Source organism: Octopus sinensis, linkage group LG19, assembly GCF_006345805.1.
Source record: "Octopus sinensis linkage group LG19, ASM634580v1, whole genome shotgun sequence".
Taxonomy (NCBI): Eukaryota; Metazoa; Mollusca; class Cephalopoda; order Octopoda; family Octopodidae; genus Octopus; species Octopus sinensis.
This window is the reverse complement of record NC_043015.1, coordinates 9,495,443-9,567,531: the sequence shown is the minus strand read 5'-3', so window position 1 is coordinate 9,567,531 and position 72,089 is coordinate 9,495,443.

Genomic DNA, 72,089 nt, shown 5'->3' with positions numbered 1-72,089 from the left:
ATTATAAATAATATGGCTGGGCAATTCGCAATTTTACGAACTAAATGCAAATATATATACGTTACTTAAGTGGACAAAGGCACTTATTAGCACCAGTACTGCTAGAAGTAAGAGTCAAAACAACTCAATTGCCAATGATCGCAAGGGAAATCTGATAAGCTGACATGGTGAAATGACTTCACCACTAGGCGCTTTGAGAGCCACGGAAGAGCATTTCGATGCAAAAAGCATCAGAACGTGTAATTATGTATCATCTGGCTATATATATAACTGTTTTTGTGTCTATGATTGTGGCTTGTCACACCTTATGAACGGCTGTTGGAGCATTTCTGTTCCTGAATTTATAGTTTCCTCACTTGTAAATGATGGCTTAAAAATATGTATTGGGTGTGATTTGTTTGACTTCAATCCTTCACGGTGCTGTTGCAACATGGCCTCGATCACGTACAAGTTAAAGGTTAAACGCGCACACATACACTCTCACACACACGTATCTATCTATCCATCCCTCCATCCACCCATCTATCTATCTATCTATCTATCTATCTATCTATCTATCTATCTATATATCCATCTATCAATCAATCTATCTATCTATCTATCTATCTATCTATCTATCTGTCTGTCTATCTATCTATCTATCTATCTATCTATCTATCTATCTATCTATCTATCTATCTATCTATCTATCTATCTATCTATCTACTACACCTACACCAACTCCGTCACACAACGCAACCGGGCGGCTAAATAGACAAGGAAACACATAGTAGTAAATAAATGAATGACACGAGCACATTGTAATAAACAAACCGATATACCCGCACACAAGACGCGCATACCCATATTGATGACATAAACACAGCAATACTAATGCCTAGATATGGATATATTATAACACAGACAATGAAATAAACAGGACAAGAGCAGACAGAAAAAGGAGACACAAGGGTCATAACTTCTTTGTAGAGGTCACAGAGTGTTTAACGAAAGAACTCTATCAAATAACGTAATAATAGCATTAATAAGGCTTAGTGAGGATTAACTAAATAGCACGTAGGTAATTGGCGAGAGATGACGATACCCGGAAACTACGAACGTATGAAAGCGTTAACTGAACTTTTTGAACATTACAAAATAGCATTCTAATGTTCAATGCACTTCAACAATATATAAAATACAATAATAAAAAACGGGAAGACTAGCCCCTGTTTTAACTTTATTTGACTGATATATTATTCTATACACATTTACACAATTTCGGAAAAAATATATTCATATTGATATAAGTAAATATAACTGGTAAATAACGAACGGAAACCCCAGAATCTGACACGATCTTTAAAGAGATATGGGGATTATCAACACATCTCAATAATGGAAACATAAACCACTATCCTACATGAACTGGAGAATCAATCGATAGATAAGAATAACATATGTATAAATATACTTTCAGAAATCAAGGATTTATCTGAGACCCTATCAGAATTCGTAAAAAGTCTCACAGAATACCTAACACACCCAGCATAGATATAAAGACTTAACGAAACAAATTTAGAAAACGAAACCTATCGAAAAAGAAAACAAATTTGGACGAGATGGAAAAATCATCTTAATATACATAAGCAGGAGTGGCTGTGTTGTAAGTAGCTTGCTTAACAACAACATGGTTCCGGGTTCAGTCCCACTGCGTGGCATCTTGGGCAAGTGTCTTCTGCTATAGCTCCGGGCCGACCAATGCCTTGTGAGTGAATTTGGTAGACGGTAACTGAAAGAAGCCTGTCGTATATATGTATATATATATATATATATATATATATATATATATATATATATAATATATATATATATATATATATATATGTGTGTGTGTGTGTGTGTGTGTGTATGTGTCTGTGTGTGTGTTTGTTCCCCTAGCATTCCTTGACAACCGATGCTGGTGTGTTTACGTCCCCTTCACTTAGCGGTTCGGCAAAAAGAGACCGATAGAATAAGTACTGGGCTTACAAAGATAATAAGTCCCGGTGTAGATTTGCTCGCCTAAAGGCGGTGCTCCAGCATGGCCGCAGTCAAATGACTGAAACAAGTAAAAATGTGTAAAGAGTAAGCATACAAATGTAAGAAATAAGCTGAGACGTACACAGATTGGATTAAGTCAGACGTACTTATATTTTCCCGTGAATACTTAATTAAATAAATTATAGGAGAACCGGAGGAAGAAACAAAACTAAGATGGGCTCTGACTATGTCAAAATTGAAGGCAGACAACTCTATCAATCCAAGTAAAGAGTCTCGATTCAAGACAAAACACGAAACTTCTGACAATGAAATTATCGAGGTGATATGTAAAATATGTACGGGGAACATAGTTGGGAAAATGAAAGAAATGTGGATTAAAGATATTACAAAAAACGTAAATCAAGACATTTATGGCAAAACAAACACTTGTTTCTTAATAAATGCGTCGAGAACCTCGATAACGATATCCCAGTAGTACGTAAAAGAAAATAAATAAGCAACCTAGCGAACACAACATACACGAAAACAGGTGGTAAGACGACAAAGACAGTCAGCCACAAGGAACTACGATAAGACCTTTTTATTATTTAAAATTGAAAAGAAATATACTAATGCACGTAACATACAAGAATACCACAAACAAAACAAATATTCCTTTGATCAACACGTATATAAACAAGACACTATATTAGAGGAAGAAAACCGGGAGGAAATCACATTCAAGACCTCTACGAAAATCGCCTATTAGATACGGAACAAAAAACCAACCCGTACTAGACCGTCAGACAAACCCCGCAAAATTATTTTCACAAACTGAAAATATAGCTAATATCCTCATACCTAGGAACGAGAGAGAAAAACATAGCTAACCAAATACCACAACGAAAATACAAAACACACTAGAAAAATAGGTTGATAATAGAAGAAATAATATATAAAAAGGAATCCATTTTTTAGGGTCAAGACAACAAACACCGGAAAGAGAAAACGTCCTAGAAGAAACATCTGTGAAACAATTTATAGGGTAGACTCTGAAATTATTAAAAATTTCAGAAAGAAATATAGAGATTTACGAATTTCGTTTTAGATGAAAGCAGTAAACTTCGCACCCACACCTACAGTTAACCATGAGGAATCGGAGAAAGATACGAGTTGTGGAGGTTTTGAAACATACAATGACCAAACCGAACCTAGGCGAAACATAGATCAAAATTTAACCTGCCAAAAGGACGAAATACACATCAAGATCATTTTATTAATATCTTCTCCAGAGTTTCCCTGAGGCATAACATCAACGTGATGCCAAACAATTCAAAACTTGAAAAGTATGACCTTATACGTCTTCAGAACGACAACACAATTGTCATGAAACAAGCAGATAAAGGTGGTGTCATTGCTATAATGGATACGGTATCTTACCGAGATCTAGCCGAATATTATTTGAAGGATACACCGTTCTACCACGAAATACCATCGAATATTGACCACCGCATCATAAAGAAACTCAATTATTTAGTCTCAGAATATTATAATTCCTCACTTATAATGAAAGGGACTATATTACCAATTTCGAGTCAAAATCTAGCAACTTATATGGCTTACCTAAAATACATCAGTCAAAAGAAATACAAAACACTCTGAAGGAACAAGTAAGTGAATATATGAAACTACTACAACTAAAAGACCTTAAACTAAGACCTATTATAGCTGCTCAAGCCTGTCCTACACATCGACTGAGTTACCTCATTGACAATATCCTAAAACACCTATGCAATCAGATACCTAGTTTCATTCGGGATGACGTCAATTTCCTGTCGCATCTGCCCAAAACAACAGAACCCAATTCATTGTTAGTATTGATGTAACAAACATATATACGAACATTCCGCATGATTTGGGAATTACTGCCATAAACTATTGGGTTGGTAAGCACAGAGAATCGATCCCCCGTAGATTTACTGTAACCTTCATACTAGATACGGTTAGCCTCATCCTCGAAAATAATATATCGCTTTTCAACGGTCGAAAAACAACCTCCAAATTCAAGGCCCAGCTATGGGGACGCGATTTGCTCTAGTCATAAACTCTGTATGGGGATACTTTGAACACCATATATATAAATATTAAAGAAAACAACGACACGACCTTTAAAAACATATAGGGGACGCGTGAAAAAGATACCTCGATGAGTGTTTCCTAATTTGGACCAAATCCCTAGAAAATCTGGAAGAATTCAGTACCCTCCTCAACAATCTGCCTCCTATTCTCAAATTCACAAGAGAAATGAGCAACATACTATTACCATACCTTGATATAATGGTAATTACAAACAACACCACAATCACAACTGATATTTACTACAAAAGCACTGATACACGCCAATACCTAAATTTCAAATCATGCCAACGAATACACAAAACGCAACACCCGGTACTGTCTAACCAAGAAAATTTGTACTATAGTAGTTGATCGAAATACTAAGTACATACGACTTATAGAACTCAAAGGATTTCTGCTAAAGCAAAATTATCCCCTCCTACTTATACAAAATAGCATACCATGAGCAAAAGAGATACATATAGAACTATTTAGGGCAACAAGTGAAAGACGAACTCATCGGAACACAATACCATTTTTAGTAACACACAACCGACATCGCCAAAATATTTTTAACATCATCGAAACAAATTTACCCATCATAAAACAAAGTGAAAAATGAAATAATACGATGACTAATCAAACACTTATCGTAAGCAAAAGGCAACCACATGACGTAAATATTCTATTACAATGGCACAATTTAATATGCATAAACAGGAAAAAAACATCCACATCATACAAGTAAAATGATAACAGATGTGGAACGTGTCAGTATACGCATACTGGTAGATGCATTAGAACAAGAAATGGAGAGATTTTTAACAAATGCAGATATGAATAGCAAAAGCAAGTCTGCGATCTCCAGCAATAGATGCCCGAATTGCGAGGAATAATATATTAGTGAGACAAGGAATGCATTAACCGAAAGGCTCACGCGACCACAGACAACAAATCTGAAGTACTAATTTTCGTCAAATTCCATTCAGCGAACATACAGAAACATGTGGTCAGAAAATATTTCTTGTCTGTTTTCCTGTATTTTTTGTCTTTCCACAAACTACATGACAGAAGTGAAGTTAGAGGAAAGATGAAAGAAAAACAATTTATTAAAATGTTCAAACCTCTTCTGAATGTAAGTAGCAGCAATGATATAACAACCAGTTAATGATGTAGATTAACAAATATCTTTAATATATGAATATAAATAAATTACAGAATATTTGTTCCATAAGTCACAAATTAGGCTAGAAAACTATGGTTCCGGTGCTTAATTTTCATGTAATGACTTTATGGCAACCACAATGTAACAAGGTCGGCAAAACATTTAAATCGTATTCAACAAAAACCTTCAAAGCGACATTTTTCATATACTTTTAAAGCATATAATACAAGTTATACTATAAACAAAATCCTCCACACTTACAAATTCAGCTGAATTTTAACAGGAAATATTATGATTAGATGTTCATTATTCCCCTACCACTTAAGCACGGAAAACCCAGGCTGAAGTATTTGAAATGCATTTAACTGTCATTCCAAACTACCCAGCAGACCTTAGTTCAGGCTCCTTATCCTTTTGTTCATGTGGAAGGTTCCTATTCTTGGTTGTTCAACATCTAGAAGATTTTAAGATTTGTAATTAATCGTATACCTTCGGGCTTGTTATAAACCTATTCAAATGAGTTTTACACTTTCTAGCATAATTTTGCTCTGCATGAGACTTATAAATATGAATTGATACCTTTCGATTTGACACTTCACTAGCACAATAAAAACGACTAATTTTTCAACTTACGGAGGTTTAGGTAGTTACAAAAATGATTTCAAATTCCTGTGATTTTGTAAACCTCATCCACTGGCGATACAAAAGACAACGCTGTTGTTAGGAATTAGTTGAAGAGAGATTGTGTTTGGAGCTCATATGGAGCGAATATATGTATATATATATATATTATATATATATATATATATATATATATATATATATATATATATATATATATATACATCTAAGAATCTTTTGCGTAATAAGATAAAAAAACAAGGCTGTATAGATATTAAAACATTTATAGATAGGTCTTACAGCTGTTTCTATATATATATAATTGCACATTTTAGTGCATAATGCAGAGTTGTGCTTTACTGGCAGAAGGAACCGATGCCAGGGTATGAATTCGTTTGACATGTCTTTTGAATCCTGCAACAGGACTGCTCGCCTTCATATATAGCTATATAAAGATTGATATACATGTGAATATGCAGTCATATACTTACTTGGGTGTATATAAATCTTAGTTTAGCCCACGATTGAAGCACATTCTTGTATTCATCAGGTTGTATTCACTAAAGTATCATTCATTCATTTATTCATCCAGATATTTTATGTTGTCATAAATGATGGTAAAATGCAAATTATTTGTCCAGTTTCAGATAGTTTCTCACAGTATACACTTGATCTGTTCAGTTATGCTTATTGCACATATACATTCTCTACCATCACTCATTCATCTAGCATTAACGTGATACATACGCAGCAAATTCAGTAAATAATCTTGCCTTTCTAACATAAAAAAAAATTATCATTAAATTGATCTGGTCTGTTCACAAAGCAATATCTACATTAATTATTCGATGCCTAAATGTAGAACTGCATGTTCTGTTTGAATGGAATGCATTCAATATTTCCCCGCATCGTGTTTATAGAGTCCATATGCCTCACACATATTTAGTTGTAAATATGAATATGAACATGTCATTTTTTTATGTACGTATACGTTTATTAAAGGACCTATAAATGATTCAGGAAGGGCTAAGAGAAGGGCTTATATTATGGAAATTCAGACTGACAGGTTAAGAATTACAAGATGCATATTGGAATGGAATGGTTGTAGTGTAAGTAATAAAGGCTGTGAGTGCTGAACACAATCTAATATGTGGTAGGATATCACTTAACTGAAACCGAAAGCGAACGAATGTTGGGTGAAAAGCAATGTTTGTGGATGAAGAAATCTTTAAGCAGGCGTACAATATCAATACGTTATACAAGTTTGCTTTTACGCCCTATTTTCACGAAATATATTTCTTATAAATACTAAGTTATACGTATTACGTTTAAATTTTTAGTTAAAGAAAATCATTTGATAAGTAATATTTTAATTTTAAGAAATGCTTTTCGATTATTTATAATTAATACACGTATTTTAGATACTTATTTGATAATTAGCATGTTAAGATAAGTACATTTATTCTATTATCATTTCATTATAATTTATCATTTTAGACCAGATGAGTAACTATATTTTTAAATACAATTCATATTATATCGATTTAATTTTAAATCGAAATGATTTTATTATTATTATTTATTTGAAAATATAGCCACGAAACGCGCGTCGTTTTTTACTACTATTTAGTATATATTGGACTGAGAACAAATCAAATTGAGCTGGCGTCTATCAAGGGAAAGCTTAAAGGGAGGAACATAAAATATAGTCATAAAAGGTGTAGGCGGTCAGATGCCACGCCAGGAATAGAAATATCATGGGTGGTCGGACACTGATCACGTGGAAGGATGAGAGATAGGTAGGGGGCTGCGGGATTGAAGGATTGGAAAAAAAGCAGAGACAACGGGAGATAAACGAGTGGGAAATAGTGCGAGTTAAAGAAAGAGAGGGCCAAGCAATGTGAGAGAGACTGAGCGAGGAAACGGAAGAAAAATGAGTGGGATAATTGAAGATAAAATTCGTACAAAATTTATATACATACCTAATATGTATATTAGGCGCATGGCTCAGTGGTTACAGCGTCGAGCTTACGATCGTGAGGTTGTGAGCTCGAATCCCGGACGGGGCTGCGTGTTGTGTTCTTGAGCAAGGCACTTTATTTCACGTTGCTCCAGTTCACTCAGCTGTAGAAATGAGTTGCGACGTCACAGGTGCCAAGCTGTATCGACCTTTGTCTTTCCCTTGGATAACACTGGTGGCGTGGAGAGGGGAGGCTGGTATGCATGGGCGACTGCTGGTCTTCCATAAAACAACCTTGCCCAGACTTGTGCCTGGGAGGGTAACTCTCTAGGTGCAAACCCATGGTCAGTGCCTGACCGAAGAGGGTCTTTACCCTTTTTTTACCTAATATAAGGTAAGCACGGGGCAGTACATACGCCACTGAGTTCAAATTCCGTCGTGTTCCACACTGCCTTTCATCATTTCAGGGTCGATAAATTAAGTACCAGCTACGAACTGTGGTCGATGTAATCGCCTTAATCCCCTTGTCTGTCCATGTTGGTCCACTCTATGGACCCTTGTGGGCAATAAGGAAGCAATATATTTACATATATAAATGGGACAAAAAAATGTATATACGTATATACATATCATATGTCGGAAGACGTGCTTACATCCCTGTTGAATGTTTTTCACCAGTATCGTCTACAAACAGAAAGAAAACAAATCTGAATAAACAAATAATGTATGTAAATAAATTTAATACAAAAAGGCATTTCGTAGAGAGATTTTGTTCTGTCATCAAAATTTGTGAGTACGTCTTTTTATGACTACGGGATATTTACCAATTGCAGTTGATGATAACATATGAAGAGTTGACTTGTCCCGATGTATTGTTTATTTTTTTCTTTAGTCATTGGAATTACAATATTAACATTTCTTTCAGTGTTTTGCTACTTTGAGGAATACGTTTCCTGTCAGTGTGTCGAAATGCGTAGGTGGCTATGGTGGCTCTTATTGTTGTACACATTTAATTCTTTTGTTTAATCCCTATTGTTTCTAGTGTTGTAACTGACGTACTGTGTAATAATTGTATTTAAGCTCTATTTTCGCTTTTAATCCTTGTTACTACTACTCTGCTACTATTAACATGTTTGCTTTTTGAGTAGTGTATGAAGTTTGCAATGATAGAGAGGATTTTGTTTTTATATACAGTTAATTCACTGGTTGTTTGCTGCTCATTTATTTACACTACATTACACTGCTTGTGCACGTATCACAATCGTAATCATTGAACAAAAACTGCATTTAATGCGTTTTTATTAAAATAAATATGTTAATTTATCTGGTTGATATAACACTAGATTATTTTGTTTGAATTTTCATTTGCCATTTTGCTATATATACTGTTTACAATTGTAATATTATTATTGATTATATCAGATTGTCATTGTTAATTTGCCTTTGTTTTCTAAGGTATACAGATTTTGTTATTGATTTTAATGTTCATACTGCTCCCGTTTCACATCCGTGAGGAACAATAGTTTTAAAATATCTCACCATCTGTGTAACTGTGTTCTTCCTGTTTTCAATTTACCTGTATTATTTCAACATGTCCGTTAAAATTAAGACTACAATATTACTCCGAATATCAACTAACTTCTTATTCTTGTTATTGAAGCTGTTGATGTGGTCGTAGTTTTCACTGATGTTATTTTATTGCGGTTTTTGTTGTTTATCCTCAATGACGAACGTGTTACGGTAGCTCCATGATTCGAAGCGCAGTATCACATGTTTTAAAAATCTGCTTTGTTGCTTTTATTACTCTACCTAGTTTCTTAACTGAGCACCTCTATGAAGGACTAATAAAAATGTGTTGCTCAACTTACGATATAAAAGAGATGTTATAAATATCGAACGGAGAAAGCAATTTCAAATCGCTGTGGTTCTGTCACCCAGTAAACAAAAGGAATAAAATGTCATATGATTTTAAAGGTTGAATTGATTTTATCGCCCTACTTTTAACTGTTTTTGTTACAAGTGTCCGGCACAGTGTTTGTGTCTCTGAAAATCCACTCCAAAAGGATTGGTTTCATTGCCCATCACCGACAAATCAATTGGTTAATTTGACATTTATGCAAATATATAAATTGCCGGCACATGCAGTCGAGCACAAGACTCTTTGGATATAAATGTCTTATGTTACTGTCGTTATGCGTAGGAGAAATCTGCCCATTAGTGCAGTCATCGTAACCAAAATTTCATTCATTCTAATCTGCTAATCAAGATGCAATGCATTTCCCAGATGATTATGCGCCACAGGGAAAAGTAATACAATGCTCACACAACTGCCGTCACCTCATTGTCACAAATATTATCGATATTTATCCCGTTATATCCAGATAAAGCCATCAAGTTTTCTAAATAAATGCGTATGTGTGTGTATGTGTAAAAAAGTTCAATAGGATTCGTCCTTTAATTTGGAGGTTTCCAAAAAGAAAAATTCAAATTCAAGTTTAGATTCTTCATATGTTGCTGGTAGCTTACTGGCGTAAAATTGCGAGTATGAAAACAATAATTGTACATGGTGTGTTGTGAATTTATGGAAAGAAATCCCATAAAACTCAACAATTTTGGAGAAGAGAAGATGTGAAAATATATAAGAGAATTTTAATGCATGCAGATGATCGTTTCTTACAGCGTTATAAAAATGATGCAAATTCGTGTTTGAATACAACTAATTAAATTAATTAGGTTAAATTAAATTTATTATATATCACTGTACTCTTCAGTACTAGAAGTATAAACAAATTTGCTTTACAAAGGACTTGAGAAAGGAAAAGACAGAATAGGTTCTAGGAGATCCATACTTATCCTTATGATAAAGAAAGATATGTGTGAGTCCAGTGAGCTATTAACAAGAGCTAAATGTTATAATGGTTATTTGAGAATATAAGTGAGAGAGGTTTTATACACGTTCCCTCTATAGATGAGTAAGGAGATTAGAAATTAGAGATTAGAAATTAGAGAGATATATAAATTATCTAAAAGGGGACTATTAAGAGTGTAATGATATCAAAGTGAAGTAAGCCAGAATTGATGGCGAAACGGAATGATGGTAATCAATGTTACTTTATCCATTAAAACAGCACGACATGCTCCGGTTAAAAGATATTCACTGTTGCTTGCTAATTCGCAAATCCATAGACCAGTGGGACATCAAGTTGGGCGTAAAATCAACAAAAAACAGACAAGTGATTTTTTTTTCCTTCTGCTGCTACAGTTGTTACATTAAGCATCTGAACTCTGAGTTAAACATTGTATTGTGTGGTATGCAGTATACATAACGCTCATAAGTATATGCTATGCGTTATGCAACTTTACACACATCCAACTTCCCCAATATACAATGCAACATAGATATTCTGATAGATCATCAACAAGTGACATTCAAAATTTAAGAAATGTAGTATTGGTGAGATTAGGATTACTCAATTAAGAAGGTAGATACCATATTATAAAAAAAGAAGAAAAACGTTATAAAATACAAAATCGTTACAAGATATATATTTTTTAACGACATCACAGAAAGAAAAACACAATAAAACAGCACACTAGCAAAATAAGCGTATACGCTCTTTATGTTTACTGAGAGATCATCAGATATATATCGCTCTATTGCATACCATATAACTTATATAATAGTCGATAAAATATTTGATATGTTTCTTTTAGAAGAGCCGAGAATGATACCAGTAAAGAGTACGGCAACAGTGGGAGATTTTCTAATGGCACGCTATAATCTTCACCGTTATTTAAGTTTCCATTCAAGCGAGAAGTTTTGTTTTACAGAACACGAAGAACGCCAAAACCTAAACTAATTGCCGGGTTCAATTATCTTGGCGTACGATGTGTCTGAAAGAAAACATGCCATATTTTTTTCATGTGCTGTAACAATTTACCACTAATAAATTGGTCGATATCCTACCTGTATAATACATATACAATAAATTTAATTGTGCTACATAAAATAAATTGTGTATAATGGTTCATATTTATTGTATTCTGTAGATTTAGTTTTCCTTTTATTAAGAAACTGGCGTGAACTATTATCTTCATCCGTTCAGTTTTATTAGGCGAACTCGTTGCAGTAGCATTTCACATTTGCTAACATGTAGTTGTAAATTACAAGGTAATTATTGTTAGATAAATCTCATATACCTAATGAAATCTACTGACAGAATGCTTTAATGTCACTCGGAGATAAATGAATTCAGCAGCTACATATCAAGTACAATGTCTAATTCACTAAGTTATATTATCGTAGTGCATCACATCGGAGAATAATATCTTGCGGGAATAGTGATGAATATTTGCATTTAATGATCAGTGAGTTTCATGCAAGGAAATAAAATGATCTGTATCAGTAAAATTAGGTAATTATTTAAATATGTAAGATAACATTATTTAATGCTTAGATAAAGCCTGAACAAGTACCTAGCCCCGTTAATGAAGCCAGTTGCGAATATATAAATATACCCGAGAATACAGAAGATATATACATGTGAAAGCTTGGATTATGCTTACGCATATATTATGTATCCGCCACTGTGTTTGTTTCGAAGTTTGCTAACCCTTGGAAAGTAAACCATTTATCATAGGTGATTAAGGTTGAGATTCCTAGCCTGCTCAACTATAGCCGTTTTTTGTAGTTTTAGGCAAAGAATTACAGGAAAAAATGTTCTCCATTTCCAACGACTGAATGGAGTGTATTACATAATATCTAATCATACTTACGAGTAGATATCTTGACAGCATGCAAAGTCCACTTTAGCTAACATAAACTATGAAGTTATTTCCTTCATATGGCATAAAGTATCAAGTTATGTCCTGTAATACGTAAGTAAATATGAAGACAAACCTCTACATAATTTGAATGGAGACATGTGTGTAATTCGTAAATAAATTTTGAATAGTTAGTCATAGTCTGCATACGATAGAGTGGAGGAATCCGGGCGTTATCAGGTGAAAAATATATCTCAAGCAGCCGTTTGATTTTTTTAATAGATTAATATTAGCTTTATCAGATTGTAATTGATTTTATTGTGGAAGCCCAATGGCCCAGTGGTTAGGGCAGCGGAGTCGCGGTTGGAGGATTGCGTTTTCGATTCTCAGACCAGGCGAGGGGGTGCGAAAACACCTAAAGCTCCACGAGGCTCCGGCAGGAGGGGTGACCCCTGTCGTACTCTTTCGCCAACTTTCTCTCACTCTTTCTTCCTGTTTCTTGGGTAACGCTGCGATGGACTGGCATCCCGTCCAACTAGGGGAAACACATACGCCACAGAAACCGGGATACCGGACCCATGAGGCTGGCTAGGCTTTAAAAGCGTATATAAATGTATAAATATATTGATTGTATTCAGTTTCATTGCCTATTGCTGCGTTAGTATTACTTTCTTAAAAACGATTTTAAAACGATGTAGGATTTTGCAGTATCGCTAGTACCGTTTCTTGTGTGCTGTAATATAAACTTTCGATAGAAAGAATAACATATAAGTGGCTACTACTTGCCAATACTTATTCTACATCTAATAACAACCATATATCCCGTAGCAGAATTATATTTCTTAATATAAGATTTATAGAGACTGAAGGGGAAGGCCACTTGTAATTTATATTTATATAATCCAGATATATTCCCGACTATGAGAGTTCAAAATTATTTATGTTACAGGTAAGTAATATTTATGACAGTCATAGCATATTTTAAATTAATGGGTTGCTTACTTCAGGCTAATGCATACATTTTTTTACCGTATGTAGTGTTTGATATTCACATTCTGAGTTCAAATTCTATGTAGAAGAAATTTGTATCTAAGACACCGTAACTAACCCTCTGCCAAGTATGTCGACTATTAAATTCTATATACTGCGTGTAACATTCAATCTTCACACAGCACGTGATAATGATATAATCAAGGTGATAGACATTTCAGAGTTACTATAGCGCTTCAGTTACTATCATCGATATTTAACTTTTTGCAGTATGTGGTTCATGAAAAATAAGCTCGTAGATACTGCATTATTTCTATAAATTATGTAAATAATGTCCATAATTCCTCATAAAGAGCACGTCAGTGAAAATGACATATGGCTATTTGTTCTCATAGTTATTTACATTTGATTATACGAAACGGTGTGGAGATCCCATCCTTCAGGTCTATATTTAAGACACGAGGAATTATATAGATAAATATTAATTATGTATATATCAACCTAATATCTATAAAATATATATCTTGTTCACTTCAATGTTTTAAATGAGCATGTAGTCAAAGCATCTATAGTGTCTATATAAGACCACTTCACCAGATAGAAGCCACACTAAAAATTATATCGGTCGCAGTGGGGGAAAATGCGAAATAACCGCAGTCTTAAAATTTAGTATCACCCGGCGTTGCTCGTGTTTGTAAGGAAAATAACTATATAAGCATTTTAGAGAGTTATAGCAAAAAATAGCAAAAAATGCATTAAAAATGGAAAAAAAAAATGATGGTAAATTTTTTTAAATCGTTGACTCATTGTAGACATTTCTAGAGAGTTACTTCCCTTTTTTAATAGCGACAAAATGCATTAAAATGGAAATAAAATGATGATAAATTATTTTTTAAATCGTAGAACCCATCGTAGACGCGCGCTAATAACCAGAAGGGCTCGATATGAATCACGACTATAAGATACCCGGTTTTGGATAAACTGTACCGCAAAATGTGGGAGTAGTTAGGAATCTACATCGTTGGAAACAGACACACAACTTGACTTTTATATATAAAGATTAAAATTATTTACATTTGACTGATATTTGTCCTTATCTCGATTGTTGTTAACACAGCCTTTCGGCTGATATACCTGCCACCCTTCATCAGGTCTCTTGAGGAAATTTCGAAACTGGGTCCTCATTCCTAAGGTACTTTTCGAGGTTGTTGTTATTATTATTATTATTATTATTATTATTATTATTGTTGTTGTTGTAATTATTTCTATTATTCAAGTCACTGCTTGGAATCGAACTCAGAATCTTGAGGATAGTAGTCCGCGCTCTTAACCACTAATAATAATAATAATAATAATAATAATAATAATAATAATAATAATATTAATAATAATATAATAATAATAATAATAATAATAATAATAATAATAATAGTAATATTAACATGGAAACATACCTTAGGAATGAGAAGCCAGGTTCGAAATTTCCTCAAGACACCTGAAGGAGGCTGGAGGGTATATCTGCAGAAAACAAAATTTAACAACAAACAAGATGACGACAAATAACTGTCAAATGTAAATAATGTAAATTATCCCATCCCTGCTATCTACTCTCTGTATGTGCCTCAATATATATACCACTCAAATAACTTCAGTCGAATTCGAATATTTGAGCAAATCGTTTCTAGAAAAGTGTAACATCCTGTATTAAACGTATATTGATGGACAAATATTTTATAAACTAAAATTTAAAAAAAAAACAAATAATTAAGAATACATCTACCTCAGTTTAATATTTAAGAGATGAGGAATTATGGACATTATTTACATTATTTACATTTGATAGATATTTGTCCTAATCTTGTTTGTTTTTAACAGAACCTTTCGGCTGATGTATCGTCCACCCTTCATCAGGTCTCTTGGGTAAATTTCGAACCTGGGTTCTCATTCCTAAGCTGTTTTTCGATGTTATTGTTATTGTCATTATTATTATTATTATTATTATTATTATTATTATTATTACTACTACTACTACTACTACTACTACTAATACTACTACTACTACTACTACACTACTACTACTACTACTACTACTACTACGACTACTATTCAGGTCAATGCCTTGAATTGAACTCGAACGCGGTCTTGACCACTACGCCAGAGGATTCGAAGTTCGATTCCAAGCAGTGACCAAGCAGTGAATAATGATAAAAATAATATTAATAATAATAGCATGAAAAATAGCTTAGCAATGAGAACCCAGGTTCGAATTTTTCCAAATCACCTGATGAAGGCTGGAGTTCATAGCAGCCGAAACGTTGTGTGAACAACAAACAAGATGGAAAATATCGTCAAATATTAATTATGTATACATCTACCTTAGATCTATAAAATATATATCTTGTTCACTTCAATGTTTTAAATGAACATGTAGTCAAAGCATCTGTAGTGTATATATAAGACCACTTCACCAGATAGAAGTCACACTAAAAACTATATCGGTCGCAGTGGGGGGAAATGCGAAACAACCGCAGTCTTAAAATTGCTATGGTTATTTGTTAGAATATTTTTCCTTCTCTGTTTGGTGTGATATGACTAAATAAATTTTTATATGTTCAGTTAATTGGTTAACGATGTGATATTGAATGTATCGAAGGAAACGTGTTGAAGTTTGATATCAGTGTAGTATAGTAAATATTAGTACCATCGCATATAAATTTTGACATCACTAGCCAAAGTAAATTCGTAATCACCAGTGAAATGCACCTGTGACAAGACAAAAAACAACAGCAAATGTTTAGTTAGCTACGAATAGCTCTTGGCTACTTGTAAAATTATCCAATCATTTCCACAGAATATTTAACAGAAATAGTTATTAATTTTTTATTTGAAGAGAAATAAAAAATTCATGCAATATTCAATAATTTTCATTTTTGGATCTACTCTAGGTTAGTGGGGAGACCAACTAATTTTAAAAAAAATTTGGGTAATTAAATTTTGTGTAATTACATATAAAAATAAATTAAACGAAAACAAATCGATTGTAATGTTGATGAAAATAGCACAAATTGTGCAATCTAATGATATTTATTTTATCACTAAAATGGGATGCTACTTTTTAATTATTGAATCTCTTGACAACTGATAGTTTATTATTTTAACTAAACTTGTTTAATGACTGTTAATGAGAAATTAGATAAAAATGGATTTGTAATGACGGACACTTAATTACAGCAAAATCAAGAACCGACAAACGGTGTTTAACTACCAAAGATTTAAACGACGTTTAAAATAAATTATAATATTAAAATTATTATTTCATTTTTGACTACGCTGGAAAGTTGCAACTGAAAGAAAGATATATCGCATTCGTAATTTTCTGCAGTAAATTCTCTGCAGATTTGGCTAGAAATTGTTTCGCCAGACAAATTAAAAGCACCATGATTGATATCACATTACTGTAGGCGAAGCAATTAGTCTAGAGCTGTGACTGATAATGATGTTTTTTTTTATAACGGTGTAATAAATAATTCAAAGCTTTTCAAAAGTTGAAGTCGTATGTACTTTTAATATGTCGGTCTTACTAGTGTCTGTTCAAATACAGAATATAGTAAGTGTAAGTCTCTCTTTATAATAAGGAAAATAAAATATAAAGACATTATTTAGAATTGACGGATAATTGTTCTCATTTTTTGTTGTTGTTAACAAAACGTTCGGTTGATATACCCTCCAGGCTTCATCAGGTGTCTTGGGGATATTTCGAACCTGGGTTCTCATTCCTAAGTTATTTCCGATGTTACTATTATTATTATTATTATTATTATTATTATTATTATTATTATTATTATTATTATTATTATTGTTATTATTAACATCATCATCATCATCATCATCATCATCATTATTATTATTATTATTATTATTATTATTATTATTTATTATTATTATTATTATTATTATTATTATTATTATTATCCAGGTAACTGTCTGGAATCGAACTGTGAACCTTGGGGTTGGTAACCTGCGTTCTTAACCACGACATTTATAAAAACCGTTTTTTAAAAATATTCTCTTATTATTATCAAAGAATAAATGTATAACTGTTATTATCAAAGAATAAATGTATAACTGTATTATTAAACTTTTATTATAATCAGTACTCAACGCAACAAAGCTTATACAGAGCTTTACATTTTACATTTAACAATTTTTTACTAAAAAAGTGAAACTGGTCAAGTCAATAATCATCTTTGAAATTGCATTTTCAAACATTCTCTCATATATATTTCCACCTGTGCTGTACTGTACAACTTTATTCTGTGATATATGTATGTGTAAATAAATAAATAAATAAATATATATATATATATATATATATAGATAGATAGATAGATAGATAGATAGATAGATAGATAGATAGATAGATATAGTGCTAATAATGATCAAGGAAAGGTAAGTTTTCCACCTGTATAATTTTCTCTACAATGGTTATTTACTGCATTCTTTTGTGGACCTATGCATGTTTCAACTTATTCGACCATACACTGTTAGATGATCATTCTGGTGTTATTGTCGTTACATTACCATCAGAGTATCACCAACATTACCAATGATCATACGGCACACAAAACCGATTTCAGTGGGGACACAGTGAACGCCAGGATTACATATTCGTTTGAAATCATTTTCGAAATATATATACATATTCTGTTGTGACTGCGGAGAGTCATTTTCTTTTTGTAACTTATTAGTTAGATGTGACTTTACCCAACATCATTACGTCCAAGTCTTTTGGCCTTATTGGCTCAAAGGGAACATATATTCCACGAAAGATGAATTAAATTAGGGAATGATGACTTAAACGCCTTATGAACTAAAACTTCGAAATCTGTCATGAGATCAAGCGTATATGCATTAGGTTGCGTAAGTTTTAATTGTTGGAGAAATAATTCGTATGCCTGATTTGTCTTATTCAGCAGTAATGCAAAAACCCATGGAAAACTGCTACCATGGACTTGTACGTGAACGCTAACCAGTTGAATCCACTGTACTGGCACAAATTTGAGCATTCTATCACATATCCAATGATGATATGATGCTATAATTTTAAGAGAATTTTCTGCTCCAAATATTTCATGCACTGTTTATCCTTGAAACCCGAATCATATCTCAGAAACTATATGCTATTATCAAGTTTACACTATTCTTCAGGTAGTTCTAAGCCAGTTCTAGCCCCTCGATTAGCGGAAAATCCAGAATCCTTTTTGTCGGCACCCATGAATAGTCCTTGAATGTACAAGCAGACGAGGAAGTTGAGAGCAAGTATTTTCTGCTAGCTGCGTAAATGCAGCCGCTATTTTACTACACGAACTTGATTCTATGATTTCTACAGCTTCATACATTATTTCTACAACTGCTTTTCTTGAATTTATGGAATCTACATCAGCTGGATGAAGGTGCTGACTAGAAAAATAAATGATTTTCGGCTCATTCGTTTCCGTCAAGTGTGAATTCGCACTGAAATTTCCTTCTTTTCTCACATCTCCAATATTGTTTTCCTTGTTTTCTATTGTTCGAATGAATATCGTAGATGTAATTACTTTTAACTAGTTTTCTTTTTTTTTCGTCGGTACTATTCACTAGTCGGAACATTAAGTACGTGTGCACTAAATTTGTTGCACTCTCCGTACACAGCACCATACTTAAGGGAGATAAGGATAAAGAGGAAATGAAATTCTTTGCAGAGAAGGAACGATAATAATGATCCTATGACGAGGCTCGCTATAGTTCTGTGAATCCACTTGATTTCTAAATGTTTGTGTGTGTGTGTGTGTGTGTGTGTGTGTGTTGTGTGTGTGTGTGTGTGTGTGCCAGTGTGTGTATGCAAAACATGTTCGACTTGGAATAAAGGGAAGTGATTATAATTAAGAATGGCATGAAAGGAAAAATTCACTTCCGTCGATGCAGCATACTGGGAAAATGTAATATATTTCTCATGCAATACCAATATTTACAATAACAGCCCTGTTGATAGAAAAGCTTAGTATAAATTGTGTAATCCATCGTGAGAATGTGCCTGTGTGTATGTTATAAGCATGCAAATATGTTCTTCTTTATAGTTCACGTCCTACATGAAAAAATTCCGGATGAGATATAGCTATGAATGAAAGAATCTTCTTTCCGTATTTTTATGACCCAAGTAAGAAACTATTTATATTTATTACTTGGCTGTAGTCTAAGAAGAGAAATATATGAACTACAAAAGGAGAAAAATCAATCTGAAATTTCATTGTGATTAACTGTATAACTCATGAGTTTTGTTTTTCAATTTAGTAATACCCCCATCTGAAGCTTGTGTTGTAAGAAGTAAAAAAAAATGTTAACATATGTAACTGTTTCCCTAGAAAAACAATTAATATGACCCACGTTTTTGTATCATTTGGATTTCATGTCAATTATGTATATTAATGACATAGTATACTCTTTACTCTTTTACTTGTTTCAATCATTTGACTCCGGCCATGCTGGAGTACCGCCTTTAGTCGAGCAAATCGAACCCGGGACTTATTCTTTGTAAGCCCAGTACTTATTATATCGGTCTCTTTTGCCGAACCACTAAGTTACGGGGACGTAAACACACCAGCATCGGTTGTCAAGCAATACTAGGGGGACAAACACAGACACACAAACATATACACACACACTTATATATATATATATATATACGACAGGCTTCTTTCAATTTCCGTCTACCAAATCTACTCACACGCAGTGGGACTGAACCCGGAACCATGTGGTTGGTTAACAAGCTACTTACCACACAGCCACTCCTGCGCCTATATATGGAAATTATATATATATAGAAATTAAATGAATTTTTTAACGATTTTCAAATAAATCATAGTTACATGGATTCTATATCTACCCCACCACACACCAAAAGAAAAAAAAAATTCTCGGATATTAAAGAAACGTAGTTCTTTTTTTATAAATATATTTTGAAACGCTATAAACTTTGTATCTACACCCGTTTCACGATGTTTATGAGTTAATTTCGGAAACAAGTGTTTGAGTACAGGAAGAATATTTATCTCCAGGCTGAACTGTGTGTGAAGATTAGTTACATACTGTTTTCTGTTAAATGGCCTCATCGAACATGTACCGGCATTAACATCCTCGACAGTTTTGAAATTATTCCAATGGATCTGGAACAAAACTACTAATGAAATCTTGCATAGAGATTACAGGCGCGCCTACACACACGCATACAACACAATAACATACACACTCACACTTACACACACGCTCACATATGTAGATATATATTCACTTGCATATGTACCATTGTAAATATGTGTACCTATATTTATAAATTCGTGTTAACGTTACTAGACTTAGGCGTAAGTGGCTCTCTCACGAAAACGTTGAACTTTCAACAATTGTTCCTTTTGGTATATAATTTAGCAACGTATATTTATCGCAAAATGAAAAACGTGGTTCGTTCCCCCAACCCTTCATATATCTTACGAAATCTAAGCATATTTTTAAGGCATGCCTTCGGGCAAATATTAAAATTTCCCATTATTTCTTCTATTTCTTTCTGCTGCGTCGTGCTTTGAAATCCCACATAGATTATATGACAAGAGCTGGAATTTGGTGCCCTGACACATGCAACGGGTTGCCTATAGTGTATGCGCACAAACACGCACTGACAGACAGACAGACACACACTCAAACACACATACAAGTTTGCATATAAATTATATGCAGTTACAATACGTATGTATCTATGTATGAATACATACATATATACATATATATATATAGATATATATATATATATATATATATATACATGTATGTATATATATATATATATATATATATATATATATACATGTATGTATATATATATATATATATATATATATATATATAGAGAGAGAGAGAGAGAGAGAGAGAGAGATTTATATATATATATATATAAATATATATATATTCATACATGTATATATATATATATATATATATATACGCATATGATTATGAATATATGTATATATTCGTCAGCACGAAAACAAAAAAGAAAAAATTCGTCTGAGTATTACCTTCCTTTCAAATTCTACTTACTTTCCTTTCTCTTAAGATTTACAACAACGAGAGATTATGTAATTTTCTCTAAACTAGAATGCACACTTTCTACGTTCATATTTGAATTTTTTTCGTTTCGATAAATGTTCTCTAATTCGACTCTTTCTTGAATTTGATGGAAACAGCAGTACGTAAGTCGACTCAAGAAACATCTAGTGAGATTTATTTATAGGTGAACCTGAAGAGAAATATGTGTTGTACCCAATAAAGGCTATAACACATTCCATCTGGTATTTTATTAATAATGTTATCCCAACAGCCGCTACGAGAATCCTGGAGTATACGTATAACAACAGGTAGTCGAAACTGTGCTGGTCATTTACTCGTCATCCATTTTACATTTTGTACAAATTCTCCATTATATATATATAATATATAATAATATTATTATATATATATATATATATTATATATATAATATATATATATATATATATATAATTGAATAAGGGTAGAAATTGATATTAATCAATTGGCCTAGCCTAGAATATTAATATTTTTTACATTCAAAATTTAAAGGACTAACCACTAAAAGTGGACAGTGAATAAGCTATATATAGACGTCCAAATCGCTATTAGCCACGAAGAATGTGTTCTGAAAAAAAAAATCAGAACAAAACAAAAGTGTAAAAAATAAGCAAGACAAAGGAAAATATACGAAATAAAAAACCAATACCTATGTAGCGATCAGTTTCACTTATATATTATATATATATATATATAATATATATAATATATATATATATTAATTTATATATAGAGGGCATTATACATACATGCCAGAGGGCATTATACATACATGCCACACGCTAAGAGGGACAATTAGTCATTTCTACCAAAATTTTACTAATCCCACCGAATGCAATTTTTCAAAGTAAGACATTTAAAAATATAGACTTGTATCACTGTGATTTCATACCTCTGTATTCATCAGCAAGCCTGGACGTATCATAAATAAATGACCCTGCCTCGCTTAAGCCGAGCAGCTAACTGGTAAACATCAACGAAGCACATGGGTGAGTTTACATATATTACATCCGGTAAATGGCAGACTTTTACGAATTGCATTTCGGGAAAGGAAAGTTTTTTCGGAATAAAAAGTTAGCAATTAAGGACAACTACTTAATAAGGAAAACTTAACAAGAAATTGTCAGGTAGATAGCGTGAAAGACCTCATAAGAGAAAAAATTTATGATACGTCCAGGCTTGCTGATGGATACAGAGGTATGAAATCACAGTGATACAAGTCTATTATTTTAAATGTCTTACTTTGAAAAATTGCATCGGTGGGATTAGTAAAATTTTTGGTAGAAATGACTAATTGTCCCTCTTAGCGTGTGGCATGTATGTATAATGCCCTCTGGCATGTATGTATAATGCCCTCTATATATAAATTAATATGTTCAATAAGAAATAATTATTTTCGAAATTTTTTCTCTTATGGTCTTTCACGCTATCTACCTGACAATTTCTTGTTAAGTTTTCCTTATTAAGTAGTTGTCCTTAATTGCTATATATATATATATATATATATATATTATACTCACACACACATATATATATGTATATATAGGATGTAATTATATTCTTTCGACAATGAGGTTATTTCACCCTCTTTCATTTAGCGCTTGATTCATAGAATAAGAACTTTACGCAGTTCTGCTCTGTTACTTTACATTTCCGATGTTATATCATTAATTTCTGGAGTATCATCTCCTTTCATTTGTTTTAAGTCATCTTCAGTTTAACTGGTTTGAATAAGGGCCACATTTTGAATTTATGTTATGATTGGCGCATAATGTTTAAACTGCCGTTACAGGTGTAGCCGAAGGTCAAATAGATGCACGAAGCAATGATATGGAAGTGCTGTCGTAGTACGTCTACTTGGTACACACAATGAATAAGTAGAGAGACGTGGTCACTGATATCTAGAGTAGAAATACGCAGGATGCAAGATATCTGCCTCCATAAAACGATATGCTCAATACAATGCTTATGAAGACTGTATTTGCCAACTCACTTCAAATTTTTTTTCTCCTTCGCCATTATACGCAAGTGAGACGTAAAATAATCCTGGAGGAAATCTGATATATATATAATATATATATATATATATATATATATATATATATATATATATATAGATATATATATATATATATATATATATATATACGAGTTTGTGGACGACGAAAATGGACATTCCTAAATTCATTGGGGGTACATGTCTGGATTAAATTTCAAATTCAAAATGAAACTGGCGACCACTAACATGCTGGCGACTAGCATCACGCTGGAAATTCTAGTGTACGAACGAATTTAAAATAAATTGATTTGATCCACACACCACACATGCATATATATATATATATATATATATATATATATATATATATATATATATATTATATATATATATATCTATATATATATACATATATATTAATCAAAGTACTCTGGATAATAATGTTATCAATGATATGGATATCAATGTTATTTTCGCAAAATATTTTTTCTTGAATTAATTTTCTGGTGAATTATTCGTTCTGTATTGAAATTGTTTTCACACTTGAAGCTGCCATGATTTCTTCAGCACAACAGGTTGGGGCTCTCTATGATGGTAACCCATGCTCAGGAAGGTTACTCTATTATGCCTGACGATAAACTGGCCCACGTGATTCTAAATACTTGAATGCATGCTAAGAGATTTTTTTCGTCAATTTGCCAGCGGAGAGTTGATTTCTGTGGTTATCTGTGTATTTTGGCGATATAAATAAGAGTTTTGACTGTTATTTCCAGAATGTAGACATACTTTGATAAATATTAATCCTTCATCTATTTAATGCATTTGGGGGGCCTGCAATCGCCTATATTTTTAATCCTGTTATTATCATTTTTAATGTGTTACAATATATAAGAAAGACAACGTTATCTTCGCTAATTACTTTTTCGTGAATTAATTTTCTCGCAAATTATTTGATCCGCATTGAAATTACACACAAACACACACACACACACACACACACACACACACATTCGCATACATACACACACACATATATGTATATATATATATATATATATATATATATGTGTGTGTGTGTGTGTGTGTGTGTGTGCATATATATATTCATATATATATATGTGTGTGGGCATATATATACATATGTATATATATATATATGCATATATATATTTATATGTACGTTGCTTTTCCTATCTACTCTATCATATCTCCCTCTTTTTCGTACATGCCTATATATAATTCTCTATTTCTGAAGTTATAGATGTATGCCTGAAAAATGTTTGATTCGAATTCATTGGTACTCTTGAGTTTGTAACATAGTGCTAGTCGTTAGCCATGAATTTGAAACTAAAGAGTACGAACGAATCTGTATCAAATTGTCTTGATCCATAGAGACATACAGACGTACGCACGCACGTACGCACACAATCACACACACATACATACACACACATACACACACATTTTATGTATATACCTTTTCCTACTTTGTCATTTATTTCCTCTTATTCGTGCATGCCTGTATAATTATGCATTTCTGAATATATACTTTTGAAATTTCTCCTGACTGGTAGTCACTACCCACAAAACCTGGCACATACCATAGAAAATCTTTGTTTATTCATCATGATTAATCCATTTAAAAAATATTTTCCACATTCGTTGTCGCATTATATTTCGATGAATAATCTAACTCAAAATTATTTATTATCGTCTCTTTAATTGTTTAATTTATTAGCGAAAACGTTTATTGTTCGTTTCCAGAGAATCTGCCAGCATATAGTTAGTCTTCGTTTTCACAACAGAGTTCACGTGAGAATATTGCGCAAGATTATGCACCGATATTTGGACAGCAGGAGATATCACATGAATGAAGTTCATGTAGTATCAAAAAAGATTCACCCGATATTCATTTGATTTTCTATGAAATGTTATTGTATCTTTTTATGAAGTGTAATCTCAAGTGCTTCAAGAATTTCTGCGTTGTCATTCTTGAGTTATGGACCATTATTGATTATTTCTCAGTAATTCCTTATATCAGCACAACATCTTTAAACATGGCGTCATATTAGTAAACTTACGAGCACAAAATGATGTCATCGAGTAGTAAAGTAATTAGAATTATAAAGTATTAAAGATCAATTAACAAAAGAACACAGTTCATAAACTCAGGAGGTTTTCATAAAGATGAAATAATTTAAAACAAATTTTGAATATAATTTTAAAATATGTGTTGGTCGTCAAACTGACGAACTACATTTGGATTTAATTTAGTTACTATTATTTTCTTTCATTTTCTCAAAAATTAGGGGAATAAAAGTAAAATTTTAGGCACCTCGTTTAACATATTTAGCAATACACACTGAATTTGACACATTGTAATAAAAACAAAGATTCACAACATTAAAATGAATCCTCCACTGATATGATACCTCCACATTAACTCTGGGGGGACGAAATGATATTCTTAAGTGCTTTCAGGCAATCTTTCGCCTTTACTGAACTTTTAAGATTTCGAGGTTATTTTAAACCATCAAAACATGTATATTCAGAAATATTGAACTCGATGAAGAAATATTTTACAAAAAGTTGAATAGTGTGCAGTTATCGTACATCTATTAAAACGAATATTGTACATTTGGTTCCAAATGTACTGTCATATTCTACCTGTTCTTCCTGTTTAAGAGAATAATTAACCATGGTATTTCTGTCTCACTTTTAGAAATCCTAAAATACACTAAAATAAAAATGCATACATCCAAAAAAGATATATATCTATTTATCTATCTTCCTATCACCATTTTCTATGAATATTTCGCTCTCACTCTCTCTCCCTCAACCATACTCTCTCTATCTATCTGTATATATGCATATATATATATACGTATAAATAATGCATGTGTATACATATATATATGTGTGTGTGTGTGTGTGTATATATATATATATATATATATATATGACCGTTTATGATCTATTTCTAGCATTCTGGCCGGCTACGTAACAGCCCAGCCCTGCCAATATACACATATACTTGAATTTTCTCTGACTCCTCAGAATTTTTGAATGCTGGACTACTGGTTTTAAATTGATATTAAAATTAATATCAATTTATCTCCCTCAATTATATATATATATATATATATATATATATATATATATATATATATATATATATATATATATATATACATATATATATTATACATATAATTGCGCAATAACGTTTATAAATATATTCATAGACACTTACATACATATTACATATACAGTATATTGAGGATAGACTAATGGATCAATACACACACACATATATATATACATTGATAAACATACATATACATATATATATGTATGAGTCTGTGTTGTGTGTGTGTGTGCAAGTATGTACAGTTTATATCTAAAATTACAATTTAGATAGGAAAGTTGAAAATACAGTATCCAAAATGTGTTTTGAATATATCCTTAGTAGTGTGCCTTGAGATCACATTGACTACTGCCGGTCAACAGTCGTCATCTGAAGCACTTCCCAAGGAATTGCTGGGGGTACATTTTGTATATTTTATATGATTGATACGGAAGCCGGACTGTACTTTAAGATTTATTTAGCACGAGCACCATTTGATGTGCACTGCTCTTTATTTTGTGGGGAATTATATAATGGAATCGAATGCAATTCACAGTTCAGAAGAAACCTTATCAGGTTGTATAATACGCTACAGTGTTATGAGTGTATTTCGCTACTTAGTGTGTGAGGATGAATATCGTTTAAGCAGTGTATTGATAGTAGTTCACAACTCCAGTAATGAAGCAGGATGGCTGGTATATATTCGGTGATTGGTAGTTTAAAAAAAAACTATTTCAGTACAAAGGACAAATGGGAAGGCCAGAATAACTTTTGAAAATTTATGGAGAACTTCGATAGATTGTCATGCGTGTCATTCGTGACATCGTGGTGGAGGGTGGTTCACTTCTTTCGACTTGGTACACACGTACACACATAACCACACACTTACATAACAGATTTTGTAATGAACCTCAAAAGAACTGTTTCTGCAATAAGATGTCTGGAATGTGATGAAGCTATACGGTGTTATTGAGGCACTCATCGATGAATCCAGTGCACCTTCTTGCAGAAACAGCTATGAGTTAATGAAATTTATAATATAATCGTCCGTTCTTTTGTCGTCAACATATATAAATATATATATATATTATATATATATATATATAATATATATATATATATACATATATATATTATATTAAATTAGAGATAAAACCACTATTAGGCAAATCAAACAATGAAAAACTTAAGCCAATACGTAAAATTAATTAATTTATATTATTTTAAATATATATCAAATGTATTAAAAGTTTAATAAAAGATAATGAGTAAAACACTACGATCGTTTCATGGCTGTCCAAATCGTAATAATTCGAGTTATGGTTACAGTCAATATATATATATATATATATATATATATATATATACATATATATATATATATATGACAACAAAGGGTAAAATTAATGAATTAAGAATTAATCAATAATTTCACGAAGTAGAATTCGGCATGAATAAAGGACCATTTCATGGTAAACTTAAGTAATACTTAATAAATAGGGTTCAGCAAAGATTGCTTTTCCACATACCGAAGTTTAGAATTAGCAGACAAAAAACGTTGGCTATTTCTTCTACTTTAAAAAGGGACTCCCAGAAAAACCAAAATACTTGTTTTTCCTGGGAGTCCCTTTTTAAAGTAGAAGAAATAGCTAACATTTTTGTTGCTATTTATTAACTTCCGTATGTGGTAAAGCAAATCTTTGCTGAATCATATTTATTAAGTATATATATATACATATATATATATATATATATATATATATAGAGAGAGAGAGAGAGAGAGAGAGAATGATAGAGATAAAGAGAGAGGGGAGAGTTAGATATACAGATAGAAGTAAAGGGCAAGTTTACGTTCATATTCGTATTCTGTTCAGTGTCATGGATTCCTGATTACAGACTGTTTGCGGAGGTTTGTAAAGCAAAATTACATTTGCACTATATCTTGATTACAATACTGACAAGCTAATGAAGTACTGCACAAAGGCACAGCCATCTATCTATCTATCTATCTATCTATCTATCTATCTATCTATCTATCTATCTATCTATCTATCTATCTATATATATATATATATATACATATACGCGTGTAGGACAGGAAGCAAAATTAAGCATTTTTTTGAGCGACAAGCATGTGTAATGCAAAACGAAAGCATCAGAAGTCTGTTTTAATTCACGGTGTTCTAAGAAAGTTATATATTTAACAGCAGCAATACATATAGCCTCGGAAATATGTTTGTATTCTCATGTTACTCTTATGCTATTGACTTGATATTGATATGACACATTGAGTGTGACGATACGATTTATTAATGGAATGGAATTATACGTTGTCCGATTTTCCGTCAAGGGCATTATAAAAACACTCTAGTTTCACAGGTGATCTTTTCACAGGTGATCTATGCATCGAAATCGGCAGCAGCATTTCAAGATCCCAAATGTAATGAACAAAGTAGAGGTAGTCAGGTAACAAAACACGGCTATTTAGCAACGAGAACATTAAAAACGCACATAACAGCAAAGGGCATGGGTTAATGGATTTTAGAATAACGACTATCACCAGGTGAGTGCTTCAATGGATGGATATAGCATTGCTGAAAAAAAAATGATATTTACTACAGTAACTTTAATATTATTATTATTCAGTTTATTTATGATTGGACACTGGTAATGGTAACAAAATTACGACATTAAAATGACTGATTTGTGTAGAGTAGCAGAAATGGCTATCATTTGCTCTTCATGGGTATCAATACGTTCGCAGTTTTAAGTGTAGTTATTAAAGGCATGTTACATGTATAAAAATCATTTCATATCTCATCGTGTACAGAATTAAAGCAGGGAATAGTACAGTCTTTGATAAATTTCATTTCAAATATCGTCTTAGAAGAATATGAGCTATGATGAATTATTGTAGTTACAATTCGATGTAATAACATTTCAGTACGCATAATGACAAAAATTGAGGTTTAACACATAACAAATATTGATTATCTATATGGAATGAAAATGAATAAAGTAAACTAAATCATCAAACAGTATAATATTGAGCAAAAAAGTGCTTACAAATAAATTATCCCAAATTATATCCATGAATATAACTGTACTGCTTTCGGTGAACCTGTTAGTATTAGCGGCGAATTATCTCTTAAATGACTCGTTATTTTATTGAGATAGCAAATATCACATTGATAATAAACTAGAGTTTGATTTATATTCAGTTGAGGGATCTGCATATCCACTGACTAGAAAGAGTTATCTTCAAACTTAAATTATATAATAACTTTGACAATGCAATACATTTTGAAATGTAATACGCATTTCAAATAATTGTGTAGTGTTCGTTAGCGTCCCGCAGTCAGCATGTAATCCTGGCTAGAGAATAATTACAGCAAAAACAAAACTTAAAATTATATATGATAATTTACTGATAGGTAAATTGTAGACACAGTAATCACTATAAGACAATTAGGGATTTAGCGAATCACATTAGTACATACATTTAATATATTGGACTAACTGTTATATGTCGACTAGTGTGTTGAAGTATTGAGCAAAGCACTGGTACAATTTGGGCTACATGGTGTCATTCGCAGTCACGGTATATACCGGATGAATCTACTTCAGGAACTCTGCAGTGATACTTGAAATAATAATAATAATAATAATAATAATAATAATAATAATAATAATAATAATAATAATAATAATAATAAAAATAATAATAATAATTTCATAAGCAACGGAAATATACATTTGGTGTTAATCTTTATTTTGTACAACAGTTTTTCGACCCATTCTGCTACTCTCCCTCGGTGTTTATCCAGAATAAAATTCAGCACCGAATATATTCCGGTTAAATTTACAATTTAAAAATAGGATAAACTCTTTATAAGAATTTATCGAGTAGTTAGCGTGAAAAAACTCATAAGGGAAAAATCCATCAATTATTCGTCTTAAATATATTTATATATATTAAGGGTATTACTATACATGAATGTTTCACGCTAGGAGGGACTCTTAAAGTCAAACTACCATAATAAAACATATTATACCGAACGCGAGGTAATGCAACTTTCGAAGCGAGCGTTTTAACACTAAAGGAAAAACTGATGGATGTTTCCCTTATGAGGTTTTTCAAATTAACTACTTGATAAATGCTTATAAAGATTTAGTCCTATTTTCCAATTGTAAATTTAACCGGAATATATTCAGTGCCGAATTTTATTCTGGATAAACACTCGTACCGAGATGCAAATCGAAAAGTCTGCATTTTACATAGATATATAAGTGTGAATAATTTATACACTATGCTGGATAAATTTGGTGTTCGCCTGGTACGTTCATATTAGTGTGTCTTGATTATGCTTGCACTGACGATTAAAAAGTGCATTTTGTACACTAATTATGAAATCATTTGATCTGCCGCTGAATCTAGTTTTAAAAGGCTCGTTTCGAAAGCTGCATTCCCTCGCGTTCGGTATTATTATTATTATTATTATTAATATTATTATTATTATTATTATTATTATTATTATTATTATTATTATTATTATTATTATTATTATTATATTATTATTATTATATTATTATTAATATTATTATTATTATTATTATTAATATTATTATTATTAATATTATTATTATTATTATCATCATCATTATTATTATTATTATTATTATATATTATTATTATTATTATTATTATTATTATTATTATACACACAGATATTTAGTTAAATATAATAAAATATTAAATATTTATACTATGTTTCAATAATGTTTGGAAATTACTGAACTGCGGAAGATCCATTTGTTGTTTGTTTAATTCATGGCTATAAATTGATATTAATCAATATTCATATGTAAGCTGATATGTAATCAATGTTATAGTCACTAATCAATCATTGTTCCAATCTAAAGTCTGTGTTCCAGTATTTCTATCCACCCTATGAAATACCGAATTAGCTACTATAAGTTTCTCATATTTCATATAATGCGAAATATTAGAACGAAAGATTGAAGGAATTTATAGGATTATTTTACCTGCTTTAAAAAAGTGAAAGCATATAAAAAACCAGAGGAATATTAATTTGAACGAAAGACATAGAAAATATAGAGGAGGGTGGTATTTGCATTTTCCACCATAGGCTTTTTTCTGTCATACTATCAATGTTTACAAGCCTACAGTGAGCCAAGTGAACAAATATACGCCCACAGTTACACACGCGAAACTATCATATATATAACGGTTTGGGCGTAGAAATAATTTATTTTCTGTACGGCTAAAATTTAGTTTTACAAAAATGGCCATTTCAGCAAATGATAATCATATTCTACTTCTAATTTTCAAAAAAGATTTCCCCCAAAAGAAATTTTTCAGTGATATTCTTTTTCTGCAAAAATAGTCCTATCAAAGAGAAAATGGAAAGCCATATTTTGGATATTAGCAATGAATATTGTTATACATTTTAATTATAATGAAAGGCAAATGTTTTGCGAACAATGATTAAATCTACACCAGTCTCATCACAAACAACGATAAAAGACAACTTTATATTTGAGTCAATTAACGACAAATTCATACTCATGTTAGATAAACATGGTGTTCTTGGAGCAAAGGTTTAAGTTAATAGTTTTACGCGTGAATATTAGTATTTATGACGGGCTGGCGACGTCACATCTTATCGAATTATTTGTGTTCTGGAATTATTTGTAGACACCACTACACATAATGAAAATCTTGCTAATGATATAGTTAATTAATTCCAAATTGGCATTCATTAATTTTAGTTTATAGTTCATACAGCAGTGGAAAAAGCAAATGCCATTCTGTGCATACGTGTCAGTAAATTTTGTTAGTCCTCAAAATCCTTTCGTTGTAAACGGAACAATATAGATCAGATTTCAGGTAACCGTAAGTTGAGCTGTGGCATATCAGTGTATAAGTTGGACATTCAGGAAATAATATTAAAAAATTAACGTTTAAAAATTTGAACTCAATAAGAGATAAATTTTCTTACGAAGATTCAGTCTGTATTTACAATTTATGTTGCGTTTGCAATGACGGATCCCAGGCCTCCTCATTTTGTCTTGGAACGAATCCTTCGGTTTAACTGAGTGGAAATATGAAGCGTATGCTTACGATATGCAGTGGAAAATATGCAAATGAAATAAGTTAAAAAACATTTTTTCTGACAATCTCAGCATATCTTTCAACATAGAATTTAAATATGTCTGGGTCACTTAATTCTGGAATCACAGAAAAAGAACGAGTAAAAGTGTTTGTACAAATTGAGCTGATTCTCTATTCCACATGGTATTTGACACTAAGGATTTCATTGTCTCTATATATCTATCTAAAAGTATCGACTGCTGTTTCGAGTGAAAATTGCTTGCCTGTTGTTATACTAATATATATATATATATATATATATATATATATATATATATATAATATATATATATATATATTTAATGTAGGATAATTTTTTTCGACAAAATGAAAAATTTATCAATGGCCAGCATATTAAATAATACTTTTAAAAGTTAAAATTGTATACAACTTATAAATAAGGGCAAACGAAAAAATTTCTAATGCCGAAATTGGACATATTTGGCATTAGAAATGTTTTCGTTTGCCCTTATTTATAAGTTATATATATATAAATATCATATTAAATTAGAGATAAAACTACTATTAGGCAAATCAAAGAATGAAAAATATAAGACAATACATAAAATTAATTAATTAATATTATTTTAAATATATATCAAAAGTATTAAAAGTTTAATAAAAGATATATAACATATATATAACATATGGTATAATTATAATCAGGGCAAAACTTTAACCATTTATCCACAGACTTAAAAATAGAACGAACAGCCTTACTCGATTTTTATACCATTTCTTGTTCTCATCGGAGGTTTCTACATCATTATGACAATCACCACAGACGAAAACTGCAAATCTGGTTATATCCTCAAAAACTGCAACAGTTACCCTATGAAGTAGTCCATAATTTGCATACCGAAAGGTTTTAATACCCTATAAATAGCAGCGGCCAACCAACGGGGAAATTAATCCACACAGTATGAAGGTATGATATAATATATATACGTAACATATGGTATACATATACAGAGACAGACAGAGAGTTATATGCAAATATTTGTGTAAGTATGCATGTGAATATGTATAGTGATACCAAGATATGAGAAAAAATTTCAATTATTGCCCTTTGTATTTTTTCTCGTATAAATGTTACGTTAATTGTTATTTTCACTATTCCTAATTCTATTTCGGTTTGAATCCGAATATTCGCGTATCTGTTTATTATTCTCAATATAATGAACATATGTTCCTATCTTCAAAATGACTGAACGTATATTTCGTGGGTGGAAATAATTTTGTTATAGTTAAAGTGCCAAATCCATTTGGTGGAAACCCTGAAGGATGTCTATTATGCATTCTCGTTTATTAGACACGAGAAACATCGCAAACATATTAGATCATTTGCTCTACACACATAAAGACTAAATATAGATGAGAATATTAGATAACAATATTATACTGACTGGCTTTATGCGCTATTAACCCAATTACGAATAAATATCTATTAATCGATATTGAATACAATATAGTGGTAAATCATTCAAATTGCAATCAAAGCAGGGTACATATGTACATAGTTTAATGTCCCGCTCTTCAAATATTAATCAGAGCTTACTAATGGCGCTTAATGTATTAACAAATAAACGGATAAAATGAATTTATGACCTTGAGATACTGAAGCTGATAGTTATATTGGTGTAAGTAATGAATATTTGTATAGGAAACAGCATTGTGTACACGGTATGTTAGGAATAAGCGTATAGTACATCCGTGAGTTGATAAATAGAAAGTACGTGGCCGAATATAGAAAACTAGCTTTTAGTATTACTTAGAAATTCCTAGACTGATCGTGATTATACGATAGCAGTCTAATATCCATTATTAATTTAAAATCAGCTATGAATGTCAGTAGACTGAAGATTAAATAAGAATGTACGTTAAATACATTTTATATATCGGATATTACATAATCCCAAGTAAATGCAGATCAAGCAAACTAATAATCTAATCAGCCATACTTGACCATCCAGTCTGATCTTTTTGAAATTGAATGTTTCACTCGACATTTTTTATTGCGTTAATTCCTTTTTAACACGCTACAAAGTTTCTGTTACAATCAGAGTCTTCCTTGTGTGAAAGTGTGTGTGCGTGTATGCACATACGAGAGTACGTATATATATGTAAACACGCAAACAGTGTATATCTCTCTCTCCATCTCTCTGCTTATATATGTATATATACATATACACACATATATGCATACACACATTCACGCACACACGCACATACACACACAGACACACAGACACACACACACACCACACACACACACACACACACATATATATATATATATATATATTTTTTTTTTTTTAAATGAATAAATGAAAGAATGGAGTCGAACGAAGATTTTTAACAAAATTCCTTTATTTTCAACACATGTTTCGAAGACTGCATATTCTTATTCCGAAGGAATAAAGGGTGCATTATGCCGTCTTCTCATCAGGAAAGACAAGGAACCTATATCAGCCTCAAGACGGACAAAAACTTTTTTATGGCTTCCAACATGGTGTTCACAGTGATAATGCAGATCAAACAAACTTGAGGCTGATAGAGGTTCCTTGTCTTTCCTAGAAGTTCCTTGTCTTTCCTGATGAGAAGACGGCATAATGCACCCTTTATTCCTTCGGAATTAAGAATATGCAGTCTTCGGAACATGTGTTGAAAGTAAAGGAATTTTGTTAACATCTTCGTTCAACTCCATTCTTTCGTTTATTCATTTTAGAAAATACACAAATTACCACACAAGAACACGGGGTTCTACCCTTGGCATGCAGCTACAACCGTGTTTTCTGACGTGAATTTGCTACCAAGGTATCGATTAACCGAATTATCAATACTAGGATAATTCATTCACCTACTTAAATATATATATGTATATATATATATATATATATATATATATATATATATATATATATATATATATATATATATATATACTGGGTCAAATGCCGCGCGTTCGGGTGGCTTTTAAGCTAGTATATAGCTTTTAAGCAACTGATCTCGAATGATAAGATGATCTGCAAAAAGATCTCTGAGTTGTTTTGAACAATATTCTGCAATTGTTTCCTCCAGACTCATATCCAGGGATGATGGTATTTTTCGCAAACAATCATGTAAAAAAGAAATATAAAATTAAGGAATGGCAATAACGAAAATTTGGGAATCCGAAATTTCAGGACTGTAGTTCCGCAATCGTCGCGGAATAATTTTAAGTTACTCACGCAGTCAGCCTGATTCCAAAATGGCATGATATGTTCGGTCACGGACTCTAGGAGTAATGTTGAAAAAGTGTGACACACTGACACACTGGTATTCACATTTATTATATCGTATTATAATATGATATTATTAAGACGCCTAGCTGCCAGAATTTTTAGGGACGCCGGGTGAAATTCTTAGCGGTATTTGGTTTGCCGTTAGGTTTTGAGTTCGAATACCGCCCAGGTCAACTTTCGGGTTCCATATAATTAGTACCTGTTACGTAGCGGTATTGATGTAATCGACTTAATCACCCCACCCCCACCCCCCAAAAAAATTGAGGCCTTGTTCTTCCAGTAGAAAGGGTTTAATAAAGTTGAAAAACTGTGAGACACTGATATTTACATTTACTATATAACATGTTTAATCTTGGGTAAACTTTATATCAATTAAAGTGTATTTTATATATATATATATATATATATATATATATATATATTATATATATATATATATACATATATATACATATATATATATATATATGTGTGTGTGTGTGTGTGTGTGTGTGTGTATGCATGTATATATATATAAATATATATATGTATGAAAGAAAACAAAAATGATAGTGTTCATTATGTTGATCACAGGAATGTATGTCAAAGAGACATAGTTAAAGAAATTTGTACATTTCCTCCCTCTTTGCCTCATATTACTCCCGCTGCCATCTTCAGCACTACTACCTTTAATGAAACATCATCAACTCTCCCAAAGTTTCTTAATCTCCCTTTCTGTCCGTCTCTTTTTCTTTACTTCTTTCTCTCTCTCTTCACCACCGCCGTCACCGTCCCTATAACTACCATTACTCTCATCCCATCGTGAGGAACAGTGGAAGTGTCATTGAATAGTGAGACAGGGGCCATTGTATGACACACTGACACACAAAAATTACTTTCGGCATTTTATTATATTAGATATATATATATTATCATTTCCAAAATATAAAAAAGTGTCCCTCTATGATTGTATAAATTGCTGTTGTTGCAACCGTTCTCGTGCTCGCCTATTTTCTGAGTCAATGTCATCACTAAACTTTGCATATTATGTATAATACAATACGAATACATCTTTTAACAAGGTACATTGCCATATAAAGTTTGCAGGTATTTTCTCAACTATTGAGTGTTAGCTAACGATTTGTTTACAGGATTGTAATCCAAGAATTTATAAAGCCATTGAGGTTAAACAGTGACCGATCTTGCTTCAATTTTACGTTTGATACAGGAGTTATTCGGTTTGCTTTCGATGAATGGATTTCGCTTATTCACGAAGACTTAGAAAATATTTACATTTCAGGAATTCATCGTATGTTGATTAATGTGGACCTAAACACAATTTAGCTTACATCTTATATTCTCCAGAAGGGAAACCCACTAAGTATTTACAATATTAATCGCTAATATAGTTTCGTAATAACAGTGAAAGCCAAATGGTTGACCTTGCTATCGAAAATACTGGGAATCATTGAAGTAAGGACATTCTGTTTAAATGAAGAAAATTTATAGATGATATACCAATTCAAATTTCATTTCAGATACATTCGAAGTTTAATATATACTCACATAGAGAATATTGTTTAGGCAAAGAGGAGACAGTAATGCATAATATAAGTAGCCTTATTACCAATAATAGACTTTCAGGTACTACCATTTTCACGAATTAATCAGTTCTCTGAAAGTTGAATTTGAATTTTCATACCCACGCACATACATCATACATACATACATACATACATACATATACATACACACACACAGGTATAATAATAATAATAATAATAATAATAATAATAATAATAATAATAATAATAATAATAATAATAATAATAATAATAAAGTGACAACACAAGAAACATACCTCGTTATTAGTTAAGTAGAAGATATTTATATATGTATAATTTAGGATAATCAGTAAATTGTCGTAACAGTACTGAGAGTTTCAAATGCCGAATTTAAGTGCTACGATGCATTCTCATCGGTTATTAATGACAATAACCGCTATAAAAACCTTTTGAATAAAAGCTAAGGTACTCTGATAGGTAGGAGAAAATATAAAAGATAAAATATACACGTAACTATATCTAAATTCGAGAACTGAAGTTTTTGGCTCATGCCCATACATGACAAATACCTATTACGGTTTTGGGTCCCTCAAGATCACGGATAGAATCTGCGGTCCTAGGTGTGTGATAGGCGGATTTATATGTATATATATATATATATATATATATATATATGTGTGTGTGTGTGTGTATGTGTGTGTGTGTGTGTGTGTGTTGTGTGTACATATGTACATATATGCATATTCGTATATGCGGTGGGTGTGCCTGTATATATAAAAATACAAAATGGGACGAGAACGCAAATCATCCAGACAGTTAGGTGATACACAAAAGGGACAACAAAACATCAAGATAGACGATACAAAGAAAACAAGGACGAGTCATTCGGAGTTTTCTTTCTTCAGTCGAGTTTCAGATTATCTTTACAATTTCGGCTGGTTATACTCGAGATTGCTTCAATATGGCCAGCTCTTTGAAAAACTAAACTAAGATCGTTAGATTCCTCAGAAGAAAGCAGCGAATGCATACGAAAACAAAGACGGATAAGAAACGAAGATTGTTACACAAACACAAATAATAGGACATTTCAACAGTCGTCTTTCGACTAAGAACGAATTACAGCTGGTGTGTGTGGAAATAAACACTTACGGCAGGGATACAAGATTTCACTTCAACATTAAAATTTAATTTGTGTCAAAATATTTTCGTCGCTTTGAAACCGCGATCTCTTCACTGACAGAACGTCACAAAAGTGGTGCAGCAGGAAGTTTTGTCAGTGTGTACTAACACACACATATACACACACGAAGACTTACACCCGAACACATATTCATTCACTTTCATTTGTTTGTATGTGTAGCTATCTGTGTGCACGAGTGTGTATTCATGTGCGTGTCACTGTTGAAGTCGCTCATGCAACTTGTTTGTGTATATATTGGATTGGTGATATAGAATCTTTGCAAATTGCGGATAAGGTGCGAGTCTCGGGTACTTGTGGTTAAATTTGTTTTCTCCTCGTCTTCTAATACCCAACTTTCCAGGCTTTTCTCAAAGCTCTCCTGCGCTCAGAAATTTTACGGGTATTTAAAAAAAAATTCATTCAATAAATAATGTTTCTACATTACGCATACATTTAGCTAGTAGGGAATCAAAACTTAAAAGAGGAAGTGGAAAACTTTCCAAATTAAAATAGAGTCCTCCGCAGTGAATGCAATGAATATTTAAATTTGCGAGAAATTGGAGTTAAAATAATTTGTAAATTGAGAAATCGAAATTATAGGAAATTTCTTAGAAAATGAATTCATAAAAATATTTCGAGACGGGTCAACCCTTTAATAATGGCTTTCTTTCAGTACTTTTAGACATTCCTCCATACCAAGTTAATAAGCAGCCTTCTCCATTCTAGTGTATATTAGGCAGAAGTAAGAGAATGATTCATTGGCTGAGAGTTTCCTGCGTCAAACTAAACATGTAGATAAAAAGCTTATTGAAGTTTATATAATGGTGGTAAGGATATGTCCTTGTATATAAAATTATAAAAATAAAATTGCATGTTCATATGCGTAATTCATGTTCATGGTTTTCAAATAGATTGATCGGTAAATACCGGCATAAATAAACAATTACGGAAAATGTATGCATACTTAAGTACACTTAACGTAAAATTATCGCCGGTATATAAATTCATAACCTTTTGAACTGTAATTAATTTGAGGGTTAGCAGAGATCTTTCAGCCCTTGAGTTACTTTGTTAATTCTGCCGAACATTAAATATCTATGTTTATATGTGTGCGTACGTATATATGTACACACGTGCGCACACGCATGCACACATAAATGATATAAAAGAAAATGTCAAAATATGTTTCAAAATGCATACATATATGTATAATTATATCGATATATATTTTGATCCAGCAATATACTGGAAGGCCTCGTCATATTAGAAACAAGTGTACAGTGGTATGATCAAAATATTTCGAGAAACATGTCGTTACTCATTGAATTGAAACGAATGGATTTAGATGATACTCTTCAACAATAGGACAACATGTTATTGTTTTTAATTACGATTAATATTTTAACGTTGATGTTCAGTAGAGGTTATACAGTTTGTGGCAGACAGTCATCGTGGAGAATTTTGTCGTCACTGTTCAACATTTTGATGGTGGAAACCACTTGCTTCAATCAGAGTCAGTTTTACTTTTCTTTTACAATTTTACATTGTATCACCCACACAGCATCACATATACAGAATTCGAATAATAGTTCCAAATAGAATTTTATTTAGTAGTTCATAAATTTTTCAGGGGACAGAGGAATGAAAATGTTTAAGGATTATTGTTCATATTTAGTTGTAAAATAATGTAAGATTATCGTCAAGATAATGTCGGTGGCATGCCTATCATAATTATCACCAGTGATTAATGTTAGAGATTCGTCGGAATTAAAACGAATATGTCAGACATTTATTGCATGAATTTGGAAAAAAGTTGTTTTTTTTATCAAATAGTGAAGGAATGCTCCAGCAAATTGCTTTAGTAAGGAATTCAGAACCGTATGCATTTATGAGAACGTTTTCCGTCACTACATTCGGTGTGCTATTTTAGTTCCAAACAAACGCGATGGTTATTAGTCGTGACTTTAAAATGATCCGAAACGAGTTTATGAGTACTAGGATGATAAACAACACACGTTAGTAGCTTATACTTCAAGGTAAATAGCAATTGAACTTGGAACTTTGAATATATGTTCAAAGTGCTTCATCAATTGTAGATAGTGTAAGGTAGCTTATAGTAGTTTGACTGCGGACATGCACAGGACAAAAAGCTGTTTATAGTCTGCCAATTTTGGATACTTCTTTATTATAGAGAATGCCTCGCTCTTTTTTTATTCTTTGTTGATAATACCACCAATCTGTTTTAACCAATTCTGGGAGCGGAGTTACTGTAAGTGAAGAATATGTATTGCGTATAAAGGCGGCGATAAATTGTCTGTCTTCACGTTCGGAGTTCAAATGCCGTCGGGGTCAACTTTGCCCTTCACCCTTTCGTGGTCGATAAATTAAGTACCATTTGCATATTGGGATCTAATCGACTGGCTCCCTATCCCAAACTTTCGGCCCTTGTGCCTAGAGTAGAAAAGACTATTTATTGCGCAAGATTTAAATGTCATTGTCTAATTGCTAGAGCAGACAGCCACTATGCCTGTCTTCTTTGGACAACTGCACTAATAGAAAAATCGGCCTCATTCAAAATAATGCCAGCAATGAGGATTATAATGATGATGGTGAGGGATATAGTGAGATGATGATGATGATGGCGGCGTGTTGGTGGTCGTGATGACGATGATGATAGTGATAGTGTGATGATGAGTATGATGACGACAGCGTTGATGAGGAAGACTAAATTAATGGTGACGGTGATAATTGAAACGTTGTTGGCGGCGGAGGCTATGATGATTTTAGGGGTAATGCTGGACAGTATGGTGACGGTGAGGATGAAAATAATGTTGAAGGTGAGGATGTTGATGATAATGGTAATATGAGTATGATGGCGTAGATGTTGAGGTGCGTGAATAGTGGGAGGAAAGTAATGATGATTCTCATGATTTCGAAGATAACTATGGTGACGATTATAACAATTTGAAATGTTGGTACAAATCCAGCTTGTTCGGGCGGAGTAGATGGATCGATTACATCGACCCCAGTATTAAACTGATAAATATTTTCTTGATTCCCAAAGGATTAAAGACAAACTCAACATCACCGGCATTTGAACTCAGAACATAATAACGGGCGAAATACGCTAAGCAGTTTACATAGAGCGCTAACGATTCTACCTGATCACAGCCTTATGATGATGAAAATAATGGCGTGATGGTGATGGCGAACTAGCAGAACCGTTAGCATGCCGGGCGAAATGCGTAGCCGTATTTCGTCTGCCGTTACGTTCTGAGTTCAAATTCCGCCGAGGTCGACTTTGCCTTTCATCCTTTTGGGGTCGATTAAATAAGTACCAGTTACGCACTGGGGTCGATATAAGCGGCTTAATCCGTTTGTCTGTCCTTGTTTGTCCCCTCTGTGTTTAGCCCCTTCTGGGTAGTAAAGAAATAGGTAATGGCGTTTACTATGCTTATGGTGATATTGTCGACGAGATTTAAGTTGACGAAGATGGAAGTCCAGCTGAACGAAATATTACAAAGAAAACACTAACGACGATGAGAATGATGATGATGATGATGATGATGATGATGATGATGATGATGATGACGACGACGCAATGTGTTAAATGTATTGCAAAGTGATTTTGGCGAACATAATTAATTGTTACTTTTTGAAATGACATTTCTAAGTACAGTTAATGGTTGAATTTACACTCACAATTTATAGGTGACTGAAAATGTATGATTTATTAAATGTTGAATATCCTATTGTTAGTTGGGAGTTATGTCAACTTGTATTCATAATGAATGATTCATATTCTAATAGAAAATAACTGCGTGAAAACATTTCAAAACAGTGTTAAGAATATAAAACAGCTAAGCGTAAGATGTTTTGTACTGAACTAGCAGATAAGAATAAATATGAAAACATAGGAAGGAAAAAAAATAACAGAAATGAAATAATGCAGAAACCGTTATTTTGTAGGTGTGATGATAATTATTGTTATGAAATATTAATAATAAAAATAAAACAAAGCCTACTACACTACAATTAACTTAATACAAATATTCTTTTCTATTCTAGGCACAAAACCCAACATTTTAGGGGTGGGAGCCAGTGGATTATGTACGCAACTGTTACATAATTTATCGACCCTAAAATGATGAAAAGCAAAGTCGACCTCGGTGGAATATCGAACTCAGAACTACCAACAAGGGGCTAAACACAGAGAGGACAAACGGATTAAGTCGATTATATGGACCCCAGTGCGTAACTGATACTTATTTAATCGATCCCAAAAGGATGAAAGGCAAACTCGACCTCGGTGGAATATCGAACTCAGAACTTAAAGACAGACGAAATACCTATTTCTTCATTACCCACAAGGGGCTAAACACAGAGGGGACAAACAAGGACAGACAAAGGGATTAAGTCGATTATATCGACCAAGTGCGTAAATGGTACTTAATTTATCAACCCCAAAAGGATGAAAGGCAGAGTCGACCTCGGCGGAACTTGAACTCAGAAAGTAACAGTAGAGGAAATATCGCTAAGCATTTCGCCCGGTGTGCTAACGTTTCTGCCAGCTCGCCGACTTATGTTATTACAAATATTACTGCTACCAATGTAGGATTTTTAGTAACAATAATAATTATTTCGAGTGATAGGCACAAGGTCCGACAATCTGTGAGGAGGGGGATTATCATATATCCCAAAGCAGTGCTCTGAATGTCATTAAGAACCGCCATTGTAAGCATATCTAGGATCTTAGACCAGGAGAGAGAAGTAAACCAAACGTACCTAACCCGGCTCACTTCATCCTGAAAGACTATATACCCGACATCTAAACTAAATCTTTTATTAGACTGATCTGCCCTACTAAATCAGACATGAGTTGAATTAGCCTATTAGTTGGAGTAAAGATTTAGCTACACTTCTAAATTGTACTGGTGACGTTTTCACTTGGTTCCACTCCCATCCTAATAAACTACGCATTTCCTTATCTTTTTTATTCCTAATTATTGTGTTCCCATATCACCTATCATGTTAAATATGGCCCTAATCTTCGCGAGAATGTATGTACATTACTCCCGATCAGACATCGACATCATTCTAGCTGCTATGAAATCGCTAATTTACTTCAAGGATAATTATTGGGGCTGCAACCTGTGTAAGGATTTGTTTAATAAAACTCATTCGCTCATCCGACTCCCGCCAGGTTACTGAAGTGGTCGGCCTATTCCTTCTGACCCAAACTAATCAAGATTTCCGCAACCTCTTCAAATTCCAGTACAGGGATGATGCACTACTTATAGGCAGTACTTTATTTCGATCTGCTGTCAAACGAGCCAGTAAATCCCTTTTTAGATTAAAAAGAAATTTTAACCTGAATGTGTCTTTTCAAACTAACGTCACATTTGCTAATTACGTAGAATCACCCACGACTTAGATGTGAATCTATATTACCCTTTACATAAATCCAGTCAGTCGTTAGAATATATCAACATCCTATACAATCACCCTGTATGTTCCCTTAGTAACATATTGACTGGTATATCTATCAAAATCAACTTATCAACTAATGACGCCTTTATCAATTACGCCCCATATTATAACCAGGCTCGCCAGATCTATAGTTTCCACGAAGAGATCCCTTATATCTCCAACACTAAACTTAAAGCTAAAATTGCGCTGTTTTTCCTTGTACTAATTCAGGATTGAAATATCTATTGAAATCTTCGAAAGTAAGCCTGGATGGTTACTATTTCTTCGGGGTTATATTTGAATTCGTTTCTGGAATTTGCTACATGGCCAGGTGAAAATGTGTTCTCCAGTTTGGTTATTCAACTGCATCAGTTGTAAAATTTGCTGCGGCAATCCTTGTTGTTTTTCTCGTTGTTCGTTCTGTTGTTCTTTTTGCTGTTTTAGCAACCCAAGTATCTCAGCTAACAAGTCTTCCATATTTTACGATTTTCTTAAATTTGCACGAGATCTTTTTTCGTTTATGTCGAGATATTTTATTCTCCACGTTGAATTAGTTTAAACTCTCTGTGTGAATTTTGTTTTCCTTTCACTCCGCTTAAATTTGTGTTTCCCCGTCGCCACTCTTGTACGACATTCTTTTGTCACTATTGTATCTGTCTTTTGACAACGATTGTTGCTCTGGCAGATATTGTTTCATTCCGAAGTCGTCAACAGAATTGTATTATCTGGCACTGCAGGAGTCCCAGTCGTACAATGTTATTACCCTCAAAGCTTTCGATTGTTATAATGCCCACTCAGTATTACAGAATAACTACTATATCAGCACAGACACAGCTGTCTTCTCGTACTCGGTCTACTCGCATTGGCTACTGGTCTATTTATAATGGCTATCAATTACCATTTTTTTTTTCACGGGAGGGGTATATATTTTCCCTACACAACAGTATGTATATAATGGGTGATAATGCTATAAGAATACTAAAACATATATTACACCATAGTTAACATAAAGGAAGACTCCAAATAAGTGTCAGCTTATTTTCTATTGCAGGAATATATAAAGTTTCGAAAGGTATAAATATATATGAATAATGTGTACATTAACAATCTCTCCAGTGCTGCTTTAATGGCTTCTAAAGCTGGGGAAAAATAACACCTATTACTGCAATAAGCTCCGTTCAATCCATATTTGCAATAAACTCATCAGCTACAATAAATGATTTTAAAAAAAAATTCATATCTCAAGTGAAAGACAATCTGGCTTAATTAGTTTGTAGCAGTGAAACTGCGTGATGTTCCTTGCATTAATCCAGGCATCGTTCCATTGTTATAAAATTCCTTAGAAATGTTTAAAGATGGATCTAATAGAAGTATATCGTTTGTAAGTTATATTAACTGTTGCAAAGAGTTCGCAGCAGAAATACAATATAATATCAACCACAAACGCATGATTATCAACTATCAAGAATTTTGAAATTAAATACTTTAAGGTTATTAAAAAAAAAATGTATTTAGTTTTTATGCAGCATATATATATATATATATATATATATATATATATAGATATAGATATATATATATATATATATACGTCTATATATACATATATATATATACACAATTATATATATACATGCCTATATATATATGAATAGGTCTAGAAAATGTACTTGTTCTACGTAAAAAATCACTTGTTTGAGGAGAAAGGTAAAAGGTATGTAACTCATCGCCAAATCCCTTAAGTGTAAACACCCCCGGATTCAGCGAATACAAATCCTATGATGTGTAATACATCGTTACACACTTATGCACAATTTATATATATGTATCCATGTATGTATATGTATATATATATATATTATATATATATATATATATATATAGATATATATATATATACGTCTATATATACATATATATATATACACAATTATATATATACATGCCTATATATATATGAATAGGTCTAGAAAATGTACTTGTTCTACGTAAAAAATCACTTGTTTGAGGAGAAAGGTAAAAGGTATGTAACTCATCGCCAAATCCCTTAAGTGTAAACACCCCCGGATTCAGCGAATACAAATCCTATGATGTGTAATACATCGTTACACACTTATGCACAATTTATATATATGTATCCATGTATGTATATGTATATATATATATATATATATGCGCGTGTGTGTGTGTATCTATGCTTGTATGTATGCATGCATTTATGTATGCATGCATTTATGTATGCATGTATGAATGGACGTGCGTGCGCACGTCAGGTGAAATGAGTAGATCAAAAGGAAAATATCAATGAAACGTAATCCTTTTTTATTTATCGTACAATATATACTTTGAAATAAATGCCCTTGGCATGCATTTTCCAATATCCAGTATTCCAGATAATTAGTTACACTACTTCAGCATTAATCCTTAAGATAACTTAATTATCTTTAACGTGATAAATATGTTTGCATTGAATCATAAATTTAAAAGAATAAATAGGAATAATTCCCGGATTATCTTTGAACGTTTATTACTTCATAATATAACTAGATTCGTATATAAACACTAAATGTTCTGTTCTTATACGACATTAATTGCTAACCGGATTCGGTAATTTCAGGTATGATTTCCGTGCTTCACATTCGAGGTAAATTTACATGGAAGTTTTAAAACGTAGCATTAAAAATCTCTGCAATTGAGTTGTTTCCCACGTCAAATACTGATGACATATATCAAAGTTTTCAGAAAAGCAGGTTGTAGAAATGAAATTAAATCTATTCTTTATGACCATTAAGGTGTATAAGAGTGATTGTTAAGGATCAAAGAACAATTAAACTTTGTAGTGCACCTAATTAAATAGACGTTGCTATCTAGCAACGCATAAGGTAATGGCGTGTAGCTTTCTTACTTTTACTGTAGTCAAACGTATTCTAAATAAAATTTATTTGATAATGTCACTTCACATGTTTCTTTTCCGTGTAATTGAAATCAAATTTTATAACCGAACACGTGGAAATAATTGTTAACAAGGAGTGATTGAAGAGTGAGATGTTCGATGTTTGCCTAAAAACAACTCTGAAGAACAAGAAATTAAGATCACATTATGATACCGTTCCCTGCAGATACAATTGCATCAAGAATAAGTATTGTTTCGGTGATTCAGTGATTCTCTCGGTGAACACCTGTCTACAGTAAATACTATTGAGAATATTACACGAATACCAACTCATTCAAGGATATAAATATTTCGGGTTGCCCTATAAGAATTATCAACCAAATCTCAAACGAATTATATTATACCGTACTTCCTTCATGGAAACAAACTATCCTAGATGGTGAGAATTTGTGGAGAGGTATTCACGTTCAGTAGGTAATATTTAATCAAACACACTATACCAAATAATCAGGGACGTTTACCAGAGTGCCAGTATTTGGTCTTTGAAGTTACGAGAAATAATTGAGGCCAACTTCCTTACAAATGATTAGTTTCATTCACTATGCTTTACAACATAATCTGCTCATTCAATATTATAAATATTTTAACTAAATTAAAGGTCTGAATGTCCCCATATGTTATTCATAGACAATATCCTGCGTGCAGGCCGTGTATGATTTAGAAATGGAGGTCAAGAAATCAAAATATCCGTCATAGAAATGATTGATTTCCGAAAGATATATTGAAGCTCAAGTGGTTTTGTGACTTTTGCATTTCCAAAGAAAGTTTCTTCTCATGCAAATCAGAACAATCTCGCTTTAAAACAACCCTATACAAACACGCACACACAGAGTCACACACAATCACGCACACACATAGACACATGCACTAACACACATATACATACACGCACCCGTGTTCACACACTGACACACACACACACACATATATATATATATATAATATATATATATATATATATATATATATATACATAAATACCATCTTGAGAAATTACGGTTCTCATGACCGGAACAGCGAAAGCTAATTCGAATACTACACAATACAAATCCATCACGGGAAAAATATGTAAAACTTTCCATGGATTTTTCAGTTACATGGTGCCCGTTTAATTTGTTCCGAATCAATTTGTCGTCAACCACTTCGTCGAGATCATAGGAAAAATGTAAGATTGAATATCTGAATTACAAACATTTGTATTAAGGTTCGCTGGATTACATGTCTACCTTTCTTAAGGTAGACAATGTTACATTGTGTGTAATTGCCTTTAGAAAAATAATTTTTGGGCTTGGATCATATTTTTCCAAGATTTTTCATACGCAGCTTCATATCTGTATTTTTTCTTTTGGCTTGGTTTTTCTCCTTACATAAACTTCTGCAATTTGGTACTGACAAACGTTTCCTCACATGTAATCACATCAATGAGTTCCCAGTTATTTGGAAGACTAATATTCATTTTACTTTTCAGCGCCTTATGGCAGGGTTCTAAACTAGAAATGAAGGTTAAAGGAATCGCCTCCTCCGTCCCCTTCTTCTAGGTGGTTCTATATAAACTTTTTTCAAAAGAGGATTAAATTGACGGTGGAATATCGTCATTATCTACAAGTTGTTCATATCCATCTACAACATCATCAACTGACAAGAAGGCAAGGGCAACACACCACCAAATTTTTAGGCTAATACTGTAATCGTGATATCTGCATTTTAGTAATTTTTGCACAGCATGTTTGTACACATTTTATGCTAAATAAAACATGCAGCATACCAAATCGGATAAATCCGATCCAGGAAATGAATCCAGATATCCGTTACGCGCTGCTTTTTCGAAATCCATAATTATATTCTCAGGTCACTCTTTCTGCAGTAATTCATTTATTTTGGCAAAACATCTACTAAATGTGTCGTGACTTTTTTCACAGAGCAAGGTGAAACATCCTGGGGTATTAAAATTATCAATCTGAAGTATATATATAACTGATAATATATACTAGAGCAACACTCTATTCGCAGCCAGTTCTTGTGTTGTAACTATTGGAGTGCTTCGTCACTTGCAAACATTAGAATTCGCTTTGAATCTTTCAAACCACTGTCAAGATATTCCTCATTTTCAAGGTAGGAGTATTCACTTCAAATGGAAAACCCGACATTTGTAAGTGCGTTGGCAGGATTGCTGGAATCAACTAGCCTATAACATCAAATTTTCCTATTAAGCACTGCAAACGATGGTATTTACGACAATTCTGAAATTTAGTAATGATAAGTGAGTGAGGGGTATCACAAGATGAAATAGACTTTACTTTAATATTTAAAACTTTTATCCTTGCATTTACATCTGCAGCAGTTGAAGCGTGATTGTGGATACCAATCTCCTCGAGCTCTTTATAATTTTCATCTCTATTAAGTCTCACTTTGCACACATAATTTTCGCACCTCCAGTATCTCTTCAATACATCTTCACTTAAATGTTTTGTATATATAATTTTCGTGATCGATCCCTTACATTTTTTTTTTCGCTGACGTTATGAACTTCCAGGTAGTCATGTTCATGTGTATGCGTCTTGAATAAATTAAATTTGATTTGCTTGAAAATCTGTTTGTAAACTTTTCAACACAGATATTTGAGAGAGAGGGAGAGAGAAAGAGAAGAGAGAGAGGGAGAGAAGGGGAAAAGCCTGAGGTAGGGGTTAAAGAAAGAAAAAAATTATCTAAAACTATACAACGACAATTTTAATTCTAAAGTGATTGTTCTAAACTTTCCTCCGAAAATCTCACTTAATAGTATTTTGGGACGAATTGGTTAGTGCCGAAATGACGTGGGGATGAAATAATCAACAACGAATTGATTAGGGACAAAATAACCAAGGAAGAAATAAACGGGATCGAATTATCCTAACACTATTTAAGTATATATCTGCATGTCTAGATATACAACTACATGCCTTAGAACACATACATAAAACAAAGCATACAAATATGCACGTATACACATATACCTACATACATACATACATACAAGCAGGAACACATAGTTGCTCATGTTGAAATTCCAATGAGGAACACTGCGATCTAATTTACAAACTGACTCTCTATTGACAAAACTTTTTGAAATAAAACTGAACAATGAAACATACATGCGCGCGCACCGATACATACACACAGATACAAATAAACTTAAACACGCATACACAAACACGCACGTATATTTATTTATGCGTATCGTTATAATAACACAGATGTTATGAAATGTGAATTTCAAATCACGTTCTACGAATATATATGATTAGTATTTTTACTAAAATTATTTTCCAATTTCTTAGAATTCGTTAGAATGTTTATTTACATTCGTTTGCCGTAAACTTTTTTTATATTTTTGATACATTTACACCACATATATTTACAAATAATTCTCATATAAGCATGCAGTGTTTTGCATTATATTATATACCTACCCCAAATATACACTCAGTCATAAAACGATTCGACAATGCAACCAAGAAAGTGACAACATACATATCTACAAGAATATATATATATATATATATATATATATATATATAGTACAAAACACTTTGATGTGGTGCTCCCGCATGTCCGCAGTCAAATGATTTAAACAAGTAACAGAGTATACACAAACACACATATAATTCCTCAAAATCTAACTCCTGAACTTACCGTGGCTGGAATTTTAAACGAGTGCGTGTCAGAGTTATGAGGTCAGAGACATCGTGTCCGTTAACAGCCGCCCATGTTGGACAGATCTGACTTCAGACAACTAAATATTCATCGAACGATGAATATGAGAGCCTAACACTGCATTGGTGGATATAATTTCTTTATTTATGAATTAAGGCTACCATTGGTTTCATGATAAGAAAATTAGGAAAACATCCTAGTACCTTAACAATTTTTTAAAGCTGATCACATAGAAAAAGGTGTTTGCGAGCCTTTTGTAAAATAACATCGTTGTTTTTGAGGAGATTCTCGTAAATTCATGTGAGTGAAACGATGAATCGTTGACGCTAGTGAAGTTACGTTTGGGTGACATATTCTAGATGTTTATCTTCATTTGATCAGTTTTATTGTCAATTTGCTGTGCGGTCAATTTGTTTTATTCTGTTTTTGCTCTGGGTATGTTGTTCTTATACTTGTGTGCTGAAGCAGTTTGTTATTTGCGCATGTTCCCCTGTATGTGCAGTATGTGTGCTGTGTGGTCAGATTTCACGTCTATGAACGTTTCTCTCCTAGTGTGATTACCGCTGCATATATATATATATTATATATATATATATATATATATATATATATATATTATATATATATATATATATATATATATATATATATATATGTATATATATATATATTTATTTAATTATGTGCGTAAGTGTCGAAATAGAGATAGAACACAATGTTGCGTTACTCTCAACGAGAGAATTTGTCATATGGACATTTGATATAATATATAAGCACATCTTTTTATATCTAGGGGGAAATAAGTGTCTGCTTACCTCGCTACGAGTAAGAGTGATCGGGATTTCAGCATTCTTTAACCTTCTCAGTTTAGGAAGTTAGTGGCTAACCATAAGATTGAGTGTATGTTGAGGGACTAGTTTTGGAAACTGCCAGTGGGTTTATTAAAAATAAAGAGCAGAACAAACATCTTGCAAGGCCAATATCTGATAAGTCATTTATATTGTATGTATAACACAACATTATCTACACACGCAAGGTTACGATACTTTTCCTTACATTTCGAATTTATTTCGCCCACTGTAGTCATATAGATTTTCAGCTCGAGTGTATATTTGGAGACAAACGAAAATATATGATAAAATATTTTGAAAAGGACAAATACTATACAAAAATGACATTCAACATTTTTGTTTGCCAAATTATACTTTATATAAGTAGCTGAGTAGATAAAACTTTATGTCACAAATATATATATAATATATATATATATATATATATATATTATATATATATATATATATATATATATATATACAATATGTTACATTACTCGGTAGTCAAGATAAAACTCTGAGTTTCAGATGCCGAAGGAGTGGAAATCCACAACACCATCTCATCGGTTATCTGCTATTTGAAAACGTTATGAAAAAATATACCGTTAAAAATGAAGGGAAATTACTCTGTTATAACTCTGCTTTGCCTGCGTACTATACATCGCTCGCATTTTTCGTCATAAAATATATTATATAAAAACACATAAAAATATATAAAAATATATAAAAATATATAAAATCTTCTTGGGACATAACACAGAAAGCATGTTCTATCCGTTTCTTTAGGGGACCAAAAACGTAACAGAAAATTTAGTCACATGTGGGCATGATCCGAAAAGCTCTGTCCTTGTATTTAGACATGTGGTAGGGTCTAAGCTTGTTTTCTAGATAAGCCATCTCTCCATGTCGCATAAACCGCACCTTCCGCTGCCGTTAGTATATGGCTTACATCTGGCCAAAATCTCCATTGTATGTTATAATCGACCACCTTTATCTCTTTAAAGACCAAATATGATTGGATAATTGTGTCGTTTTGTTCCAGTGCCTAAAGCTCAAAGTGTGGTTATTGAACCTGGCCTTAATACCCTCTGTCAGGCCCACGTATTTCTTCGTCGAAACGGTGTCTTTAGTGGTTATAGAGTTACGGTAGCTTCATATATGATGGTCTTGGACATGCAAGCTCCATTTAGCGGGCACAATTCTTTATTCCTGCATGAACAGCTGTTTTCTTCTTGTGTTTTTTGATGTTATGATGATTATGTTTTTAAAATTGGTAGTTGAACTAAAACTAATTTTTAAATTGTGTCTATTGAAGAGTTTCTATAAGCATGGTTAACTGGAAAATGTCTATCTATCAGTGCTAGGAAATATTTACCTATATTGAAGGCCACCTCGGGTGAGTAAGGGGGCGTAAACAGATGACCTTCCTATTTCTATTATTCCTTTTCCTTATTGTTGGGCTGGTGATAGTGTATATTTTATTTTTTCGCTAAAACCACTATCTTTTAAAGCTTTATTATAAACTGGGGCACGCTATTGAAGATGTCCTCATTAGATGAGAGGCTAGAAATCCTCTTACTAATATTTTTAAATAAATTTTGAATGGAGAGATGGCTTATCTGGAAAAGCAGCTTAGACCCTACCACATGTCTAAATACAAGGACAGAGCTTTTCGGATCATGCCACATGTGACTAAATTTTCTGTTACGTTTTTGGTCCCCTAAAGAAAACGGATAGAAATGCTTTCTGTGTTATGTCCCAAGAAGATTTTATATATTTTTATATATTTTTATATATTTTTATGTATTTTTATATAATTTTTATGACGAAAAATACGAGCGATGTATAAGTACGCAGGCAAAGCAGAGTTATAACAGAGTAATTTCCCTTCATTTTTAACGGGTATATTTTTCATAACGTATTCAAATAGCCAGATAACCGATGAGATGGTGTTGTGGATTTCCACTTCGGCATCTGAAACTCAGAGTTTTATCTTGACTACCGAGTAATGTAACATATTGTATAGATAAATTCCCTCTATTTACATAATATTGAGGTCTCTTTCTTTTTTGTTATCTTACCGTTTTATCAATATATATATATATATATATGTGTGTGTGTGTGTGGTATGCATGTATGTTGTATGTATATGTATAGCATGTATATATATATATATTATATATGTATATATATATATATATAATATATATCTTATATATATATATATATATATTATATATTATCTAGCTTCTGTATTCCTAGCACATATTTCGCCTTAATGTACTGATATATGAAAAACATATGGCTTGTGTTAGTAATACCAGCGATTATAATTATTTTTATTTTATCGCAATTGATTTGTTTACATATTTCTCGATAAATTACGAGCGCCAGGCGATATACCAGAATTCCCTAGTTTTGTCGGGACGTTCGGAGTCTGCGCAGTGATATGATTAGTTAGGGAGAGTAAATCATTAGAGCACATGCTTCTAGTGAGTTAGGATCCCAGAAAGACAGGGTCTCACTGAAGATTCTCCCTGAGCAAATAAATTATCTTTATTGCTGAAAAGAAAAAAAACTGCAGTCTGAGAATTACCGGTTTAGTAAATGTTTTTTATCTTCATTTCACTTATTTATCAAGCTTCTGTATTCCTAGCACATATTCGCCTTAATGTACTGATATATGAAAAATATATGGTCTTGTGTTAGTAATACAGCGATTATAATTATTTTTATTTTATCGCAATTTGATTTGTTTACATATTTCTCGATAAATTACGAGCGCCATGCGATATACCAGAATTCCCTAGTTTTGTCGGGACGTTCGGAGTCTGCGCAGTGATATGATTAGTTAGGGAGAGTAAATCATTAGAAGCACATGCTTCTAGTGAGTTAGGATCCCAGAAAGACAGGGTCTCACTGAAGAATTCTCCCTGAGCAAATTAATTATCTTTATTGCTGAAAAGAAAGAAACTGCAGTCTGAGAATTACGCGTTTAGTAAATGTTTTTAATCATCATTTCACTTAATTTATCAAGCTTCTGTATTCCTAGCACATATTCGCCTTAATGTACTGATATATGAAAAATATATGGCTTGTGTTAGTAATACCAGCGATTATATTATTTTTATTTTATCGCAATTTGATTTGTTTATATATATATATATATATAATATTATATATATATATATCTATATATATATATATATATATTATATAATATATATATATATATATATATATATATATATGAATAAATATGTATATATATATATACAATATAAATCTCTGAACGAGGTATAGACAGTAACTGCACGACAATCGGAAGTATATTTCCCATCTAAATATTGCTAATCTCTAAGGGTGGATGTTGCTGTAGCTTGTAGCACCAGGAGAACATCTTCGCCAGCTGGCTATTGACAAACTTTATGTGCCCTATCGGTATTTGCAAAGGGAAGTTTCTTCCCTCGTCAACCTAAGTGATACGCACGGACTACAGTTTCTGGGTATTGACCCGTCATCAGCGCACGGCAATCGACGGTTTTCGATGGAAGGGTCCCAATGCAAATACATCTATCCTTTTTCCAGTGACGTTTCGTCACTGATCTTTAAAAAGTGTATACAAGCAATAATAAATCTCTGAACGAGGTATGGACATTAACTGCACAACAACGTGAAGTATGTTTGCCATCTAAATATGGCTAATCACTATGGGTGGATGTTATTGTAGCTTGTAGCCCCAGCAGAACATCTTCGCCTGCTGGCTATTGGCGCACTTTCTGTGCCCTATCGGTATTTGCAAGGGGAGGTCATCCTTCCCTCGTCAACCTAAATGATACGCACATGTATATATATATATATCTATATATATAATTATATATATATATATGATATATATCATACTTTATATATCATATATATATATATATATATATATATATATATATAATTAAAGATGCCTGCACTTTTATTAATAGTAGTATTGAAAGATTTCGTTAAGTGAGACAAATTTAAGATCAATTATTCTTGAACGAACGAATGAATCAGTTTACGCGCTATTGTTATGATTGGTCGCGTTTTTCTACATATCGCTGCAAACTATTTCTAGCATTATGGCCCTGGACACCGCCAGAAATAGCCGTTAGAATTATAACGCCTATCAATCCATCTATCTGTCTGTCTATCTATCTATCATCTATCTATCTATCTATCTATCTATCTATCTATCTATCTATCTATCTATCTATTCTCTATCTATCTATCTATCTATATTTATATATCTATCTATCTATCTATTATCTATCATCTATCTATCTAATCTATCTATCTCCATATATATATAATATATATAATATATATATAATATATATATATATATATATATATATATAAAAAATCAAAATGAGGGTGAAAATATTGGATATTAATTTAATAACATCAATTTAACACCAGTGGTTTAGCGCATAAAAACTGAGATTCAGTAAATATTATTAATACACAAATATGAGGGAGATTCCACTATGTTGACGCCCTTACGCTATAGAGAGATCCGCATGAGTCTCAACCACTAAGAATTGTTCTCTAGAAAAAATTATCACAGTATGAACGTAAGCGAGTAGGACAAATGAAAAATAACAAAAATATAGATTAACACCATACAATTGTTTCACTGTTAATAAATTATGCAATTTTACTTAGACAATTAATCTGCAGATCATCAGTGAGGTTCGTCTTAAAATATAATTTGTCGAACTGCACGCCAGATATTAACACGATATAAAAAATAGGAGTAGTTCGGCCTATTATATTCACAGTAATATTCAAATGCCCTCGTTCTACCGCGCCAAATCCAGAAATAAATACTTCATAAATAATTCACTGCAGTAGTTTACGCTGGTTTGAGAAAATATTAATTTAGAATTAAAATCAAAATGAGGGTGAAAAATTGGATATTAATTTAATAACATCAATTTAACACCAGTGGTTTAGCGCATAGAAATCTGAGATTCAGTAAATATTATTAATACACAAATATGAGAGAGAATCCACTATGTTGACGCCCTTACGCTATAGAGAGATCCGCATGAGTCTCAACCACTAAGAATTGTTCTCTAGAAAAAATTATCACAGTATGAACGTAAGCGAGTAGGACAAATGAAAAATAACAAAAATATAGATTAACACCATACAATTGTTTCACTGTTAATAAATTATGCAATTTTACTTAGACAATTAATCTGCAGATCATCAGTGAGGTTCTTCTTAAAATATAATTTGTCGAACTGCACGCCAGATATTAACACGATATAAAAATAGGAGTAGTTCGGCCTATTATATTCACAGTAATATTCAAATGCCCTCGTTCTACCGCGCCAAATCCAGAAATAAATACTTCATAATAATTCACTGCAGTAGTTACGCTGGTTTGAGAAAATATTAATTTAGAATTAAAATCAAAATGAGGGTGAAAAATGGATATTAATTTAATAACATCAATTAACACCAGTGGTTTAGCGCATAGAATCTGAGATTCAGTAAATATTATTAATACACAATATGAGAGAGAATCCACTATGTGGACGCCCTTACGCTATAGAGAGATCCGCATGAGTCTCAACCACGAAGAATTGTTCTCAAGAAAAAAATATCACACTATGAAAGTAAGCGAGCAGGACAAACGAAAAATAACAAAAATATAGATTAACCCCATACAATTGTTTCACTGTTAATAACTTATGCAATTTTACTTAGACAATTGATCTGCAGATCATCAGTGAAGTTCGTCATAAAATATAATTTGTCGAACTGCACGCCGGATATTAACACGTGGTCAAAAGTACGAGTAGTTCGGCTTATCATTTTCACGTTGAGACACATACGGATCTCTCTTTGGCGTAAGGGCCTCGACATAGTGGATTCTCTCTCATATTTGTATATATATATATATATATATATACATAACCGCATTCACACGCACTATGTATATATATATATATATATATATATATATACGAAAGAAGTTTGAAAATGCAATTTAAAAGATGTTTATTTACTTAACCGGTTTCACTCTTTGGAGAAAGATTGTCAAAAGTAGCATAGAATATTATGAATTCTAATTTTTTTTATATAATTGCCACATTACATGTATATATACAGTCTTTGGTAAAAGGGGCATGTTAAGGACATAAAGAAGTACAACAGTGTGATTAGAAAATTTGAAAAAATGGGCAGTAAAGAATAAAACAAATATATTATTGGAAGTTTGGTTGCGTTAATTATTGGTTGTTGCAAATTGCCACATTACATGTATGTATACAGTTTTTGGTAACAGGGGCATGTTAAGGACATAAGAAAGTACAACAGTATGATGAGAATATTTGAAAAAATGGGCAGAAAAGATTAAAACAAATATATTATACATCTCAGGGCCAGTACAGAATATTATGAATTCGAGGCAAGGTTGTTTACTGTCCTGTCCGTTTTAGCAGAAATGTAGAATTGAAAAAGATGTACCCGTTTTTTTTTTTTGGCTTTCCTTCAAGCATCAATGATTTTGAGGTTAGGATGAGGTGAATATGTGTGTCTCTCTGCGTGTATCTGTGCGTGCATACACATACATGTGGTGTGAATAGATGTGTCTGTGTGTCTGTAGTATTTGGTCAGATGGCGTCTGTCTGTCAAGTGTGTGTGGTTGTCATGGTGTTGCGTGTGCGTGTGTGTGCGTGCGCATGTGTGCGTGTGCGTGCGTGTGTACGCATGCATGAGTGTGGATGGCATTTGACATGGTGCTGCGTGTGTATATATGTGCCTGTATGGTGGTGAACCTGGTGTGATTGTGCGTGCCCCTCTGTGCGTGCATACACACGTATAAAAGCGTCTGCGTGTGTGGGGGGGGCTGTTTTTGAAAGGTTCCAGGGTGCCGAAAATAGATGTGTGTTTTTTTGGGGTAGAATTTTTTGGGGTAGGATGGTGTGTGTATATATGCGTGCCCGCCCGTGCGCGTCTACGCGTGTGTGCGGGCCATACACACGCACTACATATACATTTATACAAACACACACACACACATCATACACACACACACAACACACACACGCATATCTCACCCCCCACACACAACAAACAAACACACATAATATACAAACACACAACACACACACACACACAACACACACACATACAGAACACACACACACAACACACACAGATATAATACACACAGACAACACAAAAGTATAACATATATTCATATATAATATACACACATATAACACACACAACACACACACACAACACACACACACACACAACACACACACACGACACACGCACACATACATACATAATATAAATACAACACAAATACACCTAACACATATATACATACAATACACATACACAGCATATATATAATACACATACACAATATATACATATAACATACACAATACACAATATATAATATATATATATAGACAATGCATATACATATATACATATATACATATATATAGTGTTTACTTACACATACATAAATATACCACATATACACACATACAATATACATATATACAATGCACACATACACATACATATACACATAATGTACACATACATATACACCACACATACATATACAACACACATACATATAATATACATATACACAATGCACATACACATAATGCACATATATATACACACACATATATATATATATATTCACACATATACACATACATATATATAATGCACACACACACGCACACAAAATATATACATATAGCGTACACACACATATATATCTACATACCACACACATACACAAGCAATGCACTCACATATACACATATACAATGCATACACACACAACACACACATATATACATATATATAAAACATATACACATATAAATACATACACTCACACAATGCACATGCACACACACACGCACACACACACACAACGCACACACACACACACAACCCACACAACACTCACACACATACATAACATACATATATATAATGCATGTGTGTGCGTGCCGCGTATGTGTGTGGTCAATGCCCGCTAGTGTGCCCTATGTGTACCGATGCGTGCATGTGTCCGCCTGCATGATATGTCGCGAGTGTGCGCGTGTCCCTGTGTGCTTGCTCTGGATGTGTGCCTAGGGGGTATGTTAGAGTATGTTTAGTTGTGGTCTGTATTTTTGAATAAGATTACTTTCCCTATTTATTCGTGTTTGGTCTGTGGTGTTGTCCGAGCATTGGTATAGTGGGAAGACTAAGAATTTGGGGGACTTATTGTGTGCACAATGGTCTAAGTGTCCACTTAGTGGTATCTGTCTTGTGGAGGGGTCCCTCAGTTGTTGTCGGCGAACTGTCATTCTTTCTCTGAAGGTAAGGCTCGTTTGCCCTATGTAGTCTTCGCGGCATCCTTCACACCTTATGACGTAGAGTACATTTGTTGATGCGCACGTGAAATTATTTTTTATGATGAATGTGTGTCCCGAGCGGAACTGGTACGTCGATCCCTCAATGAGGTGGATGCAAGTCCTGCAGTTGGGGCGACCACATATTTTGATGGTGGGCGGTGGGTTTGTGTTGTGTAATTTTGCGTTGGTGAGGAGGTTTTTTAGGGATTTAGGTTGTCTCTTAATTTTTATTATTTTATGAGCTGCCAGTAATTTTTTCAGGCGTGGGTCTTGATTTAGTTGTGGAATGTTGTTGTATATAATAGTGTAAGCTTCTGCATTCCTTGGGTTGTGTGTTGAGAGATAGGGGAGGCTATTTACTGTACGGTGGATGTGTTTAGGTTTTCGTAGGTCTTGAGTGCTGATTGATTTGGCCCGTTCTATTCCGTTGTCTACTAGTGATGCCGGGTAATGTCTTTCAAGAAGAATTGCCCTTAGTTCCCGGAGTCTTCTATTTCGTGTTGCGTCATTTGAGACAATTGTGCAGATTCTTCTCGCTAGGTTGAAGGGGATATTTGTCTTTGTGTGTTTTGGGTGATTGGAGGTGAATAGAAGGTATTGTTTAGAGTCAGTGGGTTTGTAATGGATGTTAGTTTCAATGTTGACGCCTTTTTTAATGATTAGAATGTCAAGAAAAGGGAGTTGGTCCTGACTACATTCCATTGTGAATTGAATGTTGTTATTTACACTGTTGATAAGGTTTTTGAAGTCTATAAGTTGGTCGAGTGTGTGGGACCATAGGATGAGGCAATCATCTAAGTAGCGTTTCCAGTTCTCCAACAGGTATTTGTAGAAAGACTGGCCGTACTTATATTTGGATTTTTCATAGATATGTGATTCCAGGTAGGCCATATATATATACATCCATCCATAGACACACACCACACACACACGCTCCCATACACGTATACACACACACACACACACACATATATAATATATATATTATATATATATATATATATGAGTAACAATGAAGGGTGAAATTAATTAATTTGGAATAATTATCAATTACAACAAGTAGTCATGGGCATGTAAAAGCCTCATTCGAGGAAAATTTAAGTAATACTAAGCAATTAAGGGTTTAGCAACGAATTGCCTTAAATTCGGTGTGCGGTAAGGCAATTCGTTGCTAAACCCTTAATTGCTTGGTATATATTTATATATATATATGCGCGGATACATATACATATATTCAGGAACGTAGAATCGTGATTCAGTCATCAGGCCTCAACGATTTTCAAACGAGAACAGATCGGTCACTGTCTCGGTAAATATTCATATCACCCAATGCTTGGAAGTTTCCTTTCATTCTTTTGCATTTTGCAATTCCAGAGTTACTCTTCTTCTCTCAAGCCAAAATTTAAATTTTCGTGAACGTTCTAGATTTATTCATATAGTTAAAGACATCATTTCCTTCGTAATACTTTTATATTGATCTGTTAAATCTAATTAGTGGAGTTTTTAAAACGAATTATTAGTGTTTTTAATTGGATCTAATTAGGAATCTTTCTATTGTAAAATACTTAATAGCTGAGAGAATGATTGTGTTAATTCAAAGGAGTAAGATTTATTATATGTTGAGGATGCATTCGTAGTTTTATGTGGGCTTCATTATATTATATTATGCCGTTTAATATGTATGTAAACTCGAATTGCTAGTGTAAATATGATATCGATATATATACATATACATGCGCATGTGTGTATGTGTGTGTGTATCCTTAGCGTCTGATAATACAGCATTTATACTACATCCTCGAGTTATTGTTTCTTCTTGTTTGTTCTTTTTTTGGATTAACCATATATATATTCAAAATAAGCAACAAGGATAACTTCGGTAATTTGGTACGATCGTTTCACGTTACATCATTTTATTAAATGTTGTGAGTATTACGACAGTTTTAAAATCTTGAGCAATCATTAGCCATTAATAGAGGTTTTCCATTAATACATAATGTTGCATATTTTGACTATAATCACCCCATGGATTTATATGGATAACACCATACAAAACTCTGGTGCATCTAACAATATTCATTTGAATCTAAATGTTGATGAACTTATATATATATATATATAGAGAGAGAGAGAGAGAGGTATACATAGATGCATGTAAATATATACACACACCCATTAAAAAGACGTCAAAGTAATTATTTAACGCATCTTTAATTGTAAGTTGCAAATGCTTCCGCATTATCTGCATTTTCAATGCCAGTTTACATAATATATTTCTAACAGAAAAGTTACGTAATATGTGCGGTTTTAGTCATTGGAGAAGTACTTCGTCAGACTTGCTTCAGAAAAGTGCTACTACATTGTCGGTCAAATATATATATATATATGTATGTATGTATGTATGTATGTATGTATGTATGTATGTATGGATGGATGGATGGATGGATGGATGGATGGATGGATGCATATATACACACATTTATATATATATATATATATATACATACACAAGCATATATTTATATTTATACGTTTACACATATAATTATGCGTTAGTGTGTGTCTGTGTGTAAATATACGCATTATTAATCATGAGTATGGCCACTTCTCCCAGTCAAATTCTTTAGTGTCCATAATATTTATGGCGCAGTTCTTTCAGACATACATGACAGCATGTATGTGTGTGTATACGTGTGTGCGTGCACGCGTGCGAGTTCATGTGTGTGTATGTGTGTGTGTGCTTGTCCGCGTATGTGTGTATCTGTGTATGTATATACGTCCGCTAATACCATCACATTGACAGTCTTGACAAAGCAGTTCATCTGTTTTATATAATTTGCTGTCTGCACCACGGCAACATTGGTTTTCTTATATTTACGTGTATTACGCCACTCACGTTTTATATGCGTTGCAATATGGCATCCCGTAAGATTTCCCGCGCACAGGCAGGTTTATAAATAGCTTTCTTAATCTTGAACTTCACAGTGGTGGTAATTGTGTTATTTGATGTTAAATTTAGTGTTAAATAAAGCACTCTGTTCCGGATGACATCACGTACAACTTCAAAGCAGCCGGACCTAAAGAGATAAATACCTAAAGACAAGTCATGGATGTGAAATACTGAGCATACAAACAAAACAACAACTACAACTACAACAAAAATATATCCATGGGTTTGTTTCCCCCAGAAATCAAGTGGAGTGTAATATTGATATAAAGCAAAACATATCTAGGAATCGTGACGGCTACATCACATTACGCTTCTAAAGCTGTGCATTTGCTATCCAAGAACAGGAAACGCTACTAAATACCTAATAAAGAAGAGATACTCAAGATCTTGGCGTTCCAAGATGCAACCGAAAATATATATAATGTGATATTTCATTGGAAGATATCACACATGTAATTGGCAGCTGCCCCAAAATGCCATGAATGTACTACCTCCATATGCAACACTGCGTTGTAGTCTCCCAAAAGATAAAATTTCTATTGCCATTCAGTAAAAATGCAGCATACTGTGACACCTGTTTAACATAGTACTATTTATTTTTTCTGCATTCATTGTCTCTTGATTGCTTACTTTACATGACATGTATGATACTCTACTTGCAATAATGGAAAACCATTTTAATTTGTTTAACATTCTTTTTTAGATGTATTTAGCAGCTACACATGTACGTACCAGTAAATGAAGAGGGTTAAGGAAGCAGTTTTTTCACTGCCTTTTGGGCACTTAGGAACGACAAAACAAATTGCATACGCATCACACTACTTCCCTTTATAAACTTGTTGAATCATTGTATATCGAAATTATGTACCTCAGAAAATAATTAGACAATAGACACAATCCTAATTAGATTGAATCTTATATTTAATACCAACAGTTTAAATCCACGTGGCTATTCCGAACTTGTTTCTTACTCTCAATTAACTCTATGTCTTCCATGAACTTTAATCCGGTTACCATGTCTTACAGGATTTGCTTGCAGGTTTTATAATTCAAAGATTCTGAAAGATTTTTCGTGTATGTGTTTGAGTAGCACAGTCATATTATAGAGTTATATTTGTAAATGTAAACGTAAAGTGACCGTTGTATTCGTACTCAGTGAGTGAATAATTATAACAACGTATGTCCTTTGCTTGTAAAGGTACGTATTCGATGAACGTACCCATAACAAAAGAGTTAAAGTATCACATGATATCTGTGAATGCATCCTTAAGACTATTAGACTTCATGAAAGTAGCAGCTGAAGCCATTCAAATCGTATACAAGTATATATTGTCTGAGACCCCCTTCGGTCACGACACTGACCTTAGGACTGCACCTAGAAATTTACCCTCCCAGGCACAATCCGGGCAAGGGTGTTTATGGAAGACCAGCGGTCACCCATGCATACCGGCCTCCCCTTTTCATGAAACCAGTGTTATCCAAGGAAAAGCAAATGCCGATACAGCTTGGCACCTGTGACGACGCAACTCATTTCTACAGCTGAGTGAACTGGAGCAACGTGAAATAAAGTGTCTTGCTCAAGAACACCACACGCAGCCCGGTCCGGGATTCGAGCTAACAATCTAACGATCGTAAGCTCGACACTCTAACCACTGAATCATATAGTGTAGATATATAAAAATGGTATTGTGACGACTGAAAAATTGTTGACATTATGCTCAGTCAAGAATTATCTTTGCTAGAAACTAAAGTAAAACCAAAAAGTGAAAAGCAAACAGATTTGTCAGAGATGTGGCGTCCTTAATACGAGCACATTTTATTTGACAGGGTTAGCATAGGCCCAGCACTTTTGGTCATATATCGGTATTAACAAGTCAAATCGTTAGACAAACTGGATTGTTAAGTGTAGATATTTTCAAAACATATATATTGTTCTACTTCATTATATCATACCTTCAGCCTTGAAGTCAGCTGCAGTCATACAAATAACAATAAATAGTTTAAATAATATAATATGACCTCTCGGCGAAGATATATTTAATAGAATATACTACACAGGCGGCACTATGAAATTTCCTGTATTTAAATTAATTGGAAACAGCATTTCGTCAGTCGGCGCAAAGGACATACATTAAGAACGCTTTAACGATATATCATTAGTGGACAGATGATGTCTCCGGAGATAAACGACAAATAACGACGTTTACAAATTGGCAGTAACATCAATGTTTATTACTAATTCTGTATGACCAAGAACATTGTGAATATGCAAAAAAGAAAAAAACTACATATAAAAAACTGCTAACCGAATCTAAATGAAGTGATTATAGCTCTGTAATTTTAACATAGTATTTATTTTTCGATTGCCCCAAAAATCAGTAACAAAAGCAAAAAGAACTTCAGCAGCATTCGTGATTTACCTACCTCTACTACAACTACTATTACTACAACAACTGCCCGTTTCTGCTGGTACTGCTGTTATCGTTGCAATTACTGATAGTGGTGGTGGGTAAGCTACAACTGCTCTCCTCCTTCCCTCCCCTCCCCCGCTTCCCCTTCCTCCTCCTCCACCACTTCATCCTCCTCCTCCTCCTCCACCACTATTTCCTCTTCCTCTTCCTCTTCGTCCTCCTCCTCCACCTCTTCCCCTTCCCATTCCTCCTCCTCCTCCTCCACATCTTCCACTTCCTCCTCCTCCTCCTCCTACTACTACTACTACTGCTACTACCACTACTACCACCACCACCACCACCACTATTACTACTACTACTACTACTACTACTGATCGATACGAATGACGATGAGCTTGATGACGACGGTAATTTCTTTGTAATTTTTGGCGCAAGACCAGTAAGTGTGATTGGAGGGGAAATTTGATTACATCGAGCCCAGTTCACGACCGCTACTTTATTTTATTTATCCTGTAAGGATGAAAGGTGAAGTTAAACTTGGTGGTGTTTGAACGAAAAACACAGAAGAACGCTTAGTATTTTGTCGAACGCTCTAACTAGTACGTCAACCTTTACGTTCACTGTCTCTACACTTACTAAGTCGCTGCCTTTGTAATAGCAAAGTAAGAGAGGGAGAGAGAAAGACAGACAGAACGTAAGAGCTGATAAGTAACCGACAAGATATTGCTTATTTATGATAGCTGCTTTTACGTATTTTGGGCGCAATACATAGTTCATTACGTAATGTTTGTAGACGATGAGATTTTGCAAATTTTGCAAATTTGGTTACTTTTCAACATGTTTTATTCCCATTTTTAATAACAGGAAAAGTAAATGCAAAAATAGAGTAAATTATTAAACAGTTTTAATGTGTAAAATTCTTAAATTATGGAAAGAATTAGTTACCAAGCTCGTTAGATAACAAAATAATATCGGGGTTTTTGTTACCATGAGGAAGAAATATTACGAAAACCTTACAAGCTCAAAAATTTCTGAGAAAATCTTAATATTTGATGTTAAAAGAAATATAGGAAAAGCCTTAACAATACTTGAACAGATTTAAACAGCATAAAGGTATTTATGGTTTATCTAGTATAACACAATGAGTTATGGTATGATGAGAAAAATAATTGATCCAGTTAATATGTCAATACAAGTAAAAAAAAATTAACGAATAGCAACAAAGTCCACAGTAACGCAGCGACAAGGACGGTACATTTTTGTTTTCTTTAGTAGGAACAGGACTTGTAATTATGAATGAAGAAGGGCAGTCGATTACATCGACTTCTGTGCACAACTTCTACATATTCTATCGACTCCGAAAGAATGTAAGCCAAAGTCAGCCTCGGCACAATTTCAACTCGGAACCAGGAGCTGCGTGAAATGCCGCTCAGTATTTTCCCGGCATAGATACGCTTCTGCAATATCGTCGCCTTAGATCCTCTGAATATTGGCTTAAAATTTTAGCACATGGTCTGCAATTTCAAGGAAAGGTGCATGCTGATTACATTGACCCCAACACTCAATTGGTAATTGCCTTATCGACCCCGAAAGGATGAACAGAAAATCGGGGGCAGCGAAATTCTGAAAACAAACTTGCAGCACTTGAACGCAGAATAAAAATATTCGGAAGAAACGTCACGAAGCTTATTCTTCAACATGTTAATGAATTTGCATGTTGACTGCTTTAGAGCTACTCAATATTGGATTCCAATTTTGGCACAAGACTAGGCATTTTAGGGAAGGGTTGATTGGTTGAAATTACCGAAACACGACAACTTTAACACGAAATAACTTTGAAAATATAATTTTTCGCAGTAACACTAAGAGTAAAAGATGTTTTATATGACACATTCTACCACTGTCCGAAGTTTGAAAGTGTTTGGTTACAAAAAATGAATTTCTCCATCTGCCGTTGAAAGGGAAAAGATCCGAATTTTTACAATATAGAATCTATTTTAGAAAGATTAACGATGATTAACCTCAATATACAAAACAACTCACACACACACACACACACACACACACACACCGCACACACACACACACACACACACACACACACAGATGCACCTTAAAAGTGAACAGGCAACTATCTTTATGACGTTTTATTTTTACAGATTCTGCCTGGTGCTTCAAACTTGTTATATATTCTTAGTTTTCCTTTCAGCATCTGAGTTTAGTGTGACACTTTATAGAAGTGTCACACTCATCGTCATTCGTATCAATCAGTAGTAGTAGGAGGAGAAGGAGGAAGAAGGAAAGCAGCAGTAACAGACCCACTACCAGTATCAGTAGCGGTAATGCAGAATAACGAAAGGAGAATAGGTACGAAAAGCTAATCGAAGAATGCAGAGAACAGGGATGGAATGTCGAATATTATCACCTGGCAGTGGGGGCTAGAGGCTTCATTGAAACGAAAATGACAACGCTTTTCAAAGGAAGATTTATATTTTCTAGCTCCGAGCTGCGAAAATTAATAAGGATAGTACAGGAGGAGGTCGAAAAAGCCAGCTTCTATATATGGCTTAAGCGGGAAGACCGAAAATGGCTTGAAAGTCATAACATGCCGGCGGGAAATAACATCACTAGGTGAGACAAGCTGACACTGAATCAGCTTCGCTGACTGACAGGTGACGGTCGTTTAGAGAATGCGCAAACTAAAACTAGGCGCCTTTACTAGTCAGTTGAGATGAGACAGTGTCACGTGACAACTTGCTGGGGCTGCCTGCTGGAGTCTGAGGGCAGGTATTTAATGGGAAAAAATTGACAAGTCAGTCAGTCGCCGGTTGACACTCACTGACGATACATCGAAGAGGCTAGGGAACAGAAGAAGACATACACCAAACACCCGAGCTGAAGACACCTCCGAAAGGGGTGGTGGTGCTACGTCAAAGCGGTTGAGGAGTAGGTCCGAAACCGGAAGTGATTCCTCCTGATGATGTCTGGAGCTAACTAGATCCTATAAAGGAGCTCTTGTGGTAGCAGACCACGAAACACGGTTGTAATTCCTGTAGCAGCAGCACTAGTAGAACCTCATCTGATTCGGAGTCGCACAGCAGCATCAAGAAAATTACAACGGGGATTATTTCCAAATATTTGTCTATCAGAAGACCCTCCTTGGTCTCACTTAGATGATGTTGATTCCTCTCCTTTTCCCGTTAAATTGTTCAATCGCTGTTATTTGAGGGAAGAGCTATCCCAGGGTTTTGAGCCGTTTTAAGTGGTTACTCTATTCTCGGATTGATATAGGATACGCCTCTGTCAAACACTTAATTCTTGTACTTATGGCGTTCTCGGCACAGCAAGTTGCCGTACACAATTAATATACTCTGATCTGAAATGTAAATTAATATATCAACAAATTTGTAGCAACGTGTAGTGTCCGCGAAAAGAACCAGTAACATGAAGGATGTCAGTTCAATTTCGAGATTTCAGTATATATATACAGGGAGGAAAAGAGAGTGAGATACATACATGCACATATATATGCATATATGCATTCACACACACACACACACACTATATATACATACACACACACATATATATATATATATATATATATATATATACATATATATATGTGTGTGTATGTGTGTGTGTGTGTTTGTGTGTTTGTGTGTGTGAGAGAGAGAGAGGGAGATGTGTTTGTGTATTTGTGTGTTTGCGTTGGAATGTTTGTTGCACATCTAGGATTAACCATCGGAATATTTTTATGATTATGGATTATGTCGTTTTTAATATTACCTGATGTGCATGCATTCTACGAGAGTTTAAAGCGATATAAATCGATCTCGGTATTTGATTAGTACTTTTTAATCAATCACTTGAATTTCAAACGCATATTTGACCTATATTGATATCAAAAAGCACGGTACCGTAAATAAATACAGTTCGAAGGATTTTGTGTATGCACGGATATAAGCGTATATATATATCATTACTGAGATATAATTTAATCGAATAACGATATAGTTTTCGAGAAGGGATTATAGCACGAGGATTGTATGAAATGCCATCTTAATAACAAGCCATTAATATTGAGACTGCCAAGTTAATGAAATTAAACCTAACCGATTATCTGATATTCAAAGAACAGCACACAAGTACTTCATAAAGACTGATTTTTGTCTCTTAACATGTGATATTGTACCATGTAGTTGTGTATATAAGAACTAATAATGCATGCCCTGTCACTATTGTTATTTTCAATTACGTTTTTGTTTGTGATTGATTTGGTGATTAACCAATGATAACGTAAAAACACTTTGAAACCAAGTGGGCTAATTACACTAATTTTTAGGGATTAAAACTGCGCCTTATGGCATTGTTAGATACTTACTTATAATACTAGTTCCAATTATAATATAAGACATTGAGTAGTGCATTCCGTATATCAGCGTGAAAGGAAAGTAACATTTGAACCAAACGAATTCGATCTTAACCTTAATTAATACGATGGAATCCTGAATCGATAAATGAATATCAAATTTTCAGATTCATTGATAAAAGATTAAAGAATTTTTGCGTCAACTCAGCTAAAAGACGGTGAATAATCTGATTGATATGGATGATATGGACGTCAGATACTTGGATAACATGTGCTGTGTCAGACGTTTGAGAATTTCAATCGATCTAATCGGCTGTAGATCAATAGAAAAGGCTTTCCAATATGCTAGTCTGTGTAACATCTGAAAGACTTTCAACGTAATTGCTTGTTGAATGCGATGTTATCTTTTGTATAATTATTGTTAATTCCATAATAGGATGTATGTCTGCAATATCAACAACAATTATATTAATACATATTAACAATGCTCGAACAAATATTGTCTGCTTAATCACGAATTTCAATGGGTATTGCAGTGATACAGAGAAACTATAATTTACTGTTGATTGTTCCTGCTCACAATAACAAACGTTACTTTGTTGCTCTTCCTAATTGATTTGTCGGCGAAATCTGTGAGAAATCACTGATTATATGATCACTCTACTAGACTTTGTAGCCTATAAACCGCAAATGATATCCTGCAACATTTCAGACCAAATATTGAATCGGTACATCAGAAACAACGGTACAGACACTCCGCCGCTAATTCAACTTCTATCCTATAAATTTCGAGATACATTATTCTAAGAAAAAAAAAGTGCCATACTCATAACTTAGATAATTATAATCGCGTATGCTCGATCGGTGCCAGGTTGTGACATGTCAAAGAAAAATGATCTTAAATATTTACAACTAATGGAACGCAACATTGCATTATAGATTTCTAAATACACAGCGTCTAAGAAAATCAAATCTTATCACACGTAGTTATCTATACTTGTGGACCGTGACAACGATAACTACAAGAATATATCGTAGTAGTATATATCTCCAGTCTCTATCTTCATATATCTTCATATCCGTAGCCACCGGTCTTCTATATCTGTCTTGGCATTCATATCTCTTGCAAACTGATCGTACATTTTTTCTCCTTCCATGCATTTTTCTTTTTTTTTTTGTTGTTGTTTATTTGTAGGTTAAATTTTTCTTTAGTTGCATAACTTTCAGTGTTCATGACGCCGGACTTCTCCGTGTATTTGAACAGTGGTTCCACAGCATTTTCTATATAACAACCTAGGTTTTTTCCCTCTGCTTCGATACAGTCCTGGCGACTGATTAAACTTCTGCCGCCCTTTTTTTTAGACAAGTACAGCCTATCAATGTCACTCTTCGGGTAGAATGCTCCGTATACTGTCAACATATTTTTGGTCTTAAAAAGTAAACAAAGAAAATAAATAGGAAAACGGGAAAAAATCACAGCGACAATACTCTTCTCAATACCAGTTAAGGCAATCTTTTGTACTAACTGTATGGAGGGTAAGCCACGGATCATTCTTAAATAATTTTCAGTTCCTTTTTTTATCATTTCAGGTGTTTCTAGTAATTTTTATTATTATTATTATTATTATTATTATTATTATTATTATTATTATTATTATTATTGTTGTTGTTGTTGTTGTTGTTGTTGTTGTTGTCGTCGTCGTCGTCGTCGTTATTATTATTATTATTATTATTATTATTATTATTATATTATTATTATTATTATTATTATTCAGTACTCCTATTTTTATATCGAGCTTTCCCTGCACTACTGGACGCAGCTCTATGTGCCTTGGGTATGTTCTGTGGTTTGTTGTGATGGTATTATTTT